The 72,089-nt window shown below is 43.7% G+C and overlaps 1 pseudogene across 1 annotated transcript; it reads right to left on the bottom strand.

The window, feature by feature from the left end:
- Positions 1-15,461: 15,461 nt before the first annotated feature.
- Positions 15,462-43,501, bottom strand: LOC306780848 (protein arginine N-methyltransferase 8-like; annotated as a pseudogene). The gene is made up of 9 exons: positions 43,433-43,501; positions 38,460-38,700; positions 36,571-36,799; positions 25,951-26,093; positions 25,102-25,189; positions 23,795-23,910; positions 20,706-20,840; positions 17,909-18,082; positions 15,462-17,411 (listed from the first exon to the last, which is right to left on the bottom strand). The product of its transcript is annotated as a protein arginine N-methyltransferase 8-like (transcript).
- Between the last annotated feature and the right edge of the window lie 28,588 nt (positions 43,502-72,089).

Raw genomic sequence — 72,089 nt, 5'->3', positions numbered from 1 at the left:
ATTCTACGAAAACACCAAGTTTGAAGCAGAGGCCTTCCATCAATGTTATGAAACACACAACAACAAATGCCTTCAAAGGGTAAAGCATCAGCCACAGTTTGTACAGTGCATGTTCTGCTGTCATCATCCAGTGTTGTTTCAATGAGCACTGTTGCCGCGTGTCCCATAATGTCACTTTCCGTCTGCAGTGAGGATGAGGAGGAGCTCACCACCGGCTCTGTGAGGCACAACCTCACCTATGGGTCATGCCAGTCCTCTTACACAGCGAGCGCAAGAGGGCACCTCCAGAGGATCATCTCCATCGAGGAGGACCACCTCCCACATCTGCTCCACAATGACGGACAGCGCCCAACCCGGCTTCAGGAGTGGAGTGAAGAGGAAGCCTCAGAGAGTGAGGAGCATATAGACTTGGTGATGAGCGTTATTTACCCTAGCGCGTCCTCTGCCGTGGAGGAAAGTGAAACCCCCTCATTTCCGAGGGGTCAGCCCGTTGGCAAGGAGACCAGCCTGAATGTAAGCAAGAATGAAATTACTGTAAAAGTTAACACGAGTTATTTTAAAGGCAAAAGGCTCGCTTATTCCAAGCCAGGTGGTCGATATAGGGAGGAGACGTGTTCAACTTCGTGTTCAAAAAGTATCATTGTGTACATTACGGCCCTGCTGTAGCCTCCCTCACACAGAGAGGAGTCAGCCGCGCCACTAACTGCTTAAAGCGAGATCCCATCGCCTTCGTCATGCGTCCTGTTTCTTCAGGAGGAAGGTGGTCCCTCTACGCACGACCGCCTCTTCAAGATCATCCTGGTGGGGAACTCCAGGGTAGGGAAGACGTCCCTCCTTCGGCGATTTTGTGACGACTGCTTCCACCCTGACACCTCTGCCACTGTGGGTACGTATGGTGTTGATTCTTGCCAGCAAATGCGACGGAACACTCAGCCCCGTTGACTTCAGGCTCTGTATGCGATTGCTTACAAAGCACTTGGATGTGGCACTGGAGAACAAAATATGTATTTTTTTCTCAGTTAGACTGAGTACAGCTGTGTCAGCTGTTTTACAAGGACAGCTAACCAGCTGACTTCACCTATATGGTCGCCTGTCTAGAATGTAATGAAATGAGGCGAGACTTTCTCTCTTAAGGCCAATGTGAGACATTCATTCAAAGCATCACGTTTTGGGCTTAAAAGATGTATCAGTGCAAGATATTTGGGTTTCGGGCACGGATCGGCCTGTGAAGAATATCTTCAAAGTTCATTCTTTCCAGCTTAGAAGAAATAAAGGTGCTTTAATAAGGCTTCAGTCAAGGTGCTCATGTTAAGCCTTTAAAATACCTTTTTTAAGTAAGTTCAGTTTGGAAGTTTTTCCATATTATACAAATGTCCAGGTTCTTCAGCTCCATTGAGCCAAACATTATGTTCCCAGTATAAACAATAATCATGTTTAAATAGTTTTACTTTAACATTGGCAACAATCACATGCATTCTCAGGTCCATGTATAGATTCTTTATATTGGCACGCACGTGCACAATCATTTGTCTCGTGTTGCTGGAACAGTGTACAGTAAACAATATTAAATCAGAAACAGAATGTGCTGACTGAACAACTTTCTTGTCTGTGTGTGTGCAGGTATAGATTACAGTGTGAAGACGATAGCCGTGGACAATAGCCAGGTGGCACTGCAGTTGTGGGATACAGCCGGACAGGAGAGGTAAAGACACGCATTCGAAAAGAGTCTTTGTACTGCAATCCACCTCAGATCTCATTTGTACGCATTGTTCCTGTATTTTCACAAGTTGTACAACAGCAGCTGAAGCCAAAAGAGAGTTTTCAGGGATTTTTGGAGCAGAAGCCAAATGCTTCATCTTCTGGTCTTCTCCACCCCCCCCCTCTCCTCCTGCAGGTATCGGAGCATCACCAAACCATTCTTTCGCAAGGCTGACGGTGTGGTTGTGATGTACGACATCACAACCGCGCAGAGCTTCACAGCCGTCAGACAGTGGCTGACAAGTGTGAAGGTAAGACGCTGACAAGTGTGAAGGTAAGACGCTAACAGCCAGCCTGTGCTTCACAGAAATACCACGAGCAGAACGAATGCTGTAAGAGTGGGTATATATATATATATATATATATATATATATATATATATATATATATATATATATATATATATATATATATATATATATATATATATATATATATATATATATATATATGTGTGTGTGTGTGTGTGTGTGTGTGTATGTATACAGGAGGGCGCAGGCGAGGACATCCCCATCATGCTCTTGGGAAACAAAACGGACAAGGAGGTCCAGAGAGAAGTTCAGAAAGGAGTGGGGGAAAGACTAGCCAAGGTCTGTTGGTGTTTTGTCTGCTAAGCTGAAGGTTCTAGAGGACTAGTCAGTGCCCAGCCAGTGGTGCATTTTGTTTTGAGTTATGGTAAATGAAAGAAACATGATTACAGAACAGAGAGTTTTACGAGGAAGCGATCTCATCTCATCCTAGTGTTTTTATTCTTTAGTCTTTGATGTGTAATGTAGTTTCTATGGTGACTGAAAAGGTGAGGTAACATTGCTGCATGAGATTTCTTTTTTTCCTTTGTGCTTTTGCAACTATTAGCACAGATTTGCCTTTGACCCTGATCAATGTGCAAAAAGTTGAAACATGTCCGCCACTTTTGCAGGACTGCCAGATGACTTTCTATGAGTGCAGCGCATGCACGGGACACAGTGTGATGGAGTCCATGATTCATTTAGCCAGGTGAGCAAAAGTAATGGCTTTTGTGTGCGGCACTTAAGTTCAACACGCTTCTTGTTATGTGTTGGGAACCGGGCCAAACACGCATAGCCAACACCGCTGCTAGCGGTGTTGTTCATAAACATTTAATCAAAATGGCTTAAATGGTTAAATGGTTTTCTTGTTTGTTTCTTGTTGCGGGCTCCCCCGCACCCAACCTCATAGAACTAGACAGTAAGGCCATTCCACGCATTGCAACCACAATAGAACGGGACATCACACACACACACACACACACCACCTCTCTGTGTGCTGTTGTATTTACTGCTGTCTGATGTGTACAGTGCTGTGGGAAAGAATTTCACCTTTGTGGGGACAATTAATTTAAAAATACAGTTGAACAGCTTTCAAAGGGTTATTTCTGTACTGACATCAGGCAGAGCACAGAGATCCAAATGTTTTATTTGTTCAAAGGACTTTTTCTTATCAGCTGGCTCCGGACGTTTCATTGGCGTGAAGCGCACAATCAAACGTCCATGACAATGTTCAAACGATTAAATTCACACCAGCATGACAAATAAGCAGGGAGTGTTGCGACTATGAGAGCCTATACAGACCTGACCCAGACAGAGCAGAACTGAAGCATGCGCAGGTTGGATGCAGTAGGAGTAACGGCAACAAAACATGCGTATGTTTTCAGAGCGACTGTGAGCACGCTGGACACACGGCGGCGTGTCCTCCCAGAACTGGTTCATTTGTTTATGCCTCATTGTGTCCCTCAGAATTCTGAAAGAGCAAGAGGACCGGGAGAAGTGTTTTGTTGAGAATGGCATGAGTGATACAGAGACCTCCGCCTGGGGAAAGACTCTGCCAATCACTGCCATTAATTGCCGAAATTGTTTCTTGATGGTGTTAAACAAATTCCCTCTCAAACAGTTGTTCATACCAATGGAGAGCACAATCTTTTGGGCAAGGGGACAAGGGTCCAATTTCTCCAGGATTCCCTTTAAATGATGAATTTGGGCCTCCGGAAAACTGTCCACCTGCACCAGTGGATGACCATAACCTGGTATTCTGCCTAAGTTAGAGTCACCTAACACGAGCACTGGTTTTTCCACCTTCAAGGACCATTTCATTAATTTTTGATAGGCGTCCCCATGCCGGGTCGGCCTTTGTGACTGAGGGGGTTCCGCAGCATCAAGGGGAAGCGATACCCGCCCAATCACTGGCATCCCCATACCCAAATTGGGAATGTTCTGTTACCAAGCCACTCACTCCACTAGGTGGGCTAGGTAAGATGTTATCCAGTGGCCCCAGGTCAAGGGTGGGGTGAAAGTAGAGTGCAGCACAGTCCACCTCAGGATTAGATGGTTCAAGTGGGATGGGCTGGGCCCTCTCCTCACAGTTTAAATCCTGCCTAAGGCGTACCTGAGCCTGCACAATCATTTCAGGATCCACCCTCTCTGCTGTAATCCCACTGGGGCCAATCTCACCCAAGATGGAGGAAGTGGGTTGGGGTAGGGGGTTGGATTTGGGGTTAGGACAGGAATTAGGGTTGGGGTTAGGACCAGCATTAGGGTCAGGGTTAGGATGCGAACTGGACTCAAGACTGAAGCTGGGGTTAGGGCCTGGGCCAGAGCCGGTACTATGGATCGTCAGCTCTGGAAATTGCTCATCATCCCCAGCAGAGTCCGGACAGGAGTCGACCCACTCCAATGGAGGCTTCGGCCCACCCTGCGCTAGCGATCTCAAGGCAGAAATGGACGAGGCTAGTAGTCGTGTTTTATACCTTGCTTTGCCATAGGCGATTGCTTTATCACAGGCTACTTGATCGAAAAGAGGAAGGTCCTGCAGGCAAGCTGTTATAACCTGATCATAATGCTGCTCGAGAATAGTCATGTTACTGCGCATCCATTCATCTGTATTTAATTTTATCTTTGCAGTGGTCTCAGCATTAGGGGACGAGGGTTTAATAAAGGAGGTCAACTTGTTGACTTGTCTCCGCATCCCTACTGGGAACATCTGAGTCCAAAAGGTCCTGTCTACCACTTCTGCATGATGGACTGCTTGTAATAGCTTGAAATATCTTTTCTTTAATGTATTTTCAGATTCATTGGCAGGGATAGCTGGTCTAGTGTTTCCCACGCTCCTAGACGGCCTGTCAACATGAATACGGGACGACGACTGTTCATGATTCCCAGAGGCCATGGTCTAACCCCATAAGGAGCCAGGTAAGTGGACAAATAAATAGAGATCCTGGGTTTAAAAAAAACGAACAAACAAAAGGGGAAAGGAAATTGCTTAACAATTGCCTTCTGATTATTTCAGATTGATCCCTCCCTGATATTAAAAAGGGTTTTTTTTCCCCCCTTTCTCTAGGTCTAATTCATAGGCGACCTGAGATTATTAAGGTATAATAGCACAATCAAATGCACTCTTATACAAACAACTTCGACAGGCGAGGATCAAATAATTTAAAAAAAAGCCATGGATAAAAAGTCCATATGTTAAAAGTCAGTCAGGCTAAAAACTGAAGTGCAAATAATTGTCCAACAGTTGCCTACTGTTTTTTTCAAATTGATCCTAATCGGCCTTAAGAAGTCATGTTTTTCCTCTAGGTCCCTAAAATAAAAAGACCTGAGTATTTAGAGCGCACTTAGCACGTTTCTGGGACACTAGCACATAAATATTTCATTTTTGAGGCTTTCAAAGAACCCGAGAAAAAGCCAGTTTATTTAAAAAAGCACAATGTGCTTCACGGTGTCAAACCACACTCAAAACCCCATTTAAGGTGTCAAAACACACGTCACACTGGCAAACTGTGCAAAACCACCCCACACACACTCTCTAAGGTGGCTGGTTTCTCGAGGCCTTTGGCCGTTGGCTAGAAGACCAGAAGGTGTCAAAGTGCTATTTAAGTGCAGTAAAGTGCAATTTCTTGTGCAAATTACTTTCCTGGGCAGGGATCAAATAATTGAAAAAACATGGATCTAAAAGCCATATGTTTAAAAATCAGCAAGGCTAAAAGTTAAGTGCAATAAAAAGAGCTCCTGACGTTTCGCCACTCTGTGGCTTCTTCAGAGGAATGATAGGGAAACTAACAAGACACACAATATATACGAAAACCCAGGGGGAGGAGTTTAAAAGAGAGCTCCTGATTCGCTAGCCACACCTGGACATAATCACCACCACATCACACCTGCATTGTATTCTCTCCAATTAGAGAGAGGGCAATAAGGACTAATAATTTTCCCTTTAAGGATCTTAGCCGCCCATCTCGGATCAAACAAATCTTTCCAGAGGTTGCAAAAAATGCCTTTTATTAAGGCCTGACATCAGGTTGGTTAAAGGTAAGTTTTTCTGTTTGGAACAATTTTTAAAAAAATTATCGTTTCTACCAGCTGTTTTTCGATTCCTTGGTAGGGATGAATGGCCCCGTGCTGTATTCAAACACACCTGGACATACTCATCACATCATCACACCTGCATGCTATTTTCTCCAATTAGAGAGAAACAAACGGGGGCTAATGATGCTATTTTTCAAAAAAGATCTTAGCAGCCAATCTCAGATAAAACTATTATTTCCAGAGGTTGCAGAAAGTACCTCTTACTAAGGAAAAAAGGGGGGGGGTTTTGTTTTACAAAGAGTCATCATATCACCCAGACACAATCTTAAAACACACCTTTCTACACCAATTAATTTCCCCTATGAGGTGTAGTTTTCAGGGATATAGTCCCCAGAAAAAAATAAGGTTCTCAGCTATTGTTCTGTGTTTTTGGAGTTTTTATAAAGCAAGAGGGAAGATGTACTTATGGCGCTGGCAGGTTAGGTAAGGGAAAAAAAGTAATTCTGCCTACCAAAGGGGTAGGCAGAGAGCACGGGCACATACAGTGTATCCTGCTCCCTCTTCCGCCTCCAAATAAGATGACTATTTTTGTTTTTCCTTTAGGCCGCTGGACAACATTTTTGAGTTTTCCTTCCGGCGTCCACCCGCGGATCACCCCTCCCCAAAGTCCAGTCCTGAAATCAGGTAAGTTGAGAGTAAGTACCCTTATGTTTGGCAGAGATCTGTCCATTAATATGTAACTACATACTCTCTGCGCCCCAACTCCTACATCAACTGTTTGAGCCAACACTCTAGCATCTCCAAGGCAGTTGTTGGCGTCCATTGTGCTGGGTCATCCGGTAGTACCCCAAAGAGATGTCCCTCCACACCGTCCAATACCCTATAATTCTCTTCCAAAAACAGATTTATTTTTATTATCAGGGTCTGTGTTCTCGGTGGGAGTTTTGTTGAGAATGGCATGAGTGATACAGAGACCTCCGCCTGGGGAAAGACTCTGCCAATCACTGCCATTAATTGCCGAAATTGTTTCTTGATGGTGTTAAACAAATTCCCTCTCAAACAGTTGTTCATACCAATGGAGAGCACAATCTTTTGGGCAAGGGGACAAGGGTCCAATTTCTCCAGGATTCCCTTTAAATGATGAATTTGGGCCTCCGGAAAACTGTCCACCTGCACCAGTGGATGACCATAACCTGGTATTCTGCCTAAGTTAGAGTCACCTAACACGAGCACTGGTTTTTCCACCTTCAAGGACCATTTCATTAATTTTTGATAGGCGTCCCCATGCCGGGTCGGCCTTTGTGACTGAGGGGGTTCCGCAGCATCAAGGGGAAGCGATACCCGCCCAATCACTGGCATCCCCATACCCAAATTGGGAATGTTCTCTGTTACCAAGCCACTCACTCCACTAGGTGGGCTAGGTAAGATGTTATCCAGTGGCCCCAGGTCAAGGGTGGGGTGAAAGTAGAGTGCAGCACAGTCCACCTCAGGATTAGATGGTTCAAGTGGGATGGGCTGGGCCCTCTCCTCACAGTTTAAATCCTGCCTAAGGCGTACCTGAGCCTGCACAATCATTTCAGGATCCACCCTCTCTGCTGTAATCCCACTGGGGCCAATCTCACCCAAGATGGAGGAAGTGGGTTGGGGTAGGGGGTTGGATTTGGGGTTAGGACAGGAATTAGGGTTGGGGTTAGGATGCGAACTGGACTCAAGACTGAAGCTGGGGTTAGGGCCTGGGCCAGAGCCGGTACTATGGATCGTCAGCTCTGGAAATTGCTCATCATCCCCAGCAGAGTCCGGACAGGAGTCGACCCACTCCAATGGAGGCTTCGGCCCACCCTGCGCTAGCGATCTCAAGGCAGAAATGGACGAGGCTAGTAGTCGTGTTTTATACCTTGCTTTGCCATAGGCGATTGCTTTATCACAGGCTACTTGATCGAAAAGAGGAAGGTCCTGCAGGCAAGCTGTTATAACCTGATCATAATGCTGCTCGAGAATAGTCATGTTACTGCGCATCCATTCATCTGTATTTAATTTTATCTTTGCAGTGGTCTCAGCATTAGGGGACGAGGGTTTAATAAAGGAGGTCAACTTGTTGACTTGTCTCCGCATCCCTACTGGGAACATCTGAGTCCAAAAGGTCCTGTCTACCACTTCTGCATGATGGACTGCTTGTAATAGCTTGAAATATCTTTTCTTTAATGTATTTTCAGATTCATTGGCAGGGATAGCTGGTCTAGTGTTTCCCACGCTCCTAGACGGCCTGTCAACATGAATACGGGACGACGACTGTTCATGATTCCCAGAGGCCATGGTCTAACCCCATAAGGAGCCAGGTAAGTGGACAAATAAATAGAGATCCTGGGTTTAAAAAAAACGAACAAACAAAAGGGGAAAGGAAATTGCTTAACAATTGCCTTCTGATCATTTCAGATTGATCCCTCCCTGATATTAAAAAGGGTTTTTTTTCCCCCCTTTCTCTAGGTCTAATTCATAGGCGACCTGAGATTATTAAGGTATAATAGCACAATCAAATGCACTCTTATACAAACAACTTCGACAGGCGAGGATCAAATAATTTTAAAAAAAGCCATGGATAAAAAGTCCATATGTTAAAAGTCAGTCAGGCTAAAAACTGAAGTGCAAATAATTGTCCAACAGTTGCCTACTGTTTTTTTCAAATTGATCCTAATCGGCCTTAAGAAGTCATTTGTTTTTCCTCTAGGTCCCTAAAATAAAAAGACCTGAGTATTTAGAGCGCACTTAGCACGTTTCTGGGACACTAGCACATAAATATTTCATTTTTGAGGCTTTCAAAGAACCCGAGAAAAAGCCAGTTTATTTAAAAAAGCACAATGTGCTTCACGGTGTCAAACCACACTCAAAACCCCATTTAAGGTGTCAAAACACACGTCACACTGGCAAACTGTGCAAAACCACCCCACACACACTCTCTAAGGTGGCTGGTTTCTCGAGGCCTTTGGCCGTTGGCTAGAAGACCAGAAGGTGTCAAAGTGCTATTTAAGTGCAGTAAAGTGCAATTTCTTGTGCAAATTACTTTCCTGGGCAGGGATCAAATAATTGTAAAAACATGGATCTAAAAGCCATATGTTTAAAAATCAGCAAGGCTAAAAGTTAAGTGCAATAAAAAGAGCTCCTGACGTTTCGCCACTCTGTGGCTTCTTCAGAGGAATGATAGGGAAACTAACAAGACACACAATATATAAGAAAACCCAGGGGGAGGAGTTTAAAAGAGAGCTCCTGATTCGCTAGCCACACCTGGACATAATCACCACCACATCACACCTGCATTGTATTCTCTCCAATTAGAGAGAGGGCAATAAGGACTAATAATTTTCCCTTTAAGGATCTTAGCCGCCCATCTCGGATCAAACAAATCTTTCCAGAGGTTGCAAAAAATGCCTTTTATTAAGGCCTGACATCAGGTTGGTTAAAGGTAAGTTTTTCTGTTTGGAACAATTTTTTAAAAAATTATCGTTTCTACCAGCTGTTTTTCGATTCCTTGGTAGGGATGAATGGCCCCGTGCTGTATTCAAACACACCTGGACATACTCATCACATCATCACACCTGCATGCTATTTTCTCCAATTAGAGAGAAACAAACGGGGGCTAATGATGCTATTTTTCAAAAAAGATCTTAGCAGCCAATCTCAGATAAAACTATTATTTCCAGAGGTTGCAGAAAGTACCTCTTACTAAGGAAAAAAGGGGGGGGGTTTTGTTTTACAAAGAGTCATCATATCACCCAGACACAATCTTAAAACACACCTTTCTACACCAATTAATTTCCCCTATGAGGTGTAGTTTTCAGGGATATAGTCTCCAGAAAAAAATAAGGTTCTCAGCTATTGTTCTGTGTTTTTGGAGTTTTTATAAAGCAAGAGGGAAGATGTACTTATGGCGCTGGCAGGTTAGGTAAGGGAAAAAAAGTAATTCTGCCTACCAAAGGGGTAGGCAGAGAGCACGGGCACATACAGTGTATCCTGCTCCCTCTTCCGCCTCCAAATAAGATGACTATTTTTGTTTTTCCTTTAGGCCGCTGGACAACATTTTTGAGTTTTCCTTCCGGCGTCCACCCGCGGATCACCCCTCCCCAAAGTCCAGTCCTGAAATCAGGTAAGTTGAGAGTAAGTACCCTTATGTTTGGCAGAGATCTGTCCATTAATATGTAACTACATACTCTCTGCGCCCCAACTCCTACATCAACTGTTTGAGCCAACACTCTAGCATCTCCAAGGCAGTTGTTGGCGTCCATTGTGCTGGGTCATCCGGTAGTACCCCAAAGAGATGTCCCTCCACACCGTCCAATACCCTATAATTCTCTTCCAAAAACAGATTTATTTTTATTATCAGGGTCTGTGTTCTCGGTGGGAGTTTTGTTGAGAATGGCATGAGTGATACAGAGACCTCCGCCTGGGGAAAGACTCTGCCAATCACTGCCATTAATTGCCGAAATTGTTTCTTGATGGTGTTAAACAAATTCCCTCTCAAACAGTTGTTCATACCAATGGAGAGCACAATCTTTTGGGCAAGGGGACAAGGGTCCAATTTCTCCAGGATTCCCTTTAAATGATGAATTTGGGCCTCCGGAAAACTGTCCACCTGCACCAGTGGATGACCATAACCTGGTATTCTGCCTAAGTTAGAGTCACCTAACACGAGCACTGGTTTTTCCACCTTCAAGGACCATTTCATTAATTTTTGATAGGCGTCCCCATGCCGGGTCGGCCTTTGTGACTGAGGGGGTTCCGCAGCATCAAGGGGAAGCGATACCCGCCCAATCACTGGCATCCCCATACCCAAATTGGGAATGTTCTCTGTTACCAAGCCACTCACTCCACTAGGTGGGCTAGGTAAGATGTTATCCAGTGGCCCCAGGTCAAGGGTGGGGTGAAAGTAGAGTGCAGCACAGTCCACCTCAGGATTAGATGGTTCAAGTGGGATGGGCTGGGCCCTCTCCTCACAGTTTAAATCCTGCCTAAGGCGTACCTGAGCCTGCACAATCATTTCAGGATCCACCCTCTCTGCTGTAATCCCACTGGGGCCAATCTCACCCAAGATGGAGGAAGTGGGTTGGGGTAGGGGGTTGGATTTGGGGTTAGGACAGGAATTAGGGTTGGGGTTAGGACCAGCATTAGGGTCAGGGTTAGGATGCGAACTGGACTCAAGACTGAAGCTGGGGTTAGGGCCTGGGCCAGAGCCGGTACTATGGATCGTCAGCTCTGGAAATTGCTCATCATCCCCAGCAGAGTCCGGACAGGAGTCGACCCACTCCAATGGAGGCTTCGGCCCACCCTGCGCTAGCGATCTCAAGGCAGAAATGGACGAGGCTAGTAGTCGTGTTTTATACCTTGCTTTGCCATAGGCGATTGCTTGATCACAGGCTACTTGATCGAAAAGAGGAAGGTCCTGCAGGCAAGCTGTTATAACCTGATCATAATGCTGCTCGAGAATAGTCATGTTACTGCGCATCCATTCATCTGTATTTAATTTTATCTTTGCAGTGGTCTCAGCATTAGGGGACGAGGGTTTAATAAAGGAGGTCAACTTGTTGACTTGTCTCCGCATCCCTACTGGGAACATCTGAGTCCAAAAGGTCCTGTCTACCACTTCTGCATGATGGACTGCTTGTAATAGCTTGAAATATCTTTTCTTTAATGTATTTTCAGATTCATTGGCAGGGATAGCTGGTCTAGTGTTTCCCACGCTCCTAGACGGCCTGTCAACATGAATACGGGACGACGACTGTTCATGATTCCCAGAGGCCATGGTCTAACCCCATAAGGAGCCAGGTAAGTGGACAAATAAATAGAGATCCTGTCACGGGAGTTCACAGATAGGACCCAAACGCAAGACCACAGGAGACAGAAGTGAATGTTAATCAGGCTTTATTTAGACAGGTGGGTTGCTGGTGTGGAGCCCGTGGTCCGACACCCGAGCGGCAGATCGACGGTGTGAGGCCCGTGGCTCGACACTGGAGGGCTGGTGAGTTGACGGCGTGAAGTCCCGTGGCTCGATACTGGAGTCGACAGAGTGTAATCCGTAGACCACAAGGAGGGCAGAGCGGCGAAGTGTATCCACGAACACAAGGAGGGCAGAGGATGCCACGGGGTTTCAGCGGGTTAAAGACGGTACGACCTGACACTCCCAGACTGCAGGACCAGAGTTTATATAGTGGCAGGCTACTCATTAAGGGGCCCTGAGTCTGGTGTGTCAGGCTGCAGGAGGTGATCAGCTTGAGTGTCCTCAGCCGTGCACGATTAAGGGTGCGGCCCTGGGAGGTGTCTGAAGGCAGAGGACAAACAGAGCACATGGCACACCACAACAGACAGGGGAATCCTGGATCCTGACAGATCCTGGGTTTAAAAAAAACGAACAAACAAAAGGGGAAAGGAAATTGCTTAACAATTGCCTTCTGATCATTTCAGATTGATCCCTCCCTGATATTAAAAAGGGTTTTTTTCCCCCCCTTTCTCTAGGTCTAATTCATAGGCGACCTGAGATTATTAAGGTATAATAGCACAATCAAATGCACTCTTATACAAACAACTTCGACAGGCGAGGATCAAATAATTTAAAAAAAAGCCATGGATAAAAAGTCCATATGTTAAAAGTCAGTCAGGCTAAAAACTGAAGTGCAAATAATTGTCCAACAGTTGCCTACTGTTTTTTTCAAATTGATCCTAATCGGCCTTAAGAAGTCATTTGTTTTTCCTCTAGGTCCCTAAAATAAAAAGACCTGAGTATTTAGAGCGCACTTAGCACGTTTCTGGGACACTAGCACATAAATATTTCATTTTTGAGGCTTTCAAAGAACCCGAGAAAAAGCCAGTTTATTTAAAAAAGCACAATGTGCTTCACGGTGTCAAACCACACTCAAAACCCCATTTAAGGTGTCAAAACACACGTCACACTGGCAAACTGTGCAAAACCACCCCACACACACACTCTCTAAGGTGGCTGGTTTCTCGAGGCCTTTGGCCGTTGGCTAGAAGACCAGAAGGTGTCAAAGTGCTATTTAAGTGCAGTAAAGTGCAATTTCTTGTGCAAATTACTTTCCTGGGCAGGGATCAAATAATTGTAAAAACATGGATCTAAAAGCCATATGTTTAAAAATCAGCAAGGCTAAAAGTTAAGTGCAATAAAAAGAGCTCCTGACGTTTCGCCACTCTGTGGCTTCTTCAGAGGAATGATAGGGAAACTAACAAGACACACAATATATAAGAAAACCCAGGGGGAGGAGTTTAAAAGAGAGCTCCTGATTCGCTAGCCACACCTGGACATAATCACCACCACATCACACCTGCATTGTATTCTCTCCAATTAGAGAGAGGGCAATAAGGACTAATAATTTTCCCTTTAAGGATCTTAGCCGCCCATCTCGGATCAAACAAATCTTTCCAGAGGTTGCAAAAAATGCCTTTTATTAAGGCCTGACATCAGGTTGGTTAAAGGTAAGTTTTTCTGTTTGGAACAATTTTTTAAAAAATTATCGTTTCTACCAGCTGTTTTTCGATTCCTTGGTAGGGATGAATGGCCCCGTGCTGTATTCAAACACACCTGGACATACTCATCACATCATCACACCTGCATGCTATTTTCTCCAATTAGAGAGAAACAAACGGGGGCTAATGATGCTATTTTTCAAAAAAGATCTTAGCAGCCAATCTCAGATAAAACTATTATTTCCAGAGGTTGCAGAAAGTACCTCTTACTAAGGAAAAAAGGGGGGGGGGTTTGTTTTACAAAGAGTCATCATATCACCCAGACACAATCTTAAAACACACCTTTCTACACCAATTAATTTCCCCTATGAGGTGTAGTTTTCAGGGATATAGTCCCCAGAAAAAAATAAGGTTCTCAGCTATTGTTCTGTGTTTTTGGAGTTTTTATAAAGCAAGAGGGAAGATGTACTTATGGCGCTGGCAGGTTAGGTAAGGGAAAAAAAGTAATTCTGCCTACCAAAGGGGTAGGCAGAGAGCACGGGCACATACAGTGTATCCTGCTCCCTCTTCCGCCTCCAAATAAGATGACTATTTTTGTTTTTCCTTTAGGCCGCTGGACAACATTTTTGAGTTTTCCTTCCGGCGTCCACCCGCGGATCACCCCTCCCCAAAGTCCAGTCCTGAAATCAGGTAAGTTGAGAGTAAGTACCCTTATGTTTGGCAGAGATCTGTCCATTAATATGTAACTACATACTCTCTGCGCCCCAACTCCTACATCAACTGTTTGAGCCAACACTCTAGCATCTCCAAGGCAGTTGTTGGCGTCCATTGTGCTGGGTCATCCGGTAGTACCCCAAAGAGATGTCCCTCCACACCGTCCAATACCCTATAATTCTCTTCCAAAAACAGATTTATTTTTATTATCAGGGTCTGTGTTCTCGGTGGGAGTTTTGTTGAGAATGGCATGAGTGATACAGAGACCTCCGCCTGGGGAAAGACTCTGCCAATCACTGCCATTAATTGCCGAAATTGTTTCTTGATGGTGTTAAACAAATTCCCTCTCAAACAGTTGTTCATACCAATGGAGAGCACAATCTTTTGGGCAAGGGGACAAGGGTCCAATTTCTCCAGGATTCCCTTTAAATGATGAATTTGGGCCTCCGGAAAACTGTCCACCTGCACCAGTGGATGACCATAACCTGGTATTCTGCCTAAGTTAGAGTCACCTAACACGAGCACTGGTTTTTCCACCTTCAAGGACCATTTCATTAATTTTTGATAGGCGTCCCCATGCCGGGTCGGCCTTTGTGACAGAGGGGGTTCCGCAGCATCAAGGGGAAGCGATACCCGCCCAATCACTGGCATCCCCATACCCAAATTGGGAATGTTCTCTGTTACCAAGCCACTCACTCCACTAGGTGGGCTAGGTAAGATGTTATCCAGTGGCCCCAGGTCAAGGGTGGGGTGAAAGTAGAGTGCAGCACAGTCCACCTCAGGATTAGATGGTTCAAGTGGGATGGGCTGGGCCCTCTCCTCACAGTTTAAATCCTGCCTAAGGCGTACCTGAGCCTGCACAATCATTTCAGGATCCACCCTCTCTGCTGTAATCCCACTGGGGCCAATCTCACCCAAGATGGAGGAAGTGGGTTGGGGTAGGGGGTTGGATTTGGGGTTAGGACAGGAATTAGGGTTGGGGTTAGGACCAGCATTAGGGTCAGGGTTAGGATGCGAACTGGACTCAAGACTGAAGCTGGGGTTAGGGCCTGGGCCAGAGCCGGTACTATGGATCGTCAGCTCTGGAAATTGCTCATCATCCCCAGCAGAGTCCGGACAGGAGTCGACCCACTCCAATGGAGGCTTCGGCCCACCCTGCGCTAGCGATCTCAAGGCAGAAATGGACGAGGCTAGTAGTCGTGTTTTATACCTTGCTTTGCCATAGGCGATTGCTTTATCACAGGCTACTTGATCGAAAAGAGGAAGGTCCTGCAGGCAAGCTGTTATAACCTGATCATAATGCTGCTCGAGAATAGTCATGTTACTGCGCATCCATTCATCTGTATTTATTGGAGTTAGTGTGACATCTAAACTATATAGTTTGGGGTGTCATTTGAGCAGCGGGCTTTCAGAATGTTTTCTGAAAGTGTAACTGGCAGATGCTCTTTCAACACCAGCATTGTTCTAAATACATATGACTTGTCATGTATTGTTGATTGTGAGCATTAATGACTCATAACAGTGTATTGCTTATTAGTACCAGCCAGCCAGTGTGTGCTCTGAGAAGGCAGCATACTGCACTATGTGTTGATTGTTACTGGCATTAGTTGCATGCTTTATAAATATAGTTTCCTCCTGTTGGTCCCAAGTGCTCATACTGTACACTTTGGTAACAGCCCTGAAAAAGATTCATCGGGGTCTCTGCACGATATATATAAGACACAGGGATAGTGGCTTAGCTGTGTCAACAATAGCGTTCAGCACACTCTGGGATTAACATGGGAAAGATAATGTGTTACCAAATGGCTTTTAAACGTATTTAGCTGAGAGTAGCAGGAGTTTAAAGCTTTACGAGGAATATTAACGTGAGGGAATCTTTGCCTAGATCCACGTCTTGAGTGAAGAAACTCCTCCGGTGGTTGGTTGGCATTGACCTTATAAGAGCACATGTGAAGTGGATGCATTTACAGTCTGTAAAGTCTGGTACCACATCGTGTGACGATACTAAAGGAACTTGTATGCATGTTGGAAGAAAACCTCTTCTCAGTCTCATTAGATTCAAACCCAGTAGTTGGGACAGGGTTACTGCAGGTCATCTGGTTTGCTAAGACTTATTTAGAGATGTGGGGTTCGATTGCTTGACATGGATCAGATGTAGTAAAACAAAAAGCTTCATGGCTTGAGACTGTTTGAAGCAATCTCTAATATCTAAACTATTAGAAAGAGAGTGAATAGCATCTATATATAGAAGGAAGACGAAAAAAAAATCTGAATGCAGCAGTGCGGAAAAGAACATTTCGGCACTTGGTCAAGGCATTTAGGATGGGGAAGGTATGTTATTGGCATGTCAACATCACTGCTCAAACTGACAACACAAGGAACATCTGGGTAGTCCAAGCTGTGCAACAGTGTCACGCCCTCTATTACACACTCACAGAAAGCTACTGGTACAATGACTCTGCAAACACATGCTATACCTTTCACGTTGCACATATACGCAGGTTCGTCCTTGGCCGCGGCGTTCGGTTGCTGTCAGTTTTCCAACATTGCTAAATTGATACAACTTTAAATGAAAGTGTTTCTCACATCATTCCCTACGGTACATAATGTGACATAAGATTTACACCTTGACTGTATTGTCTACCTACAGCAGAATGTGGACAACACAGTCATTGATTGCATGAGCTCTACTGGAATTCAAAACATGACGACTATCCCTCCATAGGTTCCAGGTTATTGTGGAAAACAACGAAACACAAGTACGTCACTCCATCTCACATGTACGCACATCAACAATCAATAACATTCATCATGACGAGGAGATAATCCTGACCTCTGTTTGTTGGTGTTACATTCAGATTTGTTTAACAGCGAGCACGAGTAACTTCCTGCTTTCATCAAACACTGTGTTGACAATAGTGGCCAATAGGGGCCAACTCTGCTTGGTCTTAGCCCCCCCCCCCCCTTCTTACATCACACATTGTGTCTGTCTCTGGACGTGGGAGTGTCTCTTGTCTCCCTCTGGTGCTCGGGGGTTGTACTCGGCACCATCGTCCCCCCCGGCCGAACTTAGCGCATCTTGTAGTCGTGGGATATGGCCGCTTCACACAGCTGCCCTTTGAAATCCAGCTCGAAGGTAAATTCCAAGTCGCGCTGCAGGTCAAAGAGAGGGAGAAAAGAAAGATGGCTGTCAGAGGGACGGGAGGCAATGAGTAAGCAAATACGTGGCAGAAACTGTGAAAAAATAATAAGACCGGGGACGCAGATTTTCCATATTTTGACCTGACAGCAGAACGTGGTGTTAAGTAAGCACGGACTGTTTGTGTGAGACAACAGGAGGAAGCGAACCCCGCTTAGAATTAGTTGTTTGTCTGCAGTGCTGCTGCCTGTTTGACTGCCAGCACTGAGGAGTAAACAACCTGTCGTGGGCAGGCAGGGGAGGAAATGAGTCATCGCTTAGCTAGGGTACAGGGTATAAAGATAAGAGCTCAAATAAGACTGTGAAACACTTTTCATATTATATTTGTATTATTTATTTTCTCCCATTCTATATTTTCTCATACATACACACGATAAATCACTTATAGGCAGATGTCGTTACCAAACATATCACACTACACATCAGGGACATTAGACTGAACACCACTCACAATGTTTTTCTCATTGGGCTTCATGTCAATGCTGCCGACTATCTCCTCTCCTCTCCGCACCGTCAAATAGTCCTCCAGGTAAAACACCGTCTGCTTCCAGTGGGTGTATTGAGCATCTGGTGCTGGGACACACACACACACACTTTTAAAATGTACATCAGTCATTTTAATATTCTAACAAATTGGTACCACAGTCTAATAAAGCAGCCTTTATAAATTATTTGGAAGTTGTAACTTAGTTGTTAGTCATGGTTTATAAATAATTTATTGATGCTTTATAGATCAGTCATAAGCCATTTATAAAAAGTGTTTACTGGTTGCCAGGTTGTGAAATAACCCTTTGGCTGGTCTTCAGCCCACAATGACTGAAAGACAACTTACCTTTTGGTAAAGGGCTGCAGAGAATCAAAACTTCGTTTTTAACAGATTATTTACGTTTACAAAGGCAGAGAAACGATAAATTCTTAATTGGTGACTTGAAATTTGTAACTACTGATTCATTGGAATTTAAGAGACATAATAGGGTTTTCCCACTATCTGGCTATCCAAAGGTTGCTCTTGTTAATTGCATAAAACTGACATACAAAGCATTAGTAAATCATTGTTTAGCCATTAAGAAAGCCTGTTACATTCGAATTCTTTATAATATTAATCAACTCTGGTCTTTCCCTCTGAGCTCGGCTTCCAGTCAAGCGACGCTTTCCTTCAGTTTAGAAACGGTAAGATGGCGAGATCCACACTCGGACATCACACGTGCAGTCCGCCAAAGTACATCAAGTGCCAACATCTTCTTTAGATCTACAATAAAAGTCCTTTAAAAGTGTGAAAAAGCTTAAGAATCATAATAGACCAGACCAATATCCCCGGGCGCCTGTCATTGGCAGCCCACTGCTCCCTATATATACAGGGATGGGTCAAATGCAGAGAATAATTTCCCAACTGTGGGACTAATAAAGGAATGTTTCGTTCTTTTCTTTCTTCAATAGCGACCAGCTAGCCTAGCCACCGGGCTAAAAACCAACAAGCAAGCCAGCAGCAGTCCAGCCAACTTAAACTTGTGTGTTCCTGATAAGAAAGTTGAACCAACAAAGGTTTAAACTTTGGCAACACACCAACTAAACGACTGAGAACAGTAGATATGTCATCCTCTTGTCTTTTATTTCTCTACCCTCTTCAGTATCCCCAAGGATCTGATGTCTATGCCAGCAAACGCTGGGCAGAAGGCACAGAGACACCATGGACAGCTTGTCAGTCCGTCATGGGGCTACCAGAGATTTACAGCAATATGGGCTTCTATCTACCTGGCGTGATTGTCAGGATGAGACTCAGCACAAAGAGAGGAAGAGCCGAGGCATTGAACCGAGTCCGCGTCCGGAAGCAATGGTGCGAAAAGAGCAAGTAGATCCACTTGAGTTCAAGACTAAGAGTGGAAGTAAAAGGCAGGAAATGCACGACTGCATTCTTGATCTCTCCGCTTCTGCTCGAGTCAATCTTCTTCTCAATTCTACATTTTAAAAGTGTGTGTGTGTGTGTGTGTGTGTGTGTGTGTGTGTGTGGAAACACAGACAGGTAAAATCTGACACCCCAGCCCCCAAAATAAGTGCGAGCATCCCCCAGTGCCCTGAACATTACCGATGGCTTTGCAGAGGCTCAAAAGGTCGGTAACCTTTAAAATTGAATTTCTGCCAGCTTGGCGTTGCCTTCAAAGACGAGCTCTCTGTGAGTCCATAGCGAGCCAATCACCATGGCTGCTGCACAGGCCGGGCTCGCCGTTTTTTTTTGGGCAGAGTTCAAAAGAGACACTGACAAGCTGCGTTTCTTATGCTAGTTCAGGAGATGACATGGCATTTCTACTGACCAGCATGTGTTGCAATCTTTGACCTCCCCCCCCCCCCCCGCTTGCCTTTTTCTCTTTTGCTTAGGGTCTGTGTGTGTCTGATGTGAATGTCAAACGGGGACTCGATTGCACGGTTGGCTCTCTGTGTGTAAGTTTAGATCTGTGTCTTAAAGTTTTGGCAGACCAGGAGTCCTCAGGTCTGACATTGGAAAACTTACTTGATAGACAAACTTACAGAAAATCAATCGAGGGCAAGTGGTTATAGGGCAGAGAAAGCTTCGGTTAAGAAATGATTGTATATAAATATAGTTCTTTATGGACAAGATGCAAGGTTGTGATGATACCATAGTTTGATGAATAAAAGATTATCAGCACCAGAGGCCAGACAGATATACTGTTCAAACCAACTTTAGAGTAATACATTCTGCTGTACATATCCTGTCAATGCACGGTATTCACCACTACCACTAGAGGTCAGTCACACACAGATGTTGACACAACGTCCCCCCTGCTCACTCCAGTCCAGCTCTGTCTGGATCATGTCAACCAGCCTGATCTGAATGTAAAGTGACAATGACACTTATTATTGTGATAGATGCCTTCAACGTCTCAACACAGACCACATTAGAGCTTTGGACTCCTCTTTGACTTTGGCTACATCAACACTGCAACGGTCTGGTAGTCAACCTGCCCAACTGATGGTTTTGATTTCATGCTTCTTGGAGCATTCAGTTCTACATCAACTTTGCTTCTGGATGTTTTTTTGTCTGTCCACTGAAGTGAAATGCGGTTCCAGATTGTATGAAACACGTCCAGCAACAGCCTCCCTTGTTCTCACATTATGCCTCCTCCTGCAGTAGTGTGTGAAGTGCTGACTACCAGCATGAGCCATACCCCACAATTCACCTACAACATAATGCCAGATGCTCCAGTTGCCTATTGGCAAATAAACTTGCCAACTATAAGTGAAGTATCCATTCTGCTGTGCTGTGTGTAAGTGACCAGTGCATGGATGTAGTCGTTCCTCTGGATCTGCAGGCAGAATGCTGAGGTAAACGAGAGGTCCTCGAGCTTCACTGTGTAGATGTCCACCTCCTGCGGGAGTAAAGAGATGAACTCTTGAATATCTGTAGCACATGAACAAAACTGACACCACAAGCCATTGATCACATTCAACTCTCCCTATTGTTCTCTTTTTTAAAGGGCATTTTGGGAAGTACAGTATATGCATATGTGTTCGCTAGCCCAGAGTTAGTTGAGAAGATACCACTCTAATGCCTGCGTGTTAAGTATGATGCTACCACAAGCAGCTGGTTAGCTGAGCAGACTGAGACTGAGAATGGAGTAACAGCTCGCTGGCTTGAAAACTGCACAAAAACTAAAGTGTTGAAACATGTTTTGGATTCGACAACCAAGATGTCACATTTCAATAACTGAGCCTAGCTAGCTGTGTTCCCCTGTTTCCAGCCTTTGGACTCAACCATGCTGCTGGCGTCAGCTGGATTTAGGGTGCAGACATGTCCACGCATGTTTCCAAAAATGCCAATGTCGTAGTTCTGACTTCAACCAGACCCTTTCCCCATTCAAACTAATGATCTTGCAACCTTACAACAATCTAAAAACCAAGAAAATGTTATATGTAGCCTACTGCCAAATACATGACATTGAGGAGACCAAAAAACAACTCCAAGAAATACAGTACAGCTTCTACCTGCAGAACGATATAGGGTCACCGTTATAGTCAGTGGGACTGTGCCAAGATCCTAAATGACAATCAAGAATACAAGGATAGGGGGACTGGCGTCGTCCTGGGAGCTCTAACTATTGTGAGGCTCCAGTTGTTATTCATGCGTGGTGCTAGCGACCCAAAATCTGTAAATGTCCCCTGATTCCAGTCAGTTTAACAGGGTATCTGATAACCCATCGTCCCACTAGGCCCGGTTCAGAGAAGAACATGTTGTTCCAGATCCTGGTTTCCCGTCGGCTGAATGGCACTGCGCCAACATATCATGTAGCTTTGAACACTGAGAAACACAGGGGAGTGCAGCCCACCCGAAAACACACAGTGCCCTGCAGGGGTAAGGCAGAGGTGTGATCACCATGTTTCTTCTGCCATCGGCTATATTAGACATCCACTGCTATAGCTTTGGTGCCAGATGCCACAGTGGCTGTGGAGGAATGAGCCTTATGTTTGCTGGCATAAAAACACAATGCAATATTAATGTCAGATTCCCCCTGCTGTCTTTAGGCAATAATCACTCCCATAAACACATTTACCAGATATTTACTCTAGTCATGCGGTATACACTTCTCAAAGTCACATTTCAAAGTTTAAGACTGCAATATAATGCAGTCGAATGTTTACACCCTCGCAATTACTCTGAATGCAAAATAACAGATTTAAGAGCCCTGTCATGCAGGTGGTTATTTCTGCAGGATGATACTTGGTCTTGATCCTCAGTGAGTATTGCTACCAAAGTTTCAAGCAACAGTTTAATAACATGAGGTCCTATGTGTGCTACTCCTCAGCTATACAACTTTAATGAGGTCGGTCAGTAATCCATTTAAAGACAATAAAGCTTGTCTGCAGGGTATCATTGTGGTAAGGCTTCTTTTTTCTTCTTCTTCACCAGATCCCAAGACAAGCAGCATTCTCATCAGCTTCATAGATATTTTTATTAAAATGTCATGACTGATCGCGTTGCGTGATTTGTGTAATATCTCGCTGCATTTTAAAATGAAAGGGTGTCTGATATCAGAGGGGGAAAGAAAGTGGGTGCTTGACAATCAGCAACACTGAAGTCAAGGTGTGATCACAAAGCAATTTTCACCGAGACAGAGGCGAGACGGGGCAGAGCCGTCCAATCAATACCAGCGATAAGAAGGTCAGTATGACAAAGACCACAATTAGAAGGACTAGGCCGGCTGCCATTGACATGCATGGCACAGCAGCTTTATCAGTGTAATCCACGCAGTGAGAGGCACAGACAGGCCAACAGCCACACATCAAGGTTGTACTCAAACCAGCCAAAGCATTCCATACAGTATGTTTACCAATTATTTCACCTGCAGTTAATGTGGGAGGGTTTTACCACTGCAATCATGCTGGCACCTCTGCATTATAGTTTATAGCAGCCATCTTACTCAGCATTGTCTATGGGACGACTTCTAATGTATTGATATTGTATAGAATATAATGAAACAATCAGAATACCTTGTTAATCAGTAATGTAAAGGTGAGAAAACAATCTCACCGCAAAGGTCCATTTAGTAGCCATTCTTGGGCTTTTTATATGAAATGATCTTCATCAGTAGATGGAGTTCGCCCTCAACATGTTGAGATTAACATTTCTTCTGAGCACTGTAAGGTCTTTGATGTACGTGTAAGCTCAAAACGTATGGGGATATGACTGAAAGCCCCAGTAAAGCTATTAAATGGACCATGTAGTTTTCTCAACGGCTGTCACTGACGCAACTGAAGTGGACAAAAGTTCTAAAAGGGCTCTGGAAATATTTTAATCTGAACATTGACGATTGCCCGTGAGGCAGTATACTATTTACGCACGGTGGTGCTTGATGCTAAAAGCTAATGTCAGCAATGCTAACGTGCTGATGCTAAGCAGGTGCAATCATTACCATGATAACCATCTTAGTTTCGTGTCTTAGCATGCTAACATGCTAACACCAAACACAAAGTTCAGTTGAGGCTGATGGGGATTTCATTTGTTTTGCATGTATTTAGTCGTAATCCAAAGTATTGGACTCATCTTGATCAAAAAGAGGATGCCAGATGAAAAGTTAAGGAATCCCCAAACTTATGGAAAAATTCATCCTGAGGGGAAAATGAATGTGTGCACAACAATTTATGGCGATCAATCAGGATTCATCTTCTGGGCACCATGAATATCTGTACCCAATTCCAAGCCAATCCATCCAACTGTATACACCAACGTCAACTCCCATTTGCACTGCATTGATTCTACAGCTGACAGTTGGTCAGGCTCTGTGATGAATCCATTTTCTGCCATTAGCTAAAATATGTTACCAACCTTGATGAGGCAGGCGTTTGTCACCACCTGTTTGGGGTCCACTACGTCCACCAGTGGCTCCCTCAAGGCCACATTACGGATACAGGTCATGTCAAAGCCATACACGTTCTCCCACCCTGGTAAATACAGCATGATTGAGTTACTTTGCCAGCATGTTCTCAATTATTTTTTTGTGAAATGAACACAAATGACAAAAGTTTTCTTCTTTCCAAGTTTTGATTCAGTTAGTTCAGTGTTCTTAGGGTGGGAAAAAAGCCACAGGAGATGCAAACAGTTGGGCTGCAGCTGTAAAACAACAATAGTTGCAGTCTCACTCGTAGAGCTTCCCAGGATAATCTGATATACGACCCCCAGAGTGAGACCCCCATTTTCATTTTGACGGATGAAAGTCACATTGTACCCGGGGATGATTTGTAAACATGATCCTCCTTGAACGCAACCCACACTCTTGCCTTGAATATCCTTGCAGCTTTTGGCTAAAATCATTTCATACATTATTCATTAAGCTCCTTAAGATAGTGTGTGAGCAAATGTCTCCACCATGACCCAAAAGGAAGAGAACTACTTTAGAGCGCAGGAAAGCTGGTGATAATGAACAGGTCGCTGACCCCCACGGAATTGTTATGAGCTCGATTTGAATATCATGCTGCCCACTTAACAAAGGCCGTTTTCAGCCCAGAGTCGCACTAATGTCCACAGGATGCTCTTAGAATACTGGAGTGCTTCCGAAGGCCACTTCTAACTCCGTCTAAAGGTCATCTTGACCAGCAGAGAAACAGTGTTTGGTCAATATATGCGCTTGTCTCACCACTCAGTCTGTGTTCAAATACAGAATAATGGTCTCCAGACATCATTGAAAAGCTTTGCATAGCAGTGAGCCAATGTGATATGACTTTCTCATGGTGCAGTGTGGTTTTCATAATTTCCCAGATGTATGGGGGAGTGTGAGTAGGAGGCCTATTGGCTATTGTTGTGTTTTGCATGACTGTTTTAAGTTATGCACTGGCTTCACAGTGACTACAGCAGAAAAACTAACTCAATTATCACCCCCAGTGTTATGTCTGAGGGAAAAGTTCAAAATCATTTGCAGAGCTGGAAAGGTCGTGTGTGTGTGTGAGTATTTCCCACGTTCGTGTGAGTGCAATGCGGAGGTGTGGGCGGCGTTCTACACCTGCGGTTCACTTACAATGCAAAGACATAATCCTGATTACAGCCACGCAGAGGACACCAGGGACAGCACAAGTGTGTGTCATTTCACAGTCCAGGTTCAGGTAATGCACACTTACACACACTCACACTGAACTCACAATGTATTTTGAAGTCTTTGTACTGCCTGTCCTCTATGGCCACCACGTACAGAGAGGCGCGATCAGGAAACATTAATCCGCCGGGTTTCTGTTTGACAAACGAGGCAAGGAAATAACTCTGCAATTAATCCTGAACACATCATAAAAGGTCGACATCACAGCACCGGGGGCATTTAATTCCTCAGCCAAGTACCAACCTTAAATTATTGAGGTGTCAGTGATTGTGTGTGTGTATGTGTGTGTGTGTATGTATGTATGTATGTATGTATGTATGTATGTATGTATGTATGTATGTATATATATATATATATATATATATATATATATATATATATATATATATTATATATATATATTATATATATTATATATATATAATATATATATATATATAATATATATATATATATTATATATATTATATATATATATATTATATATATATATTATATATTATATATATTATATATATATATATTATATATATATATATTATATATATATATATTATATATATATATATATATATATATTATATATATATATATTATATATATTATATATATATATATATATATATATATTATATATATATATATATATATATATTATATATATATATATATATATATATTATATAGTTTATATATATATATATATATATATATATATATAACAAATTACATCATTTAGGTCGTGGGTCCCGGCTTGTCATTAAGGGGTGATGGTGGGTCCCGCAGCCAGACCAGTTGAGAACCACTGCTCTAGATACTGCACTTTAGCGATATGATGCCTGATGTTAATGCAGGATACATATCATGTCTATGCACACATCAACGCACATCCTACCAGCCACTTGTCCCTGGCAAAGATGACGGTGTTGAGCATGGATTCGTAGAAGAGGCAGTAGCCCATCCACTCGGATATTATGATGTCAACCTTCTCAACAGGAAGCTCCACCTCCTCCACCTTGCCCTTGAAGATGGTGATCACTGCAACACACGACACGTATTTTTAGGTCATAATCAATTTTTTTTGTATTTTGGCGGACAGAAAAGTGTCTTAACGCTGAAATATAGGAATGACAATGCCTATAGAAGTCAATACATCAATTATGCATATACAGTACGTGCCAATATTGTATCACTGTGTGCAAGAAATACACTGCAGTGTGAGACAGAAAGATACGGGTAGATAGAGTATGTGCTACCATGGCAGCCAGGGTGTTGTTATGGAAATCACGCCTGCTGGGGTTTACAGTGGAGGAGTGGCTCATTACCCTTCCACATATTCGCTGACTTCAGCTTTTTTTTTCTGCTTTGCCAATAAGTTATTGAAGAGTCTACCTGGTAATAAAAATATGTCTGTCAGAATGACATGCGAGCCCTGCTACTCCAACCGGGGATGTGTTCCTGCTTGAAACTTAGTGTTCACTGTCCTTTCAATTACTTGTGCATACTTGATATTCATAGGCTTCTAGACGGAACATTGGCCGACAGGTTGGTTGATGGAGCTATCATTTGGTAGATGCACAGTCAGTAGCTTTGGAGGTGTTATGATTGAAAACATATGCTTTGAAGTGCCATAAGTTGGCAGCGTGTCCGTGCAAATGAATATAAATGAGCTGGCCCAGTGCAGTACGGAATGGTGAACATGAAATCTCCTTCTTCTTATCCTCATGCGTATCTGCCAGCCTTCCCTCTCTGCTTGTTAAGATAGAAGTTTTTACCTCATAACAAAGAGGAGGCCGGAGCCATGTGGCCGGCTTCCTTGTGCCGTCGACACACTGCAATAATAACGCTACCAAAACTGGTTTACAATTATAAAGAATTTAATTCCACTGATGTAAGTACATTTACAGTAATACATTGGAGTATACACTCCTATGACATATTAAAACAATAAAACCCCATTTGGAAAAAAACTACCTCTGGTCCCAGGACACAGCCGTCCAGCAGATTCACAAGCTAAAAGAGGCAGAAAAAACGCTTCTAACCCGCCCACATATTAATTCACGACTCCTCCCTTCCGTCTATCTCAATTTCTATTGGCTACCCACCCTCACCTCATCAAACGCCTGTCTTCACATCTCTCTCTCCTGAGCAGCTAACACATTCAATGATTGTCAGTTATTGTTTAATCCCATCTATAATAATCCTTCAAAATGAAAGTTAAACTTCTGCAACTTGGCAGAAGTTTCATGCTTCTGCATGTTTATGTTTATCTTAATTATGCATTCCCAAAACCCTTATGATTATGACTAATTATGAATTATTAATTATGAATTATTAAACACTTTTATTATATCTACTAACTACAGTTTTTTGCTCAAATTTCTTACAATTCCCCCCTAACTCACAGTTCACTGTGAGTTAGCTACTCAAATGTAGTTGGTTATTCAAATGTCCCTGGAGACCTCCCCCCTACTCAATCCAGGGAGAGGCTCCCTATCTATCTAAACAGAGGCAAAGAATTCATGCACACAGATATCATTTCAAGTATTTCTGTTCAGTTCGTTTCAAGATAGAGTGCGTTGAAAGTCACTGCCTTCCATGTCTTGGGGCTGGCAGGATCAGGATACAGCCTGTAGGCTAGAGAACACATACTGAGAAGCCTTGACTGTTCTTTTACACGTGACAAAATTACATTTCTTAATCTTTACACCCTAAAATCCCTTTATAACCCAATTAAACAAAAAATTTAATCTCCAAATACTCATCCAAAACAATCCGTCTATTTCCCAAACTTCCAACATCTCACTGGATGTTTTAGAAGTCCACCTGGGCCTTTATCAGGTCCTTCAGGATCTCCGAGAGGATGGTCAGGAACCGCTTGTGAAGTTCCGCTATGGCACCGCTGGTGGCCTCATCTAGACTGTGGCCATCAGAAGCTCCAATTCGTCCTCATCCTCGTCACATAACTGGTTGCCTGGACTGGTGTCTGGCTCATCGGTGAAGCAATAACCCCTGTAGAGGTCCACGGATGCAAGGGAACCCCCATCCACAGACAACTAGGCGGTCTATGATGACAGCACACAGAATAATTACGATTGCCAAAATTGTATGTTTTCACTGGCCAAGCATACTTCCCAACCAGTCGGTGAATGGATCAGTGGCACCAGAGTTGTCTGCTAGCTCTAGGCTGAGTGCTGTCAGTCCCTCCAGCGCCCTGGTCACCGATCCATCAGGAGCTGTGTTATTTGGAATGAAAGTACAGCACGCAGACCCAAACATCTGGCACACGCCACTTTCTCTGCTAAATTATATCTAATGCCATTCTGTTCTGCAAGGTCATAAAACTAGTCTTCGCCAGCTGTGCATGCAGTCCTGATATGGCGTCACTGGTGAAGTTTACTAAACGCTGTAGGTTATAGTAAATGTAGTTGATCCAATCGACATTTTTATTAATCATCACCCTCTGAGAGAAAACAGATTCTAAATCTGCTGCTATTTGATTTCTGGCTTGAAAGTCATTAGACACCCCCCTTGGCAGTCTTATGACATCTTATGTACACTTGGTCATCAAAGGCTCCCTTCGGGCCACCGGCATCTCTTTTGGATCTTCTGTTAGCATGTGGGCGTGGAGAGATGAGTTCTCCATAAGTTGCATCAGTGACAGGCAAGATATGGAATGACAATATAAGTTGCACCAACGCACCTGTCCAATCTTTAGGCAGGATTGGATGTATGGTTCTTCCTCCACACCATCACCATAAATCAGCTCTAGGTGCTGTCTGTCTTAACACACTGTTATATAGATAGTCGCTAGCGTTGTGACTGTTGCTACAATTTGCAATAATTTGCAATACTACTACCTACATTGGGCCCCTTAGCTGTATCTGAGACTATACAATCAAATGGACCCTCTGTAACCTTGAACAGAGGTGGGGTATTATATTATACAGGTGGGTAATCTCAGTGTAGCCTCTGACAAGTGTGATGGAGGGGCAAAGTGTCATCAGTAAACAGAGTTAAAATACAACTAAATTCAGGACTTATGAGTCTGAATCTTGAAGGAACTGGTGTTGCTAGGGGTTGCTCGGTCCTGAACACACAATACAATCTGTACTACTGACTCCTAAAGGATTACATCTACCCACCCCCTTTGTACACATCACAGGCATAATATGATAACAGCTTCCCATACTTATGTGTGGCAGGCCCACACTCGTCAGTTTATGATGCACAAGGTTTTGGACATCCACCCGTGGGTGTGTTCATACTTGGGACAGGAGACTACTTCACAGAAGTCGAACTGGACCGTTGATGTTGTACCTTCTTTGAACATAAGAGTGAGAGTTACATTTTCATAGGTGAGTGTCGTCAGAGAAGCCTCTCTACGTGGTCTAAGATCGGTTTGATTAGCTACTGAGGCTAAATGTCGAATCCTGATGTAGTCATGCATGTGATCTGGTTCCTGTCTGTGGTTAATTCCACATACTAAGAGGGAAGCTACTGAACTCAGGAATAAAATAATTACAGACTTCCATAACCCACTGAACCTAGAGTCTCCTACTGGACGCCCTCGCTTAAACTGTGGGGAAAACGTCATCTTCAGTACTGTCTAACCCCTCTTTTGAGGTGTCTTTGGCTTCAAATTTTCCTGTCTGATGTTCACTCCTGTCTCTGCGAGTGTCTTACTCGTTACCTTCGCTGCTGCACAGTGAGTGAGGTGGTGCCAAGTTGCTCCAGTTTTACCTTTTCTGCATGTGAGGTTGCCAATACTACCTCCCATGGACCGGTCCACCTTGGTTCACTCCACCTGCGCTCATGGACTCTTATCCACACCAGACTGCCTGGTGACACGTCAGCCTGCTTCCTTTCGTCAGCTGCTGCTTCTGCGTTTGTCACCTGAGAAAACAACACTCGGCTCATGTTAGTTAGAGCTCCCGTATATTTCTCAATTTCTAGAGTTAGCAAGTCTAGTTGTGGTTTATCATGACGTCATTAAATCTCAAAAATTGTGAGTAGCACCTTTACTGAAAACTATTCTAAATGTGGATCTACAAAAAATGTTTGACACCTTACCATAAATGTTTGACACCTTACCATATCCCCCCTTCACCTCGATATCTCTGCTGTAAGGGATCACATGGCAACCATCTATGTATCTTGGCTATACAGTGAACCTCCTCATGGTCCTGGTGACAGCATGGGCATCTGTTGATGTCTCATGGGAGGAGGTCCAGCTGGACCTGGTCGTAGGTACTGCTGATGTTGTGGTGGGAACGGAGCATGTTGTGGTGCTGCACTGATCTGTCTTCCTCTCCTTTTATGTGGGCAATCTCTCACCCAATGACCCTCTCTCCCACATATGTAGCACTTCCCTCTACCTACAGGTCTTTCATAACCTCCTCTGTAGTTACCTCTCCCTCTGTTAGATGCTCGTGCACGTCCTCTGCCTCTGTAATGTGGTGGAGGTTGGTAGTACACCACTGTGTGGGCTGGTACTGCTGGATTTGGTTGGTATGAGGTCGGGGGTGCAGCTGGATATTGGGGCTGTTGTGAGGCCTGAGCCTTGGCTACGGCCATCTGTTTCTTGGCCAGATGTTTTCTACTGATTTCTCTGTCGATCTCTGCTACTTGAAGTTTCAGCAGCCGCCGCTGCATTCTCCTTATCTCCTCGTCTTCTTTACTTTCTGCTCGTCTTTCCTCTATCTGCTGTTGCAAATCTTTTCTGATGCGTTCTACTTCTGTTACTTCACATTTTAGTCTTCTTACCAGTTCTCCTACTTCCTTACTCTGCTTCTTTAATGTAAACATTATGCAGCCTAGGAGTATTCAAATGTGTGTATTAAATGTGCACGCTTGTCATCACATGAATCAAAGTCAACTCACCCTCTGTGCTGTATGGCGTGTGGCCGCTGACTCCAAAACTGGGATCCGCTGCTCCACTTCCCAGATCTGGACCCACTCAACCACGCACCTTGACTAAAACAAACACAGAACTGCCAAAAGTTCAGCAGTAAATGTTAGCATACGTCTGTAGTGTAAGAGAGGTCAACGATCTCTCAAATATGTTTGCGCCGTCCGTGTCAAAATTGATTCTTAGGAACTATGTAAAATAGTAAGTGTACCAAAATTAGTCAATACTGGATATGTGAAGGAATCTCGAATCCAAAATTGAAGCTGGAATTCCGAAATCAAACTCAACATCTAAATCAGAATCACAATCACAATCCAGTTCCAAATCAGAATTCGAAAGGTTTAAAATTGGAAGTAAAATGAAATTAAAAAACAATGAATAATTAATCAATTAAATATTAAATTCAACTTTAAAATCAATAACGGTGTTCAAAGATATTCAATCAGAAATACCAATGCAAGTCAAACTGTTGAACTGCACTTACACTCTGGTCTGCACAAGAATGAATCACAATTAAGTTCAAGAATTGAAGAACAACTGAAACCATTAATCTTTGTTAAAATGCTGAATTAAAACCAAAGTCATCGACTAAAGTTATAATGCTTAATTAAAACTAAGGTCAGGATATAAGCTCACAGCTCTTAGACAATGAATCTCTGAAAAATTCAGATTCTAAACACTTCTTTACGGTTATCTGCAGTTACTCCTTCTTCTGTTTAATTGTTTTTAAATCTCCTTTTCTTTTGCCTTATGTTTTGATGCTTTTAATGGTTTTATGTGAAGCACTTTGAATTACCTTGTTGTTGAAATGTGCTATACAAATAAACTTGCCTTGCATTGCCTTCTGCGCCGAACCGGAAGTTGTCCTGCGCCGAACCGGAAGTTGTCCTGAAACCGGCTTTTTTGTAACAGATATGCTAACGACAAAAACGGAGCTTCTAATAAAGCATACGCACACACAAGTATCACCAAAATCCCACACTTTAATTCCACTCATACGCCTTCTGTCTCCTCTCTCAATCCAGCAGTTATTTTCTTTACAAGCACTTTTATTTTTCATACAGAGTACCGCAACACCGGAGCTACACGTAGCTAGCGTTAGCTCCCCACAGCGCGATCATGCAATATTAATCATTTTAAACGTATTTCCACGCTGCTAAAACACAGACTAGTCACACGTATTATTGGACTTATTTAGTCATCATTTTAAACGTATTTCCACGCTGCTAAAACACAGACTAGTCACACGTATATTGGACTTATTGTCCGGTTTTATTATACCTTAAACCTCCGGTTAACAGGTTAATGGCTCATCCGGACCTGAGTTCACTGTTACGTATATGAAACGCGAGTTATTCACTGCCAACGCCACAACCACTCACCCAGTCTGTCTAGTTTCACCAAAAGCCCATTATTCTCCGTCTTCTGAATCTTATTATATCTACTAACTACAGTTTTTTGCTCAAATTTCTTACAGCTCCTCATACTGCTTTACATTGTTTGAATCCTCAAATTTGAAGTTCATCCAGATGTTTTGTAACATTCGAGATTTGGAATGGCTAGCTGTGGTTGTAACAGGTAGTCACTAAAGACCACTGGTGGAAGAAGTATTCAAATCCTTCACTTAAGTAAAGGTTCCAATGCAGCAATGTAGAAAATACTCCATTACAAGTAAAAGTCCTGCATGAGAAGCCCTAATTAAATGTCCAGAAGTATTAGCAGCACAATGTACTGAACGTACAGTGAACTTTAGTCCAGTGGTTCACACCCAAGGAGTCGAGTCCCATCTAAAGGGGTCACAAGGTAAATCTGGCGGGTCACAAGATGATTATTGGGAGACGGAAGGAGAACAAAAAAACGCTCTGCTTTACAAACTGTGGGAGATCACACGCCTAAAATGTTGGAAACTACTTTTAACAGTGGTGGAAATGTACTCCCCCCCCCCCCCCTGCTAAAGAACAATCGTGCTGTTTTATTATAATACCAGGATGCAATATATTTTCTTCTCAGGAGGTTACTGGAAGCGTGACCATCATTGACTGTGTGTTCCTCTGGCTGCTCTACCTCTCCAGGGATTCATCACAGTGAACTCCAATTCCTTCTGTTATTTGGAGTAAAGACAAGTCCGGAATTGAAACATTTGTTCTTGATGTATTGCTTCCTGCATGAAAGCTTCTCCAACAGTGCGGCCACCATAAGTTGCTCTCTGGGGTGGCAAACAAGGTCATCTTTGTTTAGTATCTCTGTGTGGGTGGCTTCCATCGCAGTCCCGAATACAAAACCACTTGCAAACAGATTTGAAAATTGAAAACTGGGCGAGATACAACAGCTAACCAGCTGAGAGTTTGTGAAGGCATTCTCTCAAAGGGATTTTCTTTCCTGTCTGCAGAGTTCGATAGCAAAAAAGTAACGTCTTTTAAGTGACTTGCAGTATTTTGTGACAGTGAGCTTGACAGCAGAAGGTAGCTAACTAGGGAGGGATTATCATCTGACATTGTGCACTTCGGTTAACTTTGCTTTGCAAGAGACGTCCAGGGGTCGAGCTGAAACTGTGAAGGACAAAGGAACAAGACGGGATAGAACTTGCAAGGGGACCAGACCCTGGAACGCTGCCAGGGCATCTTACTTTAAGTAATTCGGGTGAAGATTAGTCACTACTCAGCTGCAACCAGTCGTTTAGCTCCAGTGGAAGCTTCAACCTGTAGTTTAATTAGTCTTTTGACATTTTTAATTCTTTTAAATTATCTTCTACCCCGCTGCCTTTTTTTGTCCCATCGCTCTCCTTCTGAAATACCCACATTTCTGTCACATTTTCCTCTATGCTGCCTCTGTTATACTTTCTGAGTCAACAGCTCCTTGCTTGATATATTTTGTACTTCCTCCGCCCACCAATGCAGGACTCATGGCTGATTTATTGAGGTGCCACCAATAGCAGAGTTACAACGTAATAAAGCCTCCATCATTCATCAGAATGAACCCCGGACACTTCTTAGTCAGCAGCTCCCAATCAAAATGAGAACATAATTCAGCAGGAGGCGTTTGTCCATACCAATCTCTGTCAGCATCGGGGGAGTCTGAGAGTATAGATTTCCACCTGAGTGTGTGCACTCTTTTCCACCTCCCCTGGGACTCTGTTTGTCAGAGGTGTGCGCGCTTATTCATGCGGCAGGAGATCCATCTGTTCGCAATCAAGCAGGGGACACCTGAATGAACTCATGGCAAACCCATGCTGGGACCCTTGTGGAGGGAGCCGGCTGAAAAATAGAAGCACTCAGCTGTTGCCTTGGACTCTCATGAAGAATTAAGTGTTTTGTTTTAGAGGCAGAAAAAAGGGTTATACACACCAAAGATGGACAAATTAGGAGATACCATCTTCTTTTTCTTGTCGTTGCAGTATAACACACAGACTGGAATTAAATCCTGGCTTCTGCTTTCTAGCTGAGGTCTTCAGTTTCCCCACTGAGTGCAGGAGCTTGACATTAGAACAGCCTCCCTGGAGCAGCCCTGTTCTCTGCTGCCTATTAGTGGAGGGCTGGTCAAGATGCTGCTGGTGGCGCCCACGGTCTTCTGTCCGTCAACACACACACAACACCTATTAAAAACCAGACTGTATCAACTGCAAAAAGAAACGGGAGCTCCACATGTTGCACTAGGTGTACGCATCCCAGTGCATTGTTGTGAGAATAGGGCTGCCAACGTCAGCCCTCTAATTGGCAACGATTCCTCGTCTTTTTTTCTGAATCGCTGCGACAGGAGACAGCCATTAGCCATGTGTCCATCAGCGCCATGCTTCAGTGGGAGCGCTGAGGCGTGTTTGCAGTCAACACACTCTCACTGGTGTCGGGAAGAGTCCCTGTCGCTGCAGTGCTGCCACGAGTCCTTTTCTCTGGAGTCGCAGCAAAGTGTAAGTTTCTGACTTCGCTCAGGTGTCATGCAGCGCTCCCCTCTGTCGGAGCCCTTGAGACTCATACAGTGAGTCAGGAATGAGATGAGCCACACTTCATCTTTGTTTATTCATATGCAGGATTTGATTTTGGTTGCAGTTTGATTTCTTTAGTTTTGTAAGAATGTAAAGCCGTCTCAAGCTTTTTTGATTATAAATTCTACAATCATCACATGAACAAGCTTTGTATACGATTAACTTAACGAGATAACGTTTAGCAAGTGCTGCTACGTCAGGGAGAAACAGCTGTTGCATTCAACTCAACACATTCTGGCCCAAATGTTACGGTCTGTCGAATTCTAAGAAAAGTGTGTTTAATGGAACGTAGCTGAAGCCTCATGGAAATGTCACATCAGCTAATTTGCATCCCTGTGTATTTTTTACATACTGTACAAACAAAATGAAAAAGTTTTTTTTGGGGGTGTTCTTACATCGAATACGTATCTGACTCTAACTGGCTTCATCATTCGATGTCATTATTATTATTATTATTATTTTTCATCAATTTGCATTTAAATCCTCTTTTGTCTTTTAGGTTTTAACCGCAATGCAGAGAGCAGTTATCGAAACTACAAGACTCTTTGTCACTCGTGCATGAGATGCAACATTTATTGAATCCATGTGACCGAAGCCTGGATCAGATCCTGTGACTGCTGCTAACCCCGCACATATCAAACCACCTGTTACAGCCCTACTCCACCATGATTTTGGGTGTTTGGACCCTGATATATCTGCTGGAAGATCTAGTTTACATCGGCCCTCTGTGATTGCATGGCGGGCACTTTACAATCTGCACGTGTGAGCTGGTGGACTGAAGTTGCCACCAATAGTTTAATACCAGGGGTTGTTGAGAGCTGGAATGATTCATGGACTGACCACACCACACACTCTTTATTTCCTGTACTTGTTGGGGTTTAAATAAAATCCCACACACTGCTCTCCTGCCAGTAACCATTCCTTTATTGCTAAAGGTCTGTGCAATTTTACATTCTTCAAAAATTGTCTCCCTAAAACATTTTCAGGGAGAAAAATATTAAATTCAAAATGAACGTCTGTTAAGTGTGAGCTCAGTTTATGGTGATTATATAACTCTGATAGGTATAGAATTCAGCAGAGAGTCTTTTATGGTTTCTGTGGAGCCAGAATAGAGGTTATCACTCTTCTTTTTTATGTAACGAGGTCCATATGACAGAGTGAAGCTATTGTTGGCCCAGAGCCCAGCCCTTCCACCTCTCAAGCCCATCTTTCACATGGAGCTTTACCAGCTTTAGTTATGATAAAGGCATCGGGCATTGGTGCAGAACTCAAACTGAGAGCATCCAAGTCAAAGGTGAACCAAATCCCTGAAATATTAGCCCCATGATCAATGATAAAGCCTTTCCAGATGGGCAGGAGTAACGCTAGCGTGTGGTGAAGCGTGAAGTGAACTTTAAAGTACAAAAAGACAGATAGAGGAACTGAGCGAGACTGCAGAAGAGGGAAGGAAAACAAATATGGGATGCGAGGCAAAGTCACACATAAACACAGAATGTCAACCAGTAGCTCAGCACAAGTCTCTTGGCAATTCCAAGTTAATCACCCCCCCCCCCAACCATCCCCGTCCTTCCATTTGTCTGGAAGTTCCACGTGGTTATCCCAAACTGGGGGCCAGTCGTACACACACATGGACATGCAGTGATTGGACCCTGGTGGTTCAGCACGATAACGCTCCACTGAAATGAAAACAGGTCTTACCCCATACACGTGCTTTGCCCCCGCTTTGGCCGCGAACATGGACAGAATCCCTGTCCCGCTTCCCACGTCCAGCACGATTTTGTCCTTGAAGACGTGCTTGTTGTGGTACATGGAGTTGCGGTAGGTGAGCGTCCTCACTTCGTCCTTCAGCATCTCCTGGTTTAGCATATGACAGAATGATTTGAAGAAGATGTTGACACAGCTGGATATTTTGTTTTGTTGAATTGAAAATGTTGGATGGACACGGAGGTCTGGATTTGCTGTGATATCCGCAGTGAAGCGGTGACAAATAGCACACAGCCCACCCTTAGTCTAGTCTTAGTCACTGAATAATCACCATGAGCCTCCAGGCTCAGTCCGTCTGCATTTCTTACCGAGTGCACGCATATGTGTGAGTGTGAAGAATAGTCAGAAATGACAAAAAGAACACATCTGTCCTCCTTTCCAAAAAAACATTCAAGATTCATCTCACAGGTCATGCTTTTTTTATGTTATGTTTCCTCCGCATGCAACGCAGCTGAACCAATACAATATTCAATTCTTGAAATCATATGAGCCACATAAAGAGACTTAAAAATAGCTGCTAAAGGAAAGTTGCACCAATCCTCTTCCATTCGCCATCAAGTCCAGCCTTTGAGCAGAGCTCAGCTGAGCTAAGCTTAAGGCAGAGATTTCTGCCAGGCAGGGTTCAGATCTCATGTCCTTTGGTGGGTTTGGCTGCGCGTAAGCCCAGCCATGGTTCCACCCGTCTATGACATAAAGCATTGAGTTGTTGTAGGTTGTAGTCCGGAGCAGGAGGAGGCTGAGAGAGACCCAGTTTCGTTTTTTCAAATGTCACACGTGATCATCATTAAAGAGGCTTACCAACACACAATAGAGGAGTCTGAGATGATGAGGTCCAAGAAGAGAAAAAAAAAGAAGCAAAAGATGGAGACCGATTTGAGCAGAACAAAAGTAACCATGAAAGCCAATTCATGATTTCTGCCCGGCCACTGTTGTCACTGATCTGCTGATAGCCATGTGTTTTCCTACACTGTGACACGAGTGTGTGGATGAAGCACAAAGTTGTTCAATTTGACTCGTTTACTCTGGCTTTCTGTGCTTCGTAAAGTTACTTCGTGGTTTTAGTCGTTAGTCCACGACTCACTGAGGTGAGTTTCCTTTGCTTGATTTTTCATTTCAATTTTCAGACCAAATGAATGACGTGAAAAACGATTTAGAGTTCTTTAACGGAAATATAATGAGTGCATTATAATCATATACAGTAGTAATAAAACACAATATAAGTATGTTTATTATGCATTATATGGGCTTGCAAAGAAAGTCAGTAAGTAAACAGCAACTGTATTATGATACTTGACCCTATGAGTCATCATAAGATGTTTTTTTTCTTCTTTTATTTACAAGCACTATTCCTCCTTTGGATAACTCCCCCCCCCCCCCCCCCCCCCCCCATCAAACAGGAAGTCTGCAGTTTGACGATATATTTTCTGAGCACTTATGGGGAAGTGAAAAGGCAACTGTCCATTTAAACGTCAACAAGATATTTCCTGTTTCAATTTTGATCTATTGCATCTCCAAACGTAATTGTGTTTTACATCCAGGTTTGCAAAAGGATGGATGCCTGGTGTTCACTGATGATGGCATCAGATGCCGAACAGCAACATCTTGGGCAGTTGGTGGTTTTGCTGTTTTGCATTTTCTCTCTCCCGAGCTGCAGACCTGTTAATCGGGGGACATGGGACACACCTGGGCCGATGAATATAAACCAGAGCAGACACAGGACCAAGAAAACAGAATAAAAACAACAACATACCTCATGTATACCAAATGCAAGAGTCAAAGTAGTAGTCTCGTGAGGTCATGTCCTCTGGGCTAAGGAACTTGGACATCTTCCCCCGCCCGGGACAGCTCGGAAGGCTGGCAGCATGGGGCGTGTGTGGCGGCAGAGGAGACCGTGAGGCATGCCGGATGGAAGGCACCGGCTTGGGAAACGAGGTGGGCTGTGTCGTCTGTGATGAAATAATGCGGACCGGCCGCGGCTGTGGCTGTGGTTGCTAGAAAGAGAGAGCGAGAAGAAGAGGAAAAACACTTCATTGAGGCTGAGGGCTCTGGGTGTTTGTTATTCAAATCACTTTCCGAGGAAGAAACAAAACATGGAGGCAGCAAGCGACTCGGCATTACATGGTTCGGGCAACGATTGGCTTGTCTCGTCATCCATTCCCCTTAATCATTTCATCCGCTCTCGTCCCTCTCAGCTCAACTCGCAGGCTAGCCGTGAAGAATCTATTGAGTCGGGAGAATACTCTGACTACTGACATGAAGTCAGCCTGTATGTCAACAGAACAGATGGCAAGAAAGCTCAGTTCTGCACAGACGGTACATCCATAATGCCCTGATTATCACCTGTAAGGCCAGCTGGGAAGACCTAGCCATGGTGTGTGTGTGAGTGTGTGTTGGTTTTGCGATTGAGACAGAGAGAGAGATGAAGAAACGGACTCCCAGGATCTCAGTTTTGAGCCAGTAAGCCGTTCTGGTGTTTGTACTCATTCCAACTTTCAGCCCTCTAAGAATAAATGATAAGTAGTTGGCAAGGTGGATGGAATTAGGTTGACGGCGATGCTCAGTGTATCTTTTTGTTGATCTCGGAGAAGAAAGAAAAGAGAAAATTGAGAGGCTTGTGTCTCAGGAATGCAAAAGGTTTCAGAGCTTCACCTCCAACCTCCAAGGCCGTTCAGCTTTTCAAAGAAGGTTGTTTCCCCGTCTTCATTGTTGAGGCGATGGGCGTCACTTCAGATAATTGTTCCAATATAAACTTCACTTTGAAGTTTGTCCTGCATCCTTTAATGTAATGTAATAAGGCTGGCATGTAACATAGTCAATACGGCGGAGAACCTTACTAATGGATGAAGTCGTGCTGTTGTGACTTACAGCGACAGCGCTGTGTGGAACATGGATCTAGTGGACTTAAGGCAACAGTGTGACCAGTCAATATGTCCCAGTTCATGGCATTTAGGCCCAGCAGGAAGGGAGAGGACAAAGATAAATATGATGGCCATCCTAGAGGGAAAGATACAGGTGGGAGGAGGATGATTGATTCTCTCAAACAAGGTAAAAAATCAATGTCACCGACTGATATCCTACTTTAAAGCTGACAGATCAGGCGTTAACCATGCTAGCTTCATGGCTCTAGACCAGGGACTGTTGTGGAGGGCCGGATCAATGGACTGAACTCAATCCTGCTCAATATTATTCCACCTCATTATAAAAAGCAGTAAATTGTTTGGTTGTGATAAGCTTATGATCAGTGGTGGAATATAACGAAGTATATTTGCTTATGTACTGTACTTATTTACAAATTCAAGGTACTTTACTTGAGTATTTCCATTTTCTTCAACGTTGTACTTCCACTCCACTACATCTCAGAGGGAAATATTGTATATTTAACTCCACTACATTTATTTGGCAGCTTTAGTTACTTTAAACATCATTTCTCAAACCCTTCCTAACTACCCAAACTGAACAACAGAGTATAAAGGAGTTAAAATGAGCTCCACCTTAAACATCTGCAGCAGGAATAATGAAATATATACATCATGCAATATCCATATATCATAGTAAAACACTGACAGGGATCATGTTTCTGCAAAGTTAGTACTTTTATTCCTATTGTTTGCAGTCCAGTGACCTCACTTTCTGTTTTTCAGTTCAGTGCGAGAAATGTAGTCTGTGTTGGGCTTGAACGAGTGCACTGAAGTCAGGTCGAATGTCTGAGGTGGAGATGTGAAGGACAGCTGACAGGTGATCGTCAGTGAGAGAGGATCTGGATTTGTCAAACTTCATCCCGGAAAATGTTTGTTCACATATGTAGCTCGATCCAAGGAGAACCAACATCTTCTGAGCACGTTGCTTTTGCAGCTTACAGCAAAGCCTCAGATGTCGGTGCCCGCGCTGCATCGCCAACACATTGCAGTGACGCTGCTGCTCGCACACATTCACGAACGTACTGAAGTCCGTAAATAAAAGCAGTGCAGCTGTATTCCATGCATGATGTACACTTATTTAACGTTTTATTCCTAATTTCCCATTGACGGCCTGGTGGCCGTACAACGCCACGGTCTGCTCTTGACGATAATCTCGGGCAGTCCACCACTTTAGTCCGGACTGAAATTTCTCCACAATTATTGGATGGATCGTGACATTTTGTACAGACATTCATGGCCTTCCCTCATTACCACCAACGAGGTACCCTTGAGCTCCAGTGGGGCTGATGGCTATAGATCAGACTGTGACAGATCAGTGCGTTCCTGGAAAAGAGAGCATTGCTCTCTGTGGGATTTTAATTTGGCTTTGGTTTATGACCAAAACTAACCAGCCTCAGTGGTGTGTCAAATAATGCTAATTAGCAAATGTAAACATGCTGACCCACTGTGAACATGTGAATATTATTCCACCAGCATGTTAGCATTGTCATTGTCAGCATGTTAGCATGCTAACATTAGCATTTCACCCATTTATGGAGCAGCTGGTTGTAGACTCTCATGTACTGTGAATGGCAGCTCATTTCAGAGCTATACCAGTTAGCCTTCTATACATGTCGAGTGCTGTCTCCTTAGTACACCTGGAACATCCACACATGACTTACTGAATAAATCATTCAATCAATAATCAAAGCATTCAAAATCTAAAGCTAAATTTACATGGGAATAAAATAAAATACTACAAAATGAGCTAGAATAGCAATTGTTCGGCTCAGTAATAATAATTTGAGTGCTGCCTTCTTTTAATGGATTTGAAGTTGATTGATACTAATTATGTTTGTGATGAAGCATCTGTATATACAAACTGTCTTCTGAGCAACAAATTCTGAGCATTTAGCATTCAACCCAAGTAACAAACTTGATGCACCAGTATTTCATGAAACAACAGCAGGGAGCATGATGGAGAGATGTCTCCGTGATCATGACAAACACAAGTTCCCACGTTCAGTCATGATATGCACACTCTCCTAAAGACTGCAGATGAAATCTCTAAAAATAAATGACAACAGTGAAAGACAAAACGCAGGATTTGATAGCTGTCCCATAAATAGTCAATAATTACAAGACAGGGCCACAGAAGCAGTGATTAAGGCTGCCAAGTTCAATACTCAATCAATGAGAACTTTCTAAAAGTTGCAGTGAAACGAAATTGCCCCTGGCCATCATTAACGGAGAGATTAAAGTAGATTTGGGGTGCGATCAGAGGAGAGCAGCTGCAGTGAGTGTAACTGAGACACGTCCTTGCCTCTGACCCCGCAGACAGATAAACGCACGGGGTTGCATTTCAGACTGGATCCTCGTCCACACACTGAGGTGAGAATTGTTATTTGAGAAGGGCATTCAATTGGCACTTATGTGTTTGTAATTGTTTGGCTGTTAAAGTTGGCGCCTGCTTGTTAGTCCTGAAGTCAGTGATAACGTCAGTAGGTGGATACGTGGGGAATGCTCTGTCGGAAATTGGTGTTTTAATGCATATCTGAAGAAAAGTACCAGATAGCTGACTTAAAGGCGATAATGGCCTACAGCAGGAAGAGCTTTTTTACTAAAGTCGAAGGAAATCAGCATCAATGTCAGGAAAGAGAATCTGTTTGGTCCTCTGCCATTACGGCACTTAGGTGCCTCTGAGAACACACATTCCAAAGCAGCAGAGAGCAGAGGAAGGCAGAGATCCATCCATCCATCCATCCAGTGTCTTCTTATCGTATAATGTCAGCTGCCTGCTGCCCTCCCACGTCAGCGCATTGACCACATGTTGAGAGCTTGAGGGATGCTTTACCCATGAATGAACTTGCTTTGAGGTAACTTTTTTCTTTCTTTTGATGAATCGTCATTAATATACAGCAACATGAGGCCATCTCCAACTTCACAAGGTGTTTGTATCTCTTCAGCATTAGTTATCCCTCAGCAGTGCACTTAATACAAAATTGGGCCCATGTGGTGTTGCTCTGAATTTATAACAAAAAAAAGCTACATTGGATGAATTCTTCAATGAAACGTGAAATAATGTCGATCATATAATGTGCATTTGGGAAAATGCATTGACCTAAACTATTTCCTGCATCCTGGGGATCCCTATTGAGGGCCCTATAAGGCGACCAGGAAGCCAATAAAGTGGATTCATCACGTCTTCAGCTTGGCTCCCCCCCCCCCCCAAATAAAAGCTGCTCCATACAAGTCGCAGCGTTCTCCCTGTCGTCTGGTCTGCGGGGTGCTGCAGCACCTTGGACAGCGCAAGTCATCCTGATCTCAGCAGCACACTCTGCCCCGCTCAGCCTCATCATCCTCACAGCGTCTTCCTGATTTAAACGGGTTGTCTTCATGCAAATCCATTGTAATATATTTAGATTTATTTCTCCTATCCAACAAAACGAGTGGGCATGGGGGGGGATCTAACGTCCTGCCACTGTCCCATCTTCTGAAACATAAGTGAAATCACACCGCAACATTGGGAGCTACACGGTTAAAAAAAGCTAGACCAGTAAAAATATGCTTTGATTTTTTTTTTTTTTGTACTCGATGTTGGAAATACAAATTTGCATCAAGCCTGCTCTGCACAAAATGTTTTATTTCAACATCCTTGCAGAGATGCAGCCTGTATTTGATCACTCAGGCTGCTGTCTCACTATCCGGACGGAATCTGCATTTTGTCCGGGATGCAACTTCTACTAAAGGTAAACATTTGGCAGGACTCTGACAGAGCCTTATCATATACCTTTTTTTTATAATAAGGTGTCTCTCTCACACTTACCTCAATGCTCTCAGACTCCGCCATTTTTCTCCTGAGGAGCGTGCAGCGGGAGTGTTTGATTCCCATAGGAGCCAGAAAAAAAGACTGCGCTCAACACTTGATAGAAGTAAAGAGGATGAGGAAATAGTATGCGCCTCAACGATGTTCTCCTTAGTTCTGTGTCGTTCAACAACAATTGTCATTCACATCCCAAACTGCAGTGTTCTTTAGACATTCTAAGACTGGGAAAAGACACGAAACTACGCGAGGTCCCAAAAGCAGTGCCGCCGCTGTTGCCGTCATGTGTAGCGGATTCCATGGTGCAAAAGTTTGAGGTCCACCGGTGTGCATTCCTGGAGAGCACGAGAGAAAAAAAAGCATCAATTGGCATCAGAGATCAGACTGATGGAAATGCACAGTCCCCTCCCCTTGACCCTGCGAGCGCAGACATGAGTCCCAGAAGAGTGCGCCACTAAAAGCAGCAGATTGGCATGAAAACACCGGTTAAGTCGCAGTTTGATTGATTCCTCTACCGCGTTTCTAAAAATAGCGCCTCGTCCGCTGCTGCCTCGCAAGAGTGCCACAGAGAGCCTACATGCACGGAAATCTGATGACTCTTAAAACGTGTCCACGGGTTTCTTATTGTTATCTTATCTTACATGGAACCCCTCTGGAAGCTTTTGCTCTCCATCCTCGCAAAGTGCTGAACGCTGCCTGCCCAGAGAAAGTTGGAGTTTGGTTCACTCCCTGTTGAAGAGCGAGGACGCTCTGTACTCAGGTCACACACACACACACACACACACACACGGATAGTGTGAGGAAGTGACCACTCCTGTCTGATTGACCAGAGGGGCAGTGACAGTGCTGGCTGCTGTTTGCTGTTTACATGCTTCACTTGCTGCTCTGTCCGGGGATGCAGCAGAACGTCCCCAACAAACACACATTCACGTGACATCATTCCCCTCTGATGCCTCTCTTTCCTCTCTCAGCTGTTAGACACATGTGCCTAACAGCTGTTCTCTTGAGATATTTTGTCAGAATTAAAAAAAAACATGATTCTGGCTAAACTGCAGTGGTTTTCTTAATGGCTGCAGGATGGCATTGCAGTCAGAGCTGTTTCATAACGAAGCGTGAGCTATCTTCTCTCTGAAGTCTTCTGCTTTTGCCCCGGAATTTATTTGAGGAGAGGCCATCCCTCGCTGCCACCCACACCACTCACCACTTGTTACATTATTCAGTAGAGAGGGTATGCAGACTGTCTCCTGGCACCAGTAGGCATCAGGAACCTGCCAAGATCCTATTTTTGGTGCCCACACCTATAAAGCTATACGCACAAATACCTGTTACCCGCAAAATGCAAGAAAACCTGGATAAGTACATTTTGTAAAGATAATCTGGGCGAATTAACATGATAGCTGCGCAGGTAGTCATGTACTTTGCATCGAAGCAAACAAGACAAAGTGTCCATTCACATTAGCGGCTCTGTAACGCTATTCTTAGACCTTTGAGCAAACCTTAGCTTGCTAACATGCTCACAAAGATAATGTGCACATGTCGGTAATTAGCTGGCGCCCCTCCATCTGTCTTGGAGGATGTCCTGGCCGACCGCCGCTGTCAAGAGGCGGACAATGGAGGGTCGTCAGATGATTACTCTTCGCCCTGCATTGCTTTTTGGTTTAGCACTTTCACAACCTCCACAGCACACACGGCTCACATCCATGCATTCTTTCATTCCTGATGAGGCTGATCTACCCACTCCATTGGTTGCTTTATGTTAACCTTAGTTGAATACATCCTTTACTTTAAGTGAATCTCTTGCGTTGAATCCTGTCACGGTTGGGCTTTGCCATGTGTGTGTGTGTGTGTGTGTCTCCTGATCATGCTCATTCTCTCTACCTGTGCCCAATCACCTGCCCCTGGCTTTTCCCTCTGCCAACCCCACTCATCTCTACCCACCTGCCGGCAATCCGCTCTTCACCCCTCACCTACTTATACTCCCCTGCTTGCCCTGTTCCAGTTGCCGGATTATCATTTGTTCCTTTTCCCTCCCCGTGGACTCGTCACATCTCCAGTGGTTATCTCTCGTGGTGACCCTCTGCGTTTCACGGTTTGTGACTAGGTCTTTTCTGTCCAAGCCCTTTTTATGACTTTGCTTTTATTGCAGTTTTGATTTCCTGCGCTCCCGGTTGGAGTGTTTTTTTGTTTTGACTGCTAAATGCCCAGTAAAGCCTTGTTTTTCACCTCACCTTGTTTCCCGTGTCTGAGTCTGCGCTTGAGTCTCTGCTCCACACCTAAACCCACAGTGAACCCCGTGAACCGTCACAACTCCCTCATCACATTCCCTGAGCCAGTTTGTGGTACAGGTTTGTCACCATACTCACTATTATATTTTAGCATGGTAGCATGCTAACATTTGCATTAGTTAGATGCCTGAAATAAGGTCTGCGGTAAGCTTAATACATTTCAACGCTTTGTTTTACGATATAAAATACGTCAGTAAATACCCCACTTGTGACTTTAAAGCTTTTAAGCGTCTTAAAAATGTCATTTGCTAAAAAGCTGTTCAATTAGAACACACACAACGTCATCATGCTGACTAGTCCACCTCCACAGCCTCGTTGTGTATCCTCACACTCATGCAACAATGGTGTAGATTCTTTATATCCCAGCATTAGCTTTTTGCTTCTAGTGATTGCATTCAAGCTTAAAAACAAATCATAAAAGTGTTCATTTTGCTGAACAAAACTCGGTATCACAAACTTGTGCTTTTTCACATAGCTTATTTTCAGCAATAATCCAGTGGAATCCCATTTGGGTTGTTGTCAAGAGGAACAGTGTGATGCTAGATTCCGGGGTTGCTCCACAGAAAATGTCATCTTGCATCCCTTCTTGACTCCTTGAGTACCTGGATGAAAACTCTGACAATCCATCCAATAGGTGTGAAGATATTTCACCCGAACCACAAATGTTAAACTCATGGTGGCGTTGGATGAAAAGTCAAGAGGGTCGCCAAAGTCAGCAGGATTCATCTTTAGGGAACCATGAATGTCTACACAAAATGTCATGGCAGTCCATCCCATAGTAGTTGAGGTATTTTAGTGTGGAACAAAGGGATGGACAGAGGACATAGCCATCCTTAGAGCCATGCTAAAAACACCTGACAAGCCCACAAAGTCGGGGTCTTGCGAGAGCACGAGGATCAATATTTCACTACACAGACAATTGATCAAGCATATTCCAGATAAGTTGTTTGATCTCAGTCATTGCTCTGCTATGTGTTGTGGTATATCATTTCTGACAATGGCAGCGGATGGCTTGGATTTCTCACTCGGTCTTAGTTCCTCTTCAGTCTAGCAGTGAGAGGATCAGATGCACTGAAATTGCATTAATGTACCAAATGTTCCCTCTGATGTGTATCTTCTGTTCTTTTATCATCACACTGATTGAATGATTGAATGTTTTTTCTGACAATGGTAATTATCCAGAGTAACAATGTCTTCCTCCTCTCTGATGTAGTTGGGGGATGTGTTTTGACTCTGTGTGCGTGTGTGCATGAATAGCAATATTATCATGAGAAGATACCGCAGCCTTGCGAAGCTTAATGAGGCAATACTGCCTCTTTCATTGCAACATGAACTTTCTGAATTGCAGTTACACACTTACAAACATCCAGAGGCAGCAAATGGCTTGGACTTCATTAACTCCAATGTACAGCGAGAGCTACAGGAACAACTGTCAGATGTTGTTTAATTATGTGCTCACAGTTTATTCTCCAGCTCGGGCAGCTGAAAAAAGATCAGCACTGTTGTATTTGCTGCTTCACTTATTCATTCAGTTCAAATTTAATAAATATTCAAACTGTATTTCTCTCTCTCTCTCTCTCTCTCTCTCTCTCTCTCTCTCTCTAATTTGTAAGTCCCCTATCAAAGCTTGAAAATCCTTTCTGTAATATATTGTCCCTTAATGATGCCATTAAAATGTGCATTATTAAGTAATTAAATGGCTAAGGAACATGGTGTTATGTTTAGGGAAAATGCATAAACTCGTCATGTATCACAGTTATTGCATTTACCAGTTTCCGCTTCTGAATGGTGTTAATGTCAACGTCCAAGTCATAATTATGAAACCCCACATACGGAGAAATACACATTACGACTGGAGGTGATCACCAAACAAAGCTCCTTTTAAGGACAATTTCCTTTGGTTTAAAAGTTTTTTTTGTTCCTTCATATCTATGCAAATGTTGGATTTATTTTGCTATTCATATGCATACTAAAGTTGCAGTGAACTGAACTATCTTGTGTTAAAACATAGCTGCTTTCTGAATCTAGAGTGAGGTGTACAGTAATAAAATAGAAATTAAATGAATATAATGTAAATTGGCAATACACAGTGTTTAACCCCTCGCAGTTGACCTTACGATATCTTTGGACAAAGATGGCATGCAAAACCTTGGAAAAATAAAAGTCCGACCTGATATCTTTTTAGTCCAAACCAACCGAGTACTACGTGACGTGCATCTCGACATTCACCCCGAGAGCCCTACCAATACATGGCATGGTTGATATTATTGGCTGGTTTTAGCTTATCCCAGATAGTTCTCTATCGCTGAATAAACTGCAGCACAGGCACACCAAAGACACATCCAGGTCATTTAAAACCAAACTAAAGTAACCAGTGCTCTCTAGTGAGCACTGGTTACTTTAGTTCCTTTATACTGCACATATCTTAATCAGTCTTTAATGACCAAATTTAAAGATTCTCTATGATAATCAGAGCATTCAATAGTAAATAACTATTGTCTATGTACAGATATAGTGTAGTAATATCTACCTGAGCAGAGAATGAAGTCTCTCTCCCTCTGTGTGTGCTGTTGTCAGAGCTTCTCCTTGATTTGTTCACATAGCCGGACCACTGGTCACATGTGCTTTTAAGTGCATGTTAGTGCACGTGAGCGCTCCCCACTGGTTAGCTCACGGCCGGCGCTGTGCACTGCTCTCATACGGCGGTTACAGCTGAGAACCCCATTGTCGCCAAAGCGTGGCACCCAACCTGTGGTTCCTCATCAGGTAAACACTGTTAGCTCGTCTGAAAATGTTGCTGTTGTTAGCACTGTTAGCGCTGTTAGCACTGTTAGCTCCTAGCCACTGGTTCAGCTGTCGCCATGTTGAGAGCCTTGTGGAGGCAATCCCTCTGCTCTGAATTTTTATTTGGCTTGTTCATATTTTTTAAATCTTTATTTATTTATCTTAATTAGTTTTTCAATTGATCGATATTGAATTAGCAAGTAGTGAAGGAATACACTTGTGCAGTCCCACAATCCCACCTCTTTTACTCCAGCAGGGCGAGTTTGTAGAATTCACTGTGACTGATGAATTGATGCCTTGTTGCTCTTAGCAACGCCATCAGCCGCTGTTGTTCTCTTCAACAACACAAACTGGTGAGACACCAAGCCATCTGAGAAGAAATGTGAGGGAGAATTATTGGTTTGACAACATTATTCCTGAAGACCTCTTTCCATTGTTCTCTCATAGATGACAACGGTGTCTTGTTCTGTTGCTGGTTCCCAACCTTTACATCTTCTATTCTGTAACTGGAGGATTACAGCATTGCGTAACCTACAGTCTGACCAAACTACGCTGTAGCCTAGTTTATTGGCTCCAAACCACTTGATAGACCCTTTCTTGCATTTCTTTTTTTTGTTGTTGCAACATTTCAAAACGTTTGCCGGACAATTGAATGGAAACATGGCTATAGATGGATGAAAGCATTTGTATTTGTTTAAAAAAAATGAGTATCAGCTGATATGTCTCATATCGACACCGTTCAGCACTAAACATCCAGTATTGAAAGAAAGAAACCATTTTTATTGTCATATACATTTACACATACACAAAATTTGACAACTGCATTTGACCCATCCCTGGATATAGGGAGCAGTGGGCTGCCATTGATCGGCGCCCGGGAATTCAGTGTATTGCTCAGGTACACTTCGACACGTGACACGTCCCAGTCGGGGATTGAACCGTTGACCTTCCGACCCTCTTAATCCAGTGCGCCACGGTCGCCCCACGGTCGGGCTTTAGTAAACCCTGTTATTCGTTATTGGTATTAGAACATTGGCTGGTGAGCTACAGCTGAGATGGTTCGTCCATCAGGAGAGAAATCTAGTCAAATAAAAAAAAAAATTTCAATATTATATCCCTGATTGGTTTGCTTCTACTTGAACATTTTGTCCACAAGCTCTCCAGCCTTCTCCCGACCCGTCCCCAAAGCGGGTTTGAACCTTATAGTTGATCAGTTTCTTCGCGGTGCCACCTGGTAGACCCAGCAGTGCAACAGAGAGCACCTTTAGCTGTGTTCGTATTTGGAGTGGATGTTTTCAGAATGTCTGGACTTGGACTGCTTGCAGACAATCAGTGTGATTGAATTTCTTCACTGTAGCTCCTCTACAGTGTAATGTCACAGATCAGTGTAAAATAATACAAATCTGAATATAAGAAGTTGCAGACTCAGGCTGTCTGAGTCTATCTTTATCATGTTTCATGTACCAGTGATCTGAATATTGAATAAATAAATAAAAAATCTCCTTTAAAGGAAATTATAGATGGAAAAACTTATTAGCTTAGTTTTGTTAAAGTTCACATTCAAATCTCTTCTTACGAAGGTACAAAAAATAGGTTATATGCAAAAAATAAAAAGACATTTAGGCTAAAGTCGTCCTGAGGCTGCGACAGAACAACTGTCGGTGAACCTTAACAAAAGGGGCAGTCAAGTAAATATAGCCAATTGGGAACGTCGAGGTGAAGATAAGAGCAAACACACTGTGTCATAGCTGTCGGAAATGGCCGACATTTTGAGACCTTGTCGGTGACAACAACCCTTCGAAGTCTGACTTACATGAAAGTTTTTAATTGTTTACCCAGAATGCCGAGGTGCAATGACAAAACATTTAGCAACTCCTCATAAAGATTTTCATTCCAGTTCCTTAGTTTTCCTTGGCACAAAATCCCAGCCACAGAGCGTGATCCCAAGGGCACTGAAAGACGTCTGAAGCAGCGCCACAGATGACTCCAAGCCCCCAACCATACCGTAGCCTACTCTGTAATGCAGAGCAGAACGAAACTCTCCAAGTGTGATGTCAGTCCTTCCAAGGCCTTCGACCAGAGCAGTGTGGTGACCCTGCTCGGTACAGTATGTCTCTCCCTTCCTTGCTACTCTACTCGATACTGTACCGACTGTGCCGCGAAAAATATCACAATCCCTGAATATGGAATTTAAAATCAGTGGGATCAAAAAGAGAATTATCACAACAATTTTCTTGCTGCTTGTCTGCTTTCAATCATGCAAGAAATGAGTGCTTTTCCGAAGACCATCACTCAGTGTCTCAAAGTGTAAACACATCTGGCTCCGAAATCTCAGCTGGAGCATCGCCTCGCATACATCTGTTTGCTGCAAATCAGCCTTTACAAAACAACTTGACAAGGAGACAGTCGAAGCTCAAGGGTCCTCATCGCCGCCACACATTGTGGAGCATCCATGTGGTTTTTAGTCCAGGAAGAGGGGAAACTGCAGCAGACCTGCCTGCCTGTGGCATGGGAGAGTTTTTACACCAGCTTGGCTGCTGTGCAATGGAGCAGACGCAATTTGTATGAGACATTATAAGACCGTTCCCCCTGTATATTCAACCCAACTGTTACAAGACAGGGTCCAAGCTCATCCGTGCCATTTATTACACTATATCCGTCCAGATGGACAGCATAAAACCTGTTGCAGCATGTTAGAAGTTCAATAAGTATAATATTGACTTTTCCAAAAGCAGCTGATTAAACATGAGTTTCCTGTTTTATAGTGGGGGGGGGGGAAAGTGGAAATGAAATTAATTTAATTTCAATGAACTCATAAACGGCCCTTTACTGCCCTCATCTGACGGTCATTGGTATTACAACTGCACAACAATTTACTGCACACTATATCTATTACCAGCGCAGTGTATCACTTTTTACGTGATTACTTTCCTCATTCAATCAAAACTAAATATTCCAGATTTACATATTTTTTATTGCCATAAAATGATTTAGATATCAGATCATAAAGTGCAACAATATGAGTCATTAAAACAGCAACTGGTGGATGTTATTACTTTGCACTGTCAAGCTAACTGAACTAACAAGTAACTTTACACAGCTGGTTTATTGAATGAGCACACTCTGCACAGAGAGAGGATCAGGACACAACCTCACATAGACAAACATCTGATAAACTCCACCTCAACCAGCTACAGCGTTAAAATGATGCTTACACATTTACAAACATATTTAGTATCATGATAAACGGTGCATGATATAACAATAACGTGATATTAGACCGTTTTTGCAACAGATATTTGGACTTTTCATGGTAGGAAGAACCAAAAGGTGTTAATAAAAAAAAAATGAATTGTTACTTTACATAATTAAAGGATCTAAATACTTCCACCAAAGCTGGAAGCAGCCTTTATGGTGAGTAAAGATGTGTTGCATATGTGGTCTTAAACTGTTTCCTGCTTGTTTTTGTCCGGTATCACAGGGCTTATCGTTGGATTTTTGCTTCCTGTTCATCCGGTTCAGCTTGTTTGAAGCCTGTATTCAGAATACTCCAAGTAACTGTCCTGCATGATGCCTACATGTCAGTGTACAATATGTAGTGTACAGTATAGTACAAAACCAGAGTGCAGTCGGCTCATCCACTCAATGCCGTGGATCCTTTATGTGATTTCATTTCAGGCAAAAATCTGTTTTTGCATGCTGTGTTCTTATACTGGGAGAACTTGATATCTACAGGCTTTATGTTGAAATTTGTTCTGGTACTTCCTTATGTGTTACTAACAAAGATAAAGGTCATGGAAGATGTGCAACATGTTTTACTCAATAAACCGAACAAATGAAAGCCTCTACATGTCACATGTGTGTTTAATTGAGAAAAGAATGAAACAATGTCACATAAAATGTGACTGTGCGCTCACAAAGAATATGTCATCAGAACAAGATTGTGTCCAAATGTCTATAAAAGAAACAAAGTTTTGTTTTCCATTTTTAACATGTGAATTCTGACACTGGGAAGAAAAGAAAGGACTTCCTGGTAAATGGTTGCTACGGTTACTACCGATGACTTCTTGAAGCCCCTCCCCCTCGGGTTTACCTCGTCGGTGCTCCGTCAAATTCCTGCACTCCACAAGTTGCCTTGTAAACAGCGAGGGCAACTAATGAATGAATGAATGAATGAATTTTATTTATATAGCGCTTTTCACAGACAGTACTATCACAAAGTGCTTAACAGAGCAGACATTTAAAAGCATAAAAAACACAATGTGACCCTAGGGTCAATAAATTACATACACAGAGTGAATAAAAAATGTTAAAGAATAAAATTAAAATAAAATAAAAATGTAAAACAAATGTTAAGAGCAGGTCTAGGACATGGGTTTACTTTTACACAAACGCCAGCCTAAACAGGTGGGTTTTTAGCTGGCTTTTAAAAGTATCCACAGTATCTGCGAGGCGTAGAGTTGCAGGCAGAGCATTCCAGAGCCTCGGGGCCACTGCCTCAAAGGCTCGGTCACCACGGGTCTTAAATCGTGTGCGTGGGACTGACAGAAGACCTAGAGCATTTGACCTGAGAGTGCGGGCGGGTGAATAGGGGCGAAGTAGATCAGCTACATAAGTCGGGGCCTGACCGTGAAGTGCTCTGTAAGTGATGGTGAGAATTTTGAAGTGTATACGAGATGCTACAGGAAGCCAGTGGAGAGATCGGAGTACGGGGGTGATGTGAGACCGTCGGTTTGTCCTGGTGAGTAATCTGGCGGCAGCATTTTGGATGACCTGCAGACGGTTAAGAGCAGATACACTGAGTGATGTGAAAAGTGAGTTGCAGTAGTCAATGCGAGAGGAGATAAATGTGTGTATGATCATTTCTAATTCAGGCGTTGATAATACAGATCTCAGTTTACTGATATTTCTTAGATGGAAGAAACATGACCTGGACAGCTGCTTAACATGAGGGTCAAATGACATGGAGCGATCAAAGAAAATCCCAAGATTGCGCAGGTTGCAATGGGAAGCAGAGGAGAGAGGACTAATAATCTGCCTGATCATGGGGACAAACTCCTCTGGAGCAATAACTAGGACCTCCGTCTTAGAGTCGTTGAGTTGCAGGCAGTTTTCTGCCGTCCAGTCTCTGATGGCATTGACACAGTCCAGGAGCCTAGTTAATGTGAATGCCTCGCTGGGTTTGAATGACAGATGAAGTTGGATGTCGTCTGCATATAAGTGATAGGACACATTATAGCTAGTTATGATCGGTCCCAAAGGTAACAGATAAAGGGAAAATAACAGAGGCCCCAGAACCGAGCCCTGCGGTACACCACAAGACAGTGGAGAGGTAACAGACACAAAAGCACCCACAGAGACATTGAAACTTCTGTCACTGAGGTAAGATGTAAACCAGTCTAACGCTGTGCCAGTTATGCCCACCCAATCACGTAGCCTCTTAATCAGGATGTCATGGTCTACAGTGTCAAATGCAGAACTGAGGTCCAGAAGAACTAACACAGAGCAGTCACCTGCATCAGCACACATGAGAATGTCATTTGAAACCCTCAGGAGAGCGGTTTCAGTAGAGTGTTGCTTACGAAACCCAGACTGGAACTTGTCGTACATGTTGTGCCTCTCCAGTGCAGCAGTAAGTTGTTTGGCCACCACTTTCTCTAAAAGTTTGGACAGGAAAGGCAGTTTTGATATGGGCCTGTAGTTCATGGGCAAAGTTAGGTTTCTTTAATATGGGCTGGATAGTGGCATGTTTGAAATAGGAAGGGACAATTCCTGTAGACAATGAGGAATTGACAATAGATGTTACTGCAGGGCCAATAGTTAACAGAACGTTCTTAAATAGAGAGGATGGAATTATATCCAGAGGGCAAGATGATGGCTTTGTTTTGTTAATTAAGTCCATCAGGTCTTGAAGGCTGATAGGCTGGAAAGAGCCCATAACAGAAGGAGATTGCGAGGAGCTACAAGTAGCCGAACAGATCCCAGGCCAAATGCCAGACCTAATACCTGTTACCTTATCATTAAAATAGATCAGGAATTTGTTGCAATCGTCAACAGAATAGCATGGTACAGTGGAGACAGGTGGTGAAACAATTCCTCTAATTGTGTCAAACAGAATCTTGGGATTTTTCTTTGAAGAAGAGATTAGGTTGGCAAAATAAGCAGTTCTAGCTTCCTTTACTGTGGTATTAAAAGAAACTCTTAGGTCTTTGAGATATAAACGATGCACTTCTAGCCCAGTAGCTTTCCAGAGCCGCTCTGCCCTGCGACACTTCTGTCTCACGCTGCACACAGCTTCTGTCATCCACGGAGTAGTGTTATAGGCAGCCCTGGTCCTTTCCTTAAGAGGTGCCACTTTATCCAGCAAAGTGGTGCAATGTTCATTAAATGACTGTATCAAGTGTTCAACATCATTGAGATTTGTGTAAAAGTCACAGCAGAAGTGCATCGAGAACTGATCAGCTGTACTCTGAGTAATAATGCGTGAGTGGAATGTTTGTTTCAGACACAAGGGGTCAGCATTGACAGAAAGATCAAAGAAAATACATTTATGGTCACTGATCAATAGGTCCTCACAACGGGTATTATCAATATCAAGACCCAGAGAAAACACAAGGTCCAAGGTGTGACCACCCCTGTGAGTGGCGCCAGAAACATGTTGCGTGAAATTAAAAGATTCAGTAATATTGAGAAACTCAGTAGCTATACAGTCTGTGGTATCATTGACATGCAGATTAAAATCACCAACCAGAAGCACTTTGTCTAGCTTGATAATAGAGGTCAGAAAGTCTGTGAATTCTGATAAAAACTGACCTGCAGGACCTGGAGGTCGGTAAATTAAAAAACAGTAAAACGGCTTTTGCCGGCCCACTTTAGTCAGCTGTAGTTCAAAAGTAGCATAGGATTCTGTGCTCCCCAAGTGGCAGGAAAACTGATTCTTCCAGACCACGGCGAGGCCTCCACCGCGGCCTGTCAGACGCGGTGTCCCAACATAAGAACAGTCCACAGGGCAGAGTTCATTGAAATGGATGCATTCCATATTCCGTTGCCAGGTCTCGGTCAGAAATAAAAAAGCCAAATTATGACTTGTGAACAAGTCATTTAAAATGTGAGCCTCGTTTGTTATAGAGCGTGCATTAATCAGACACATTTTGATGGGGGAAGACACTGTGTCGTCATCAGCACAGGAAGCTTTGGGGGTATGTGCAATAGGACGGATCACTCGTGCAGCACCTCGAAACCGACCATAACTAGGGCGCGAGCGCGAGTCTGTGATTCTCACGGGAATGCTCATGGGTCGTGGAGTGGAAGTTACATTAGAGGCTGGAGATCCTCCATGCCGCCAGGGGGAGCTGGTGTTGCTTGTAGGGGATGAATGCGGCTGATGAATTATCGTAGAGGAAGAGTGGCAGCGGACAGGGGATCCAGGTGTAAACAGTCAATCATGTGAATGGGAGTGAACAGCATACTGTAAATTAGCCGCTAGCAGGCGGCTACCCAGCTTGTTAAAATGAATACCATCCTTCTTAAAAGCGGAAGAGCGGCCCCAAAACAGATTAAAATTGTCAATGAAGCTCACGTTGTTGGTCCTGCAGGCGGCCTGGAGCCAGGTGTGGAGGCTGAGGACTCTGCTGAACCGCTGTGATCCACGGCCGAGTGTTGGACTTGGACCACTGATAAAAACAGACAGTCCACAGCTGTTTAAAAAGCTTAAAAGATTTGTAAAATCCATCTTGGTCAACTCGGACTGGTGGAGGGCTGTATCGTTGATTCCCACATGAACGATAATTCGCCGAATGGAAGACGGGAGGGCGCGCATCAGGCCAGGCAGTGTCAGCAGGATGTCTGGAGCCGTTGCTCCGGGGAAGCAGTGTGTCTCCGCGTTGAAGAAACGGGTGTTCCTGATGATTGAGTCCCCGACTATCAGCGTCGTCGGGGCGAAGAGGGGACGAGGCGGCAACACTGCGCGTGTAATACGCGTGGATGGAGGCGAGGATTCAACCAGTGGTGGCGGAGCAGACAAGCAAGGACTGAGAGAACGGGCGACCGAAGCTCGCCGCGGTGCTGGTGTAAAGCACGGTATGGAGCGGCGTGTCCTGGGGCGAGAGGAGGGCTCAGGAATGACTGGCGTAGGGATGTCGGTGGACCCGGGGCTGTGGGTCCCCCGAGGCGGCAGCTGGGATGATGTAGGAAGCTGGGAGTCCGTAGTCAGAGGAGGGAACTCGCGCAGGGCAAGGGCGTTAAATCCATTCTTCAGCTGGACATCGAAGCCATGGGGTGTAGGAGATGAGCGTCTCCCTCTCCGGCTGCCGCGAGCACAGACCAGGGACCAGGGCTCGTGATGTGATGGAGTAGAGCTGACCAGGGCTTTGGGCTTAGCTCCGAGCCGTAGCCAGGAGGCCTCAGGAGCTGCGACCGGAGGAGGTGCCGCGGCAGCAGGACTGGAAGCGATGGACTCATGCACGCGGTCGCTGGCTGTGTCAGTCTGTGATGGACCGAAAATGATGGTGTCCATGAGGCTCTCGGCATACTGGATCCTGAGTGTAGAGCGTGGATATTCTTCCCTCCAACTCTGTGATTTTATCCGCCAGGCGGGCGCAGCTGACACAGTCGGATGGAGGGGTGGGTGAAGCCATAGCAGATCAATGCAAAAACAGATCTAGTTATAAAAAAGTTCTAAAAAACTTCTAGTACGTGTTGGCTGACATCGTACTATTAGTAGATCAATTAAAACTAGAAAAAAGAGGGTGAAGCAGACACTATGCACAAGTGAGCTGGATCAGGTGACAGGCAAATTGGAGGGAAAACAGCAGCACAGCGTCAGCAACTCGTCACTTCCTAATCACAGCCTAATGAGTCTGGGCTTGTTAAAACTAAGCGCGGATGAGGTTGACACAAACCAAGTCAATGAATTCCTCCGCCTTGAATTTGACTTTTCACTCACCGGTACGTAAAGTTCACTTTTGTTCCCCAACAGCCGCTCACGAGCCTTCAGTAGCACTAAACCGGGACTCAACGTTACGAGATTTGTTAACCATTAAGTTATCAAATGGTAATGTTAACGTTGAAGGAAGGTCCTTCTTAGCTTAGTTTATCTAAAATGTTTACTTACTACAGTTTCAATGAGGCTTTATCTGTCACAGGAAGTTTCACAGTAAAGGAAAGTGTCAATACAGGGAATTAGTGGACTTTTGACTTTTATCTTATTACACGTGTTATGGGAAACTGGAACTCTTCTACTGCATCATGTTTAACGTTACATGTTGCACGCGGTTGTTGGCATGTTTTTTAACCCTTAGATGCATAAGTGGGTCAAAAATGACCCGCATGCATTTTCTATGGAATCCAATGGGAACCTTTGATTCTTATCAACTGTTTCTGTCAGGAATAAATTAACTGTGGACCACACAGACTATATCAGAAGTGTCACCCCTCAGGAAGATTATTTTACACAGCAAGAGCTGATACGTGTAAGTATTATCTTCATATAATATTGTGTGTGTCTTTCGTGACTGTTATTATTATTTATCAACAAATTAGCATACTTTATAACTAGCTAACACTAGCTAGCTAACTAAGTTAGCTAACATTCCTATATGTAGTGTGTGTGTGTGTATTTATTTATATCGCTACATATTGATCTATTGAAAACATTACTCTTATGTTTCCTCATCCAAGGTGTCATGGCTGCTAGATACACAGCTGAAATAGTCCTACAGATGCTGGATGATGGAGAGGCAGTAATGGGGTTGGACTCAGAGTCTGAAATTTCTGATGATGAGGACCAAGACTATTGTCCAGGTGGCAGTGGCAGTGGCAGTCGTCCACCTGGAAATCCAACTGAACAGGATCCATCTGACTCAGAAGAGTCCTCTTCTGTGTCCTCTGAAGAAGAAAGTGTCCAAATCATGTCCAACAGAATGAGTCGGAAGGGCTCTTACTGGAGCGAGTTACCTCCCACCGCGGGCAGAACACAGAGCCACAATATCCTCAGAAGTTGGTCAGGGCCTGCACAAGGGCTTAGCACCACTGTCTCACCAAAAGATGCATGGGAGCTCTTTATCACCGATGATATAATACAAGAGGTGATGAAGTGCACAAACTTGGAAGGACGTAGAGTAGCAACAGCTAGAGGAAAATAATGGAAAAATGTCACCAAAGATGAATTCATGGCCTTCATTGGATTGACCCTGCTTGCAGGAAGTGAGAAGAACTGGGATGTATCAGTCTGTGAGCTGTTTGGGAGTCCTCTACATAATCCCATGTACAAGGCCACTATGGCTGTTGGAAGATTTGAAGACATTCGCCGTACCTTGCGCTTCGATGATAAGAGGACCAGAGCCTTCCGACTGGAAACAGACCATATGGCAGCCTTCCGCTATGTATGGGACCTGTTCCTGGTCAACTGCAGACAGCGATTCATCCCCAGTGATTGTGTCACTGTGGACGAACAGCTTGTGCCATTCAGGGGTAGGTGCAAGTTTCTACAGTACATGCCAAGCAAGCCCGCCAAGTACGGCCTAAAGATCTTCTGGGTTTGTGGTGGCCCATGGTGCTGTGGTACAACATAATTGACATCGCCACCTTGAATGCCTACACCTTTTTCACGGCTCAGCACCCAGAATTCAAGAGCGGCATCACCAATGCACGACGGCTCTTCCTCAAAGAGCTGTCAAAGGAGCTTGTCACACCACACATGAGGAGTCGACTGGAAGGCTGCCCGCAACTGCAAACCCCGATTATTGAAGCAATGGAAAGGTGTGGGATGACAAAAGCCACAGCCCAGCCACAGGAAAGAAGCAGACAGGGCCAACCAAAGAGAAAGAGGTGTCAGATCTGCCCAAGTAACAAAGATCGCAAAGTCAACAATAGGTGTGGGAAATGCAATGTACCTGTGTGCAATGATCACAGCCAGAAACAGGTAGTTTGTCTGAACTGCATACAGTGATGAGACAAGAAGGCAAAACAGGGAAAAGAGAGAGGAACTGGCAATGACTGGACAGTTACACACATACACACACACACAATGGATGTTCACATTTTTCGATTGCTGTTCTGGGTAATTTTCTTTTTCAAAATGTTAAAAGGTGAAAAATAAAGATATTTCAAACATGAAATCATTCTTGTGTATAATTCAATGAAACGGTGCGCCCTCTCTTTAAAACATTTACGGGATGAAAAAGACATATGCTTCCAGGTATGTGCCGTTTATTCCAGCAGAATAATACACTATATTACTTAAAGTTCCGCTGTCTGCACTTCATATGCCCTCTTTTTAAAGACTATAGGACTAACAGAAAGATGCAAGTGTTAACAAGAGCCCAGAATAGACATCCCACATATTGTGATTGAATCTCATGCTGGAGTTCAAGTCAAAACTTTTATTTCTGCAGAATCCAAAGAATTCTACGAAAACACCAAGTTTGAAGCAGAGGCCTTCCATCAATGTTATGAAACACACAACAACAAATGCCTTCAAAGGGTAAAGCATCAGCCACAGTTTGTACAGTGCATGTTCTGCTGTCATCATCCAGTGTTGTTTCAATGAGCACTGTTGCCGCGTGTCCCATAATGTCACTTTCCGTCTGCAGTGAGGATGAGGAGGAGCTCACCACCGGCTCTGTGAGGCACAACCTCACCTATGGGTCATGCCAGTCCTCTTACACAGCGAGCGCAAGAGGGCACCTCCAGAGGATCATCTCCATCGAGGAGGACCACCTCCCACATCTGCTCCACAATGACGGACAGCGCCCAACCCGGCTTCAGGAGTGGAGTGAAGAGGAAGCCTCAGAGAGTGAGGAGCATATAGACTTGGTGATGAGCGTTATTTACCCTAGCGCGTCCTCTGCCGTGGAGGAAAGTGAAACCCCCTCATTTCCGAGGGGTCAGCCCGTTGGCAAGGAGACCAGCCTGAATGTAAGCAAGAATGAAATTACTGTAAAAGTTAACACGAGTTATTTTAAAGGCAAAAGGCTCGCTTATTCCAAGCCAGGTGGTCGATATAGGGAGGAGACGTGTTCAACTTCGTGTTCAAAAAGTATCATTGTGTACATTACGGCCCTGCTGTAGCCTCCCTCACACAGAGAGGAGTCAGCCGCGCCACTAACTGCTTAAAGCGAGATCCCATCGCCTTAGTCATGCGTCCTGTTTCTTCAGGAGGAAGGTGGTCCCTCTACGCACGACCGCCTCTTCAAGATCATCCTGGTGGGGAACTCCAGGGTAGGGAAGACGTCCCTCCTTCGGCGATTTTGTGACGACTGCTTCCACCCTGACACCTCTGCCACTGTGGGTACGTATGGTGTTGATTCTTGCCAGCAAATGCGACGGAACACTCAGCCCCGTTGACTTCAGGCTCTGTATGCGATTGCTTACAAAGCACTTGGATGTGGCACTGGAGAACAAAATATGTATTTTTTTCTCAGTTAGACTGAGTACAGCTGTGTCAGCTGTTTTACAAGGACAGCTAACCAGCTGACTTCACCTATATGGTCGCCTGTCTAGAATGTAATGAAATGAGGCGAGACTTTCTCTCTTAAGGCCAATGTGAGACATTCATTCAAAGCATCACGTTTTGGGCTTAAAAGATGTATCAGTGCAAGATATTTGGGTTTCGGGCACGGATCGGCCTGTGAAGAATATCTTCAAAGTTCATTCTTTCCAGCTTAGAAGAAATAAAGGTGCTTTAATAAGGCTTCAGTCAAGGTGCTCATGTTAAGCCTTTAAAATACCTTTTTTAAGTAAGTTCAGTTTGGAAGTTTTTCCATATTATACAAATGTCCAGGTTCTTCAGCTCCATTGAGCCAAACATTATGTTCCCAGTATAAACAATAATCATGTTTAAATAGTTTTACTTTAACATTGGCAACAATCACATGCATTCTCAGGTCCATGTATAGATTCTTTATATTGGCACGCACGTGCACAATCATTTGTCTCGTGTTGCTGGAACAGTGTACAGTAAACAATATTAAATCAGAAACAGAATGTGCTGACTGAACAACTTTCTTGTCTGTGTGTGTGCAGGTATAGATTACAGTGTGAAGACGATAGCCGTGGACAATAGCCAGGTGGCACTGCAGTTGTGGGATACAGCCGGACAGGAGAGGTAAAGACACGCATTCGAAAAGAGTCTTTGTACTGCAATCCACCTCAGATCTCATTTGTACGCATTGTTCCTGTATTTTCACAAGTTGTACAACAGCAGCTGAAGCCAAAAGAGAGTTTTCAGGGATTTTTGGAGCAGAAGCCAAATGCTTCATCTTCCCCATGTTCCCCAACAGCCGCTCACGAGCCTTCAGTAGCACTAAACCGGGACTCAACGTTACGAGATTTGTTAACCATTAAGTTATCAAATGGTAATGTTAACGTTGAAGGAAGGTCCTTCTTAGCTTAGTTTATCTAAAATGTTTACTTACTACAGTTTCAATGAGGCTTTATCTGTCACAGGAAGTTTCACAGTAAAGGAAAGTGTCAATACAGGGAATTAGTGGACTTTTGACTTTTATCTTATTACACGTGTTATGTGAAACTGGAACTCTTCTACTGCATCATGTTTAACGTTACATGTTGCACGCGGTTGTTGGCATGTTTTTTAACCCTTAGATGCATAAGTGGGTCAAAAATGACCCGGTGAGGTTGTTTTCTTGAAATATCTTCGTAATGAAAAATTGTTATCATTTCATATTCCAGGTATTCCTCAAAAAACATGTTTTTGATATAATTCCATTTACATTTTTAACTTACCTTTTATACATTTTAAGAAATTGTAGTTTTTGTATTACTACCCCAAGCTTCCATAAGTGGGTCAAAAATGACCCGCATGCATTTTCTATGGAATCCAATGGGAACCTTTGATTCTTATCAACTGTTTCTGTCAGGAATAAATTAACTGTGGACCACACAGACTATATCAGAAGTGTCACCCCTCAGGAAGATTATTTTACACAGCAAGAGCTGATACGTGTAAGTATTATCTTCATATAATATTGTGTGTGTCTTTCGTGACTGTTATTATTATTTATCAACAAATTAGCATACTTTATAACTAGCTAACACTAGCTAGCTAACTAAGTTAGCTAACATTCCTATATGTAGTGTGTGTGTGTGTATTTATTTATATCGCTACATATTGATCTATTGAAAACATTACTCTTATGTTTCCTCATCCAAGGTGTCATGGCTGCTAGATACACAGCTGAAATAGTCCTACAGATGCTGGATGATGGAGAGGCAGTAATGGGGTTGGACTCAGAGTCTGAAATTTCTGATGATGAGGACCAAGACTATTGTCCAGGTGGCAGTGGCAGTGGCAGTCGTCCACCTGGAAATCCAACTGAACAGGATCCATCTGACTCAGAAGAGTCCTCTTCTGTGTCCTCTGAAGAAGAAAGTGTCCAAATCATGTCCAACAGAATGAGTCGGAAGGGCTCTTACTGGAGCGAGTTACCTCCCACCGCGGGCAGAACACAGAGCCACAATATCCTCAGAAGTTGGTCAGGGCCTGCACAAGGGCTTAGCACCACTGTCTCACCAAAAGATGCATGGGAGCTCTTTATCACCGATGATATAATACAAGAGGTGATGAAGTGCACAAACTTGGAAGGACGTAGAGTAGCAACAGCTAGAGGAAAATAATGGAAAAATGTCACCAAAGATGAATTCATGGCCTTCATTGGATTGACCCTGCTTGCAGGAAGTGAGAAGAACTGGGATGTATCAGTCTGTGAGCTGTTTGGGAGTCCTCTACATAATCCCATGTACAAGGCCACTATGGCTGTTGGAAGATTTGAAGACATTCGCCGTACCTTGCGCTTCGATGATAAGAGGACCAGAGCCTTCCGACTGGAAACAGACCATATGGCAGCCTTCCGCTATGTATGGGACCTGTTCCTGGTCAACTGCAGACAGCGATTCATCCCCAGTGATTGTGTCACTGTGGACGAACAGCTTGTGCCATTCAGGGGTAGGTGCAAGTTTCTACAGTACATGCCAAGCAAGCCCGCCAAGTACGGCCTAAAGATCTTCTGGGTTTGTGGTGGCCCATGGTGCTGTGGTACAACATAATTGACATCGCCACCTTGAATGCCTACACCTTTTTCACGGCTCAGCACCCAGAATTCAAGAGCGGCATCACCAATGCACGACGGCTCTTCCTCAAAGAGCTGTCAAAGGAGCTTGTCACACCACACATGAGGAGTCGACTGGAAGGCTGCCCGCAACTGCAAACCCCGATTATTGAAGCAATGGAAAGGTGTGGGATGACAAAAGCCACAGCCCAGCCACAGGAAAGAAGCAGACAGGGCCAACCAAAGAGAAAGAGGTGTCAGATCTGCCCAAGTAACAAAGATCGCAAAGTCAACAATAGGTGTGGGAAATGCAATGTACCTGTGTGCAATGATCACAGCCAGAAACAGGTAGTTTGTCTGAACTGCATACAGTGATGAGACAAGAAGGCAAAACAGGGAAAAGAGAGAGGAACTGGCAATGACTGGACAGTTACACACATACACACACACACACAATGGATGTTCACATTTTTCGATTGCTGTTCTGGGTAATTTTCTTTTTCAAAATGTTAAAAGGTGAAAAATAAAGATATTTCAAACATGAAATCATTCTTGTGTATAATTCAATGAAACGGTGCGCCCTCTCTTTAAAACATTTACGGGATGAAAAAGACATATGCTTCCAGGTATGTGCCGTTTATTCCAGCAGAATAATACACTATATTACTTAAAGTTCCGCTGTCTGCACTTCATATGCCCTCTTTTTAAAGACTATAGGACTAACAGAAAGATGCAAGTGTTAACAAGAGCCCAGAATAGACATCCCACATATTGTGATTGAATCTCATGCTGGAGTTCAAGTCAAAACTTTTATTTCTGCAGAATCCAAAGAATTCTACGAAAACACCAAGTTTGAAGCAGAGGCCTTCCATCAATGTTATGAAACACACAACAACAAATGCCTTCAAAGGGTAAAGCATCAGCCACAGTTTGTACAGTGCATGTTCTGCTGTCATCATCCAGTGTTGTTTCAATGAGCACTGTTGCCGCGTGTCCCATAATGTCACTTTCCGTCTGCAGTGAGGATGAGGAGGAGCTCACCACCGGCTCTGTGAGGCACAACCTCACCTATGGGTCATGCCAGTCCTCTTACACAGCGAGCGCAAGAGGGCACCTCCAGAGGATCATCTCCATCGAGGAGGACCACCTCCCACATCTGCTCCACAATGACGGACAGCGCCCAACCCGGCTTCAGGAGTGGAGTGAAGAGGAAGCCTCAGAGAGTGAGGAGCATATAGACTTGGTGATGAGCGTTATTTACCCTAGCGCGTCCTCTGCCGTGGAGGAAAGTGAAACCCCCTCATTTCCGAGGGGTCAGCCCGTTGGCAAGGAGACCAGCCTGAATGTAAGCAAGAATGAAATTACTGTAAAAGTTAACACGAGTTATTTTAAAGGCAAAAGGCTCGCTTATTCCAAGCCAGGTGGTCGATATAGGGAGGAGACGTGTTCAACTTCGTGTTCAAAAAGTATCATTGTGTACATTACGGCCCTGCTGTAGCCTCCCTCACACAGAGAGGAGTCAGCCGCGCCACTAACTGCTTAAAGCGAGATCCCATCGCCTTCGTCATGCGTCCTGTTTCTTCAGGAGGAAGGTGGTCCCTCTACGCACGACCGCCTCTTCAAGATCATCCTGGTGGGGAACTCCAGGGTAGGGAAGACGTCCCTCCTTCGGCGATTTTGTGACGACTGCTTCCACCCTGACACCTCTGCCACTGTGGGTACGTATGGTGTTGATTCTTGCCAGCAAATGCGACGGAACACTCAGCCCCGTTGACTTCAGGCTCTGTATGCGATTGCTTACAAAGCACTTGGATGTGGCACTGGAGAACAAAATATGTATTTTTTTCTCAGTTAGACTGAGTACAGCTGTGTCAGCTGTTTTACAAGGACAGCTAACCAGCTGACTTCACCTATATGGTCGCCTGTCTAGAATGTAATGAAATGAGGCGAGACTTTCTCTCTTAAGGCCAATGTGAGACATTCATTCAAAGCATCACGTTTTGGGCTTAAAAGATGTATCAGTGCAAGATATTTGGGTTTCGGGCACGGATCGGCCTGTGAAGAATATCTTCAAAGTTCATTCTTTCCAGCTTAGAAGAAATAAAGGTGCTTTAATAAGGCTTCAGTCAAGGTGCTCATGTTAAGCCTTTAAAATACCTTTTTTAAGTAAGTTCAGTTTGGAAGTTTTTCCATATTATACAAATGTCCAGGTTCTTCAGCTCCATTGAGCCAAACATTATGTTCCCAGTATAAACAATAATCATGTTTAAATAGTTTTACTTTAACATTGGCAACAATCACATGCATTCTCAGGTCCATGTATAGATTCTTTATATTGGCACGCACGTGCACAATCATTTGTCTCGTGTTGCTGGAACAGTGTACAGTAAACAATATTAAATCAGAAACAGAATGTGCTGACTGAACAACTTTCTTGTCTGTGTGTGTGCAGGTATAGATTACAGTGTGAAGACGATAGCCGTGGACAATAGCCAGGTGGCACTGCAGTTGTGGGATACAGCCGGACAGGAGAGGTAAAGACACGCATTCGAAAAGAGTCTTTGTACTGCAATCCACCTCAGATCTCATTTGTACGCATTGTTCCTGTATTTTCACAAGTTGTACAACAGCAGCTGAAGCCAAAAGAGAGTTTTCAGGGATTTTTGGAGCAGAAGCCAAATGCTTCATCTTCCCCATGTTCCCCAACAGCCGCTCACGAGCCTTCAGTAGCACTAAACCGGGACTCAACGTTACGAGATTTGTTAACCATTAAGTTATCAAATGGTAATGTTAACGTTGAAGGAAGGTCCTTCTTAGCTTAGTTTATCTAAAATGTTTACTTACTACAGTTTCAATGAGGCTTTATCTGTCACAGGAAGTTTCACAGTAAAGGAAAGTGTCAATACAGGGAATTAGTGGACTTTTGACTTTTATCTTATTACACGTGTTATGTGAAACTGGAACTCTTCTACTGCATCATGTTTAACGTTACATGTTGCACGCGGTTGTTGGCATGTTTTTTAACCCTTAGATGCATAAGTGGGTCAAAAATGACCCGGTGAGGTTGTTTTCTTGAAATATCTTCGTAATGAAAAATTGTTATCATTTCATATTCCAGGTATTCCTCAAAAAACATGTTTTTGATATAATTCCATTTACATTTTTAACTTACCTTTTATACATTTTAAGAAATTGTAGTTTTTGTATTACTACCCCAAGCTTCCATAAGTGGGTCAAAAATGACCCGCATGCATTTTCTATGGAATCCAATGGGAACCTTTGATTCTTATCAACTGTTTCTGTCAGGAATAAATTAACTGTGGACCACACAGACTATATCAGAAGTGTCACCCCTCAGGAAGATTATTTTACACAGCAAGAGCTGATACGTGTAAGTATTATCTTCATATAATATTGTGTGTGTCTTTCGTGACTGTTATTATTATTTATCAACAAATTAGCATACTTTATAACTAGCTAACACTAGCTAGCTAACTAAGTTAGCTAACATTCCTATATGTAGTGTGTGTGTGTGTATTTATTTATATCGCTACATATTGATCTATTGAAAACATTACTCTTATGTTTCCTCATCCAAGGTGTCATGGCTGCTAGATACACAGCTGAAATAGTCCTACAGATGCTGGATGATGGAGAGGCAGTAATGGGGTTGGACTCAGAGTCTGAAATTTCTGATGATGAGGACCAAGACTATTGTCCAGGTGGCAGTGGCAGTGGCAGTCGTCCACCTGGAAATCCAACTGAACAGGATCCATCTGACTCAGAAGAGTCCTCTTCTGTGTCCTCTGAAGAAGAAAGTGTCCAAATCATGTCCAACAGAATGAGTCGGAAGGGCTCTTACTGGAGCGAGTTACCTCCCACCGCGGGCAGAACACAGAGCCACAATATCCTCAGAAGTTGGTCAGGGCCTGCACAAGGGCTTAGCACCACTGTCTCACCAAAAGATGCATGGGAGCTCTTTATCACCGATGATATAATACAAGAGGTGATGAAGTGCACAAACTTGGAAGGACGTAGAGTAGCAACAGCTAGAGGAAAATAATGGAAAAATGTCACCAAAGATGAATTCATGGCCTTCATTGGATTGACCCTGCTTGCAGGAAGTGAGAAGAACTGGGATGTATCAGTCTGTGAGCTGTTTGGGAGTCCTCTACATAATCCCATGTACAAGGCCACTATGGCTGTTGGAAGATTTGAAGACATTCGCCGTACCTTGCGCTTCGATGATAAGAGGACCAGAGCCTTCCGACTGGAAACAGACCATATGGCAGCCTTCCGCTATGTATGGGACCTGTTCCTGGTCAACTGCAGACAGCGATTCATCCCCAGTGATTGTGTCACTGTGGACGAACAGCTTGTGCCATTCAGGGGTAGGTGCAAGTTTCTACAGTACATGCCAAGCAAGCCCGCCAAGTACGGCCTAAAGATCTTCTGGGTTTGTGGTGGCCCATGGTGCTGTGGTACAACATAATTGACATCGCCACCTTGAATGCCTACACCTTTTTCACGGCTCAGCACCCAGAATTCAAGAGCGGCATCACCAATGCACGACGGCTCTTCCTCAAAGAGCTGTCAAAGGAGCTTGTCACACCACACATGAGGAGTCGACTGGAAGGCTGCCCGCAACTGCAAACCCCGATTATTGAAGCAATGGAAAGGTGTGGGATGACAAAAGCCACAGCCCAGCCACAGGAAAGAAGCAGACAGGGCCAACCAAAGAGAAAGAGGTGTCAGATCTGCCCAAGTAACAAAGATCGCAAAGTCAACAATAGGTGTGGGAAATGCAATGTACCTGTGTGCAATGATCACAGCCAGAAACAGGTAGTTTGTCTGAACTGCATACAGTGATGAGACAAGAAGGCAAAACAGGGAAAAGAGAGAGGAACTGGCAATGACTGGACAGTTACACACATACACACACACACACAATGGATGTTCACATTTTTCGATTGCTGTTCTGGGTAATTTTCTTTTTCAAAATGTTAAAAGGTGAAAAATAAAGATATTTCAAACATGAAATCATTCTTGTGTATAATTCAATGAAACGGTGCGCCCTCTCTTTAAAACATTTACGGGATGAAAAAGACATATGCTTCCAGGTATGTGCCGTTTATTCCAGCAGAATAATACACTATATTACTTAAAGTTCCGCTGTCTGCACTTCATATGCCCTCTTTTTAAAGACTATAGGACTAACAGAAAGATGCAAGTGTTAACAAGAGCCCAGAATAGACATCCCACATATTGTGATTGAATCTCATGCTGGAGTTCAAGTCAAAACTTTTATTTCTGCAGAATCCAAAGAATTCTACGAAAACACCAAGTTTGAAGCAGAGGCCTTCCATCAATGTTATGAAACACACAACAACAAATGCCTTCAAAGGGTAAAGCATCAGCCACAGTTTGTACAGTGCATGTTCTGCTGTCATCATCCAGTGTTGTTTCAATGAGCACTGTTGCCGCGTGTCCCATAATGTCACTTTCCGTCTGCAGTGAGGATGAGGAGGAGCTCACCACCGGCTCTGTGAGGCACAACCTCACCTATGGGTCATGCCAGTCCTCTTACACAGCGAGCGCAAGAGGGCACCTCCAGAGGATCATCTCCATCGAGGAGGACCACCTCCCACATCTGCTCCACAATGACGGACAGCGCCCAACCCGGCTTCAGGAGTGGAGTGAAGAGGAAGCCTCAGAGAGTGAGGAGCATATAGACTTGGTGATGAGCGTTATTTACCCTAGCGCGTCCTCTGCCGTGGAGGAAAGTGAAACCCCCTCATTTCCGAGGGGTCAGCCCGTTGGCAAGGAGACCAGCCTGAATGTAAGCAAGAATGAAATTACTGTAAAAGTTAACACGAGTTATTTTAAAGGCAAAAGGCTCGCTTATTCCAAGCCAGGTGGTCGATATAGGGAGGAGACGTGTTCAACTTCGTGTTCAAAAAGTATCATTGTGTACATTACGGCCCTGCTGTAGCCTCCCTCACACAGAGAGGAGTCAGCCGCGCCACTAACTGCTTAAAGCGAGATCCCATCGCCTTCGTCATGCGTCCTGTTTCTTCAGGAGGAAGGTGGTCCCTCTACGCACGACCGCCTCTTCAAGATCATCCTGGTGGGGAACTCCAGGGTAGGGAAGACGTCCCTCCTTCGGCGATTTTGTGACGACTGCTTCCACCCTGACACCTCTGCCACTGTGGGTACGTATGGTGTTGATTCTTGCCAGCAAATGCGACGGAACACTCAGCCCCGTTGACTTCAGGCTCTGTATGCGATTGCTTACAAAGCACTTGGATGTGGCACTGGAGAACAAAATATGTATTTTTTTCTCAGTTAGACTGAGTACAGCTGTGTCAGCTGTTTTACAAGGACAGCTAACCAGCTGACTTCACCTATATGGTCGCCTGTCTAGAATGTAATGAAATGAGGCGAGACTTTCTCTCTTAAGGCCAATGTGAGACATTCATTCAAAGCATCACGTTTTGGGCTTAAAAGATGTATCAGTGCAAGATATTTGGGTTTCGGGCACGGATCGGCCTGTGAAGAATATCTTCAAAGTTCATTCTTTCCAGCTTAGAAGAAATAAAGGTGCTTTAATAAGGCTTCAGTCAAGGTGCTCATGTTAAGCCTTTAAAATACCTTTTTTAAGTAAGTTCAGTTTGGAAGTTTTTCCATATTATACAAATGTCCAGGTTCTTCAGCTCCATTGAGCCAAACATTATGTTCCCAGTATAAACAATAATCATGTTTAAATAGTTTTACTTTAACATTGGCAACAATCACATGCATTCTCAGGTCCATGTATAGATTCTTTATATTGGCACGCACGTGCACAATCATTTGTCTCGTGTTGCTGGAACAGTGTACAGTAAACAATATTAAATCAGAAACAGAATGTGCTGACTGAACAACTTTCTTGTCTGTGTGTGTGCAGGTATAGATTACAGTGTGAAGACGATAGCCGTGGACAATAGCCAGGTGGCACTGCAGTTGTGGGATACAGCCGGACAGGAGAGGTAAAGACACGCATTCGAAAAGAGTCTTTGTACTGCAATCCACCTCAGATCTCATTTGTACGCATTGTTCCTGTATTTTCACAAGTTGTACAACAGCAGCTGAAGCCAAAAGAGAGTTTTCAGGGATTTTTGGAGCAGAAGCCAAATGCTTCATCTTCCCCATGTTCCCCAACAGCCGCTCACGAGCCTTCAGTAGCACTAAACCGGGACTCAACGTTACGAGATTTGTTAACCATTAAGTTATCAAATGGTAATGTTAACGTTGAAGGAAGGTCCTTCTTAGCTTAGTTTATCTAAAATGTTTACTTACTACAGTTTCAATGAGGCTTTATCTGTCACAGGAAGTTTCACAGTAAAGGAAAGTGTCAATACAGGGAATTAGTGGACTTTTGACTTTTATCTTATTACACGTGTTATGTGAAACTGGAACTCTTCTACTGCATCATGTTTAACGTTACATGTTGCACGCGGTTGTTGGCATGTTTTTTAACCCTTAGATGCATAAGTGGGTCAAAAATGACCCGGTGAGGTTGTTTTCTTGAAATATCTTCGTAATGAAAAATTGTTATCATTTCATATTCCAGGTATTCCTCAAAAAACATGTTTTTGATATAATTCCATTTACATTTTTAACTTACCTTTTATACATTTTAAGAAATTGTAGTTTTTGTATTACTACCCCAAGCTTCCATAAGTGGGTCAAAAATGACCCGCATGCATTTTCTATGGAATCCAATGGGAACCTTTGATTCTTATCAACTGTTTCTGTCAGGAATAAATTAACTGTGGACCACACAGACTATATCAGAAGTGTCACCCCTCAGGAAGATTATTTTACACAGCAAGAGCTGATACGTGTAAGTATTATCTTCATATAATATTGTGTGTGTCTTTCGTGACTGTTATTATTATTTATCAACAAATTAGCATACTTTATAACTAGCTAACACTAGCTAGCTAACTAAGTTAGCTAACATTCCTATATGTAGTGTGTGTGTGTGTATTTATTTATATCGCTACATATTGATCTATTGAAAACATTACTCTTATGTTTCCTCATCCAAGGTGTCATGGCTGCTAGATACACAGCTGAAATAGTCCTACAGATGCTGGATGATGGAGAGGCAGTAATGGGGTTGGACTCAGAGTCTGAAATTTCTGATGATGAGGACCAAGACTATTGTCCAGGTGGCAGTGGCAGTGGCAGTCGTCCACCTGGAAATCCAACTGAACAGGATCCATCTGACTCAGAAGAGTCCTCTTCTGTGTCCTCTGAAGAAGAAAGTGTCCAAATCATGTCCAACAGAATGAGTCGGAAGGGCTCTTACTGGAGCGAGTTACCTCCCACCGCGGGCAGAACACAGAGCCACAATATCCTCAGAAGTTGGTCAGGGCCTGCACAAGGGCTTAGCACCACTGTCTCACCAAAAGATGCATGGGAGCTCTTTATCACCGATGATATAATACAAGAGGTGATGAAGTGCACAAACTTGGAAGG

This window comes from Melanostigma gelatinosum, assembly GCF_949748355.1.
Source record: "Melanostigma gelatinosum genome assembly, chromosome: 1".
NCBI lineage: Eukaryota > Metazoa > Chordata > Actinopteri > Perciformes > Zoarcidae > Melanostigma > Melanostigma gelatinosum.
The sequence above is the reverse complement of the archived record's forward strand: the minus strand, read 5'-3'. Positions and strand labels throughout refer to the sequence as shown.